Source organism: Akebia trifoliata, unplaced genomic scaffold (assembly GCF_017979445.1).
Source record: "Akebia trifoliata isolate Shusen 1 unplaced genomic scaffold, ASM1797944v1 Contig01390, whole genome shotgun sequence".
In the NCBI taxonomy this organism is placed as follows: Eukaryota; Viridiplantae; Streptophyta; class Magnoliopsida; order Ranunculales; family Lardizabalaceae; genus Akebia; species Akebia trifoliata.
In genome coordinates, this window is record NW_028237687.1 from 300,574 (window position 1) to 372,662 (window position 72,089).

The 72,089-nt window shown below is 36.4% G+C and overlaps 3 protein-coding genes across 4 annotated transcripts; 1 reads left to right on the forward strand and 2 right to left on the reverse strand.

Moving 5' to 3' along the window:
• Nucleotides 1–9,929: 9,929 nt before the first annotated feature.
• Nucleotides 9,930–18,278, forward strand: LOC147380481 (uncharacterized). Of its 2 annotated transcripts, none has more exons than XM_086431651.1 (7): nt 9,930–10,106; nt 12,444–12,520; nt 15,340–15,461; nt 15,900–16,036; nt 16,736–16,883; nt 17,194–17,353; nt 17,880–18,278. In XM_086431651.1, the coding sequence occupies exons 2-7, from the start codon at nt 12,508–12,510 to the stop codon at nt 17,972–17,974; spliced, it is 675 nt and encodes a 224-aa protein (XP_086287777.1). In that variant the 5' UTR covers nt 9,930–10,106; nt 12,444–12,507; the 3' UTR covers nt 17,975–18,278. The 2 variants fall into 2 exon arrangements, with proteins under 2 accessions (XP_086287777.1, XP_086287779.1); XM_086431653.1 differs by lacking the exon at nt 9,930–10,106 and adding an exon at nt 11,004–11,028.
• Nucleotides 18,279–19,779: 1,501 nt separating this feature from the next.
• Nucleotides 19,780–24,524, reverse strand: LOC147380482 (G-type lectin S-receptor-like serine/threonine-protein kinase At5g24080). The gene is made up of 5 exons (XM_086431663.1): nt 24,200–24,524; nt 21,894–23,191; nt 21,517–21,697; nt 20,678–21,131; nt 19,780–20,260 (listed from the first exon to the last, which is right to left on the reverse strand). The coding sequence occupies exons 1-5, from the start codon at nt 24,436–24,438 to the stop codon at nt 19,919–19,921; spliced, it is 2,514 nt and encodes an 837-aa protein (XP_086287789.1). The 5' UTR covers nt 24,439–24,524; the 3' UTR covers nt 19,780–19,918.
• Nucleotides 24,525–38,752: 14,228 nt separating this feature from the next.
• LOC147380483 (uncharacterized) lies at nt 38,753–45,118 on the reverse strand. Its single transcript, XM_086431645.1, has 3 exons — nt 41,309–45,118; nt 39,896–40,699; nt 38,753–39,169 (listed from the first exon to the last, which is right to left on the reverse strand). Exons 1-3 carry the CDS (start codon nt 45,116–45,118, stop codon nt 38,753–38,755), a joined length of 5,031 nt encoding a protein of 1,676 aa, XP_086287771.1.
• Nucleotides 45,119–72,089: the final 26,971 nt, after the last annotated feature.

The window sequence follows — 72,089 nt, forward strand, 5'->3', positions numbered from 1 at the left end:
CGATGATCATACTATCCATATTTCTTCTCGTGGTGCTCCCTGTGTCGGGATATTTTGTGGCGCCCTGCCAAACGCTAATACAAATCCCAATGCCAAACCTCAAGGTACTAGGTGACACCTCGAAATTTCGACATGATTTTTCTCTGTTTATGTTAGCGTTTCACGGAACTCAAACCTGATAAATCAATTTATAATAAAACCTGTATATAAAGCTGTGAATACAGGAAATGAACAGCGGAAGAATAAATACATCTAACATGTAAGTATATCAGAGTGCGGAAGATTTAATCATATACAGGCTTACAAAATACTCTCACTCTAACATAGGCCTAAACTCTCAATCCAAAAATTACATACATCCTAGAGGAAACTGACAACACTAAGGGATGTAGCCCTAGTGCTCACCAGGCAAAAGACTTTGGTCGTCGATCTGACCGACCAGATGCTCATCAATTACTGACTCTGCGCCTGTCTCTATAACTGCAAGTGCTGAAACTAAAAAAATAGGAAGGAAAGGGTGAGTAACAGTGGTTACCCAGTAAGTCCACAACCAATTCCTACTAATAACCCTTCCTAAGCATGATCGAATAAAGCATACTGAACATTTAATACATGCAAGATTTTACAAGATAAAATACGATCAACTGGTACATATAGCCAGGGATGAGCAACTCAACAGCTTTAAAAATTACACATAGCATCAATCATCCATACTCATCATACATTTTTCATTTTATGCAAATAAGATTGCCAACATTGAAATAATAGACATGCTTCTCATTTATAATTCGAAATATAACAACAGATACATAATACAAATGGTGGAGTATTGGAATTAAAGAGTTGGTATTCATGACTAGATCGCTCCCACTCAGGACATGATATTCCTCAATAACAGCGTAGTTCCTGATTTTGTGGCTGGTCGTGTCTACCACGCTTGCGGGACCATTTATCCGGCTCAGGCTGACCGTTTGACGTGACCGTAAGCAATGGGTCTCTTTTCGATGTGTCAGAACGTTTAACTACTACTAGATTGTTAGTGATCACTGACTAATCATCTTCGTCTATGCCTATCAGGCGTGCATGTGATTCCCAAATACACTCCACTCGTATACGACCAACTTTACAATACACGTTCACTGGTAAAGATAAGAAAGGAATGGACCCGGATTCCAGTTGTGACTCCACTCTCATACGCGTCCCATACCACGTATGAGTTTGGTGGTCCCTACCGTACATCCCAGGATAGTACACCCCTCCGGATGATGTGACGCACTATTCCTTTAGGTATTCACAAACCCTTTAACAGCTCACAAAATAGTTACGTATATATATAGTTTTTCATTTAAAGCAAAAGAGAAATTAACAAAACAGAGTTGAGAATGGATATCCAGTTCCTACCATGCAATTGTGGCCACCCGGCCTAAAAATAAACAACAGTACTCAGCGCACGCGCTAACATAATCGGAAATAAACATGCAACCCTTTCATTAATAACATGGATATCCTTTCACTAACCTACACACAACATACAATGTAAAATGCAGATATCACTCCTCGGGTGTGATTATGACATTTTACCGTTCATTCCCTTTTCCCATTCTCTCGACATTCTCACTTTTCATCTTTTTAAATCAACCATCCATTTCCAATCTTCCAAATTCATTCTTTTGATTTTTCCATTGAAAATCATCAAAGTTTATTAAAAAACAAGGTCCCGACGATGCACGAGACCAAAGCTATTAAAAATGAGGAAAGTTGGTGAAAATTTGGTTAAGTGTCGGAAACTCAATTTTTCAAAGTTCTCGAAATTGAAAACGGATTTTTCGAAATGAAAGTCTCGATCATGAGATTTGACACCATATAGTTTTTGTAATCTCATTCAAAGGAACGCGAAAGTTATTTCATTTTGAAAACTTGCCGAAAACGTCGAAAATTACGTTTTGTTCTTGAAACCAAAATTCGGATTTTGATCCTTTGAGATTTGGATCTTAAAACCATTCCCATTGTTCCGAAATGGGGGGTAAAACCTTAATTTCATTAAAGAACTTAAAGTAACTTAAATGCTTTTAATGAAATGAAGGGTGAGAAATAGTGTATAGGCAATGGGGAGGTCAAGGCAAGAGTCAGAACACTGTTCTGATCAAAACTGTGTCTGTCGGTGGCAGAATCAATATGTTGTCGGTGGGACCGACAGAATACACATCGACAGGTGTCGGTGGGACCGACGGTTCTGCCGATAGTATAAAATTTTCTGCGATTCTTGATTTCATTGGTGGCAGAAGCTTCATTCTGTCGGTGGGACCGACAGAATGCCTTCGGTAGGTGCCGGTGGCACCGACCCTACCCGCCTACAGCCTGAACCTCACTCGAACTTTCGAGTTTTCGATCCCCTTTTTCGATTTCTTCTCCCATTCTTCTCACCATTCGACCCACCCATGAATTCGTAGTTAAAACTCGATAAACCATCATCAAAGCATCTACTTCTACCATGATTTTGAAATCAAATAATAATTTTCTACGATTTAAATGCAAACAATAAGTTTTGTTTCAAAACCCTAAATGCACATTTGAGAAATCTAAAGTTACCAATAGGAATTGAAAGTCCCTTACCTGGTTGTGGACGTCAAGGGTACAAGCTAACACTACAACTCAAGGTTGGATTGCTCGAGAATCGAGGTTGGGCTGACTTGGATGCGAAATGAGCGAGGGTTTGCAAAGTATCCGACAATGACGTTTTCCTTCTCCTCTATAATGAAGTATAGACCTAGCTCCTAACTCGATGAAGCCCTCGGATGGAATGTGTTGAGGTTCACTCGAGCTACCCGGCTGGTTTTGATGGAGGATGGAGAAAACGAACAAGAATGGATAAGTAAAGATGGTGAAGTTGTTGCCCTCGCCGTGGCCGACAACTTTGCCTTCTTCATCGAGGTTCAACTCGGCTTCGTTTGCGCACAAACTTGACGGAAATGGGTCGAAATCCTAAGGTGGAGAAGTGGCTGTCGTTTGGGGTTTCTTAGAGAAGAAGAGGAAAGAATGAAATAAAAGAAATCAGATTCCTTTTTATAATAAAGCTGAGGGGCATACTTGTAATTTCCCTCTTATTTCTAGTTTCGACCGTAACTTAACTATTCGGACTCGGAAAGCGACAAACGAATATACCATTTCGAATAATTTTTCGCTACGAATCTAATGGTGTCATCAAATATTTTCGATTCTTGCTCTAACAAAATTCTACTATTTTGGGTCCTACTTAACACGAAATTCGAGGATTTTATAACTTCTCAATCCGAATTCGAATTCGAACTTGCTTACAGGCTAATGTATATATTTCGATCCTTTTGAATCTAATGGCGAAGTTGATTTTTCTCGAAATTAATCATAGTAATATTTGGATATTTTACTCTAAGTCTTTCACTCGATATTTTCCTCAAAATCTCACCATTTAATTTCCTCGAGATATGAGTTGAAAATCCGGGGTGTTACATATTTCCTCTTGGATCCTATTGGGACTTATTCGTAAGATGGTGGTCGAGCTTTTTTTCTATCCTCTCTAATATTTTTGTCAATTGGCCTACCATGATCATTTGAACCTCAAACATCTCTAATTGTCTCCTTTCTATGAGGGCCTAACTCTGGGTTAACTTTGAGACAGCTTCTATCAACCGTTTTATCTTGGTGAGTTTACTCGACCTCGAAAGATCTTCTCCATCAATTTGATTCATTGTTATAGGTCTAGTTGTAACTCTGTTTCCTTGCATATTTCCTAACCTACGAGTTCAATAATATACTATTTATCAGAAGAAATGACACTCCTTAGATCTATGTCAACATCATTCTTACGGAAGCATTAACCATTATTATAATACAGAATCTAGTAATGAACACCATTTTCATTATTGTAGAATGAACCTAGATCTTATCTCAGGCTTACTAGACTCTACGGATTACTAGACACGAAAGAGCTCGCAATCCCAATACGGAACCACTAATGAGCTCGGATATCGGATTCCTATTAATACTATATGATTACCCCTAATGTTGTGGTATCAGCCTATTTTCTAAAACATAGCTGACCTGTATCCCATACAGATCTAATGTTATGCTTTGATACCATCTGTGACGTCCTATCGAAACGCTAACACAAAATCCAATGTCAAATCTCAAGGTACTACGTATTACCTCGAAATTTGGACATGGCCTCCCTTGTTTATGTTAGCATTCTACGGAACACGAAAACCTGATAATCCAATATATAACAAAACCTGTATATAAATATGCAAATACAAGAATTAACAGCGAAAGACTAGTTACATCTAACATATAAATAGATCAGAGTGCGGAAAACTTAACAATATACAGGTTTACAAAAAAATACTCTCACTCTAACATAGACTTAAACTCTTAATCCAAAGACTACATACATCTTAGATGAAACTGACAACACTAAGGGATGCAGTCCTAGTGCTCACCAAGCAATAGACTCTGATCGTCGATCTGATCGACCAGATACTCTTCACTTATCGACTCTGCACCTGCCTCGGGAACTGTAAGTGTTGAAACTAAAAAAAAAAAGGAAAGAAAGGGTGAATAAAGAAAGTTACCCAGTAAGTCCACAACCAATTCCTATTAATAACCCTTCCTAAACATGATCGAGTAAAACATACTAAACATTTTGATACATGCAAGGTTTTACAAAATAAAATACGATCAACTAGTACATATAGTCAGGGATGAGCAACTAAACAGTTTAAAAGTTACACATAACATCAATCATCCATACTCATTATACATTTTTCGACTTATTGCAAATACAATTGACAACATTGAAATAATAGACATGCTTTACAGTGTATAATTCGAAATATAACAATAGATACATAGTACAAGTGGTGAAATATTGAAATTAAAGAGTTGAGATTCACGACTGGATCGCTCCCAATCGGGACATGATATTCTTCAATAACATCGTAGTTCCTGATTTTGTGGTTGGTCATTGTTTATCACGCTTGCGGGACCATTTATCTAACTTAAGCTGGTCGTTTGAGGTGACCGTAAGCAATGAGTCTCTTTTCGATGTGTCAAAACATTCGACTACTACTAGATTGTTAGTGATTACTGACTAATCATCTTCGTCTATACCTATCAAGCGTGCATGTGATTCCCAAAATAACACTCCACTTGTATACGACCACATTTACAATACACGTTCATTGGTAAAGATAAGAAAGGAATGGATCCGGATTTCAGTTGTGACTCCACTCTCATACGCGTCCCATACTACGTATGAGCTTGGTGGTCCTTACCGTACATCCCAAGACAGTGCATCCCTCCAGATGATGTGCGCACTATCCATTCAGGCAATCACAAACCCTTTAACAGCTCACAAAATAGCTGCATATATATATATATATATCATGTTTTTCATTTAAAACAAAAGAGAAATTAACATAACAGGGTTGAGAATGAATATCCAGTTCCTACTATGCAACTGTGACTCCCTCGGCCTAAAAATAAATAATAGTACTCAGCACACGCGCTAACATAATCTTAAATAAACATGCAACATTTTTATTAATAACCTGGATATCATTTCACCAACCTACATACAACATACAATGTAAAATGCTGACATCACCCCTCTGGTGTAACTCTGACATTTTACCGATTCATCCCTTTCCAGTTTTTTCGACATTCTCATTTTTCGTATTTCAAATCAAACTATTTATTTTCAATCTTTCAAAGTCATTTTTGATCTTTCCATCGAAAACCATCACGGTTTATTCAAAACGAGGTTCCGGCGATGCACAGGACTAAAGTTGTTAAAAATAAGGAAAGCTGGTGAAAATTTGGCTAAGTGTCTAAAATTCAATTTTTCAAAGTTCTCAAAATTGAAAATGGGCTTTTGAAAATGAAAGTCTCGATCACGAGATTTGACATCATATAAATTTCATAGCCTAATTCAAAGTAATACGAAAGTTATTACATTTTGAAATTTTGTCGAAAACGTCGAAATCTACGTTTTTTCTTGAAACCAAAATTTGGATTTTGATCATTTGAGATTTGGATCTCAAAGAGGACATTTACTTTCTATTTACTTAAATATTTTTAATGAAATGAAGAGTGGGAATTCATGTACAAGTTATAAGGAACATAGCGGTGGCTATCGGTGGCAGAAGCATCATTCTGTTGGTGGCACCGACAGAATGGCCTTTGGCAGGTATCGGTGGGATCAACAACACTGAACACTCTCGCGAATTTTGGGTTTTTCGATCGTATTTCAGATTTTTCTTCCGTTCTTCGAATCATTCAACCTACCCACGAGTTTATGGTTAAAACTTGATAAAACACAATCAAAACATCTACTTCTACCATAAATTTGAAATCAAACACCAACTTTCTACGATTTAAATGCAAACAATAAGTTTTGTTTCAAAACCTAAATGCACATTTCGAAAATCTAAAGTTATTAACAAGAATTGAGAGTCCCTTACCATTGTGGACGCCAAGGATATAAGCTAGCATTGCAAATCAAGGTTGGATGGCTCTAGAGTCGAGGTTGGACTAACTTGGATGCAAAATGAGCGAGGATTGCAAGGTATCCGACAACGACGTTCTCCTTCTCCTCTATAATGAAATATAGACCTAACTCCTAACTCGATGAAGCCCTCAGATGGAGTGTGTTGAGGTTCACTCTATCTACCCGACTGGTTTTTGATGGAGAATGGGTAAAACGAACGAGAATGGACAACCAAAGATGGTGAAGTTATAGCTCTTGTCGTGGCCGACAACTTTGCCTTCTTCGTTGAGGTTCAACTCAGCCTTGTTCACGCTAGACCTTGATGGGAATGGGTCAAACCCTTAGGTTGGGAAGTGGCTATCGTTTGATTCTTTGGAGAAGAAGATAAATGAATAAAAAGAATCCAACTTTCTTTTAAATAAGAGACTTGAGGGTAAACTCGTAATTTTCTTTCATGGTTACTAGTTTTGGCGATAACTCGACTATTCAGACTCGAAAAATGATGAATGAGCATTCCATTTCGAATAATTTTTTGTTGCGGACTTAATGGTATTATCAAATTTTATTAATTCTCGCTCTAACAAAATTTTACTATTTTGGATCCCACTTAACGCGAAATTCAAGGATTTTATAACTTTTTCCTCCGAACTAGAATTCGAACTTACTTACAGGTTAATATATATATTCTGATTCTTCTTAACCTAATGGCGAAGTTGATTTTTCTTAAAATTAATCAAACCATTATTTGAGTATCTTACACCAAGTCCTTCCTTCGGTATTTTCCTCAAAATCTCACCATTTAATTTCCTCCAGATATGAGTTGAAAATCTAAGGTGTTACATTTTCAATTTTAAAAATTTTAAATTTTGAAATTAATAAATAAAATATTAATTAACGTAAAGTGAAATCTTAATAAAATTAATTTAAAAATCAGAACCAAGAAAATTAATCAATCAAGCCTTCAAGCAAAATTGTTGATGGTTGCCCACTTATTTAAATGGAGCCCTCTTGAATTTTTATTAAAAGACCCCTCCATGTGGGGGTCCAAATAATTAAAGATATAATTAGGGGATTCTTCACAAAACTTAAAAATATATTCTTTCATTGTACGTAAGATTAAAAAATCTAATTTAAAAGATCAAGTCAATCTCATAAGACTTAAGTCAAAACCCTAATTAAAACCCTAATCTAAAAAAACCTAGTCAATCAAATAAGACTTAAGTTAAAATCTTGATTCACCTTATTTAAAAACTCTATAAATATAGAGTCTCCACAACCTAATTTCGCAGGTCAAAACAAACCCTAGGAAAAGTAGGTCAAAAAATCTCCTTAACCTTTCCAAAACCCTGATTTTGAAGTCCTAACTCCCTACTTATCATCCAAACCCTAGGTTTTGTAGAAAAAATTCCAAAAAATACCTAGAAATCCATAAAAAAATTTAGAAAATACTCAGATTTAAGAAATAGGTACTTCATCTTGGAGATCCGAAGTAAATCAAACGACGAAAACAAAGCGATGAGTATTTTACGAGAAGCCATTCTATCAATTCTGAGGGAACAAATCGTTGTGATTATCGAATATATATATATATATATATATATATATATATATATATATATATATATATATATATATATATGTATGTTATTCTATTTATTTTATTTATTTTTTTTAGGTCTTTTTAGCAATGTAATCACTTTTTGGGAAATAGTAAGATCGGCGTTTGTTGGGCGAGGTTGGTGCCTAATACCTTCCAACTCCGTAATGTGATCCCCGAACCATAGTTTCTTTTTTTATTCATAGATTAGTTATTTTTATTTGTCAGAGTCAATGCTCGGTTCCTAGACCGTAATAATTAGATGACGACTCCCAAACCTCAAAAATCAAAAGTGGATCCGCACACCCCGCAGATCGAGGGCACTTTCAGTATGTTGACCATTTAATAGTTTTGGATCGTAGCAGAGACCGATCATCTCGATTGGGTGGGTTGGATGCCTAATACCTTCTGAAATCTGTAATCTTACTCATTTCTCTTATCCGTGGACCGATCTAGATCTATTTGAAGTTATTTTTTGTTCATAAACCTAAACTAGATGGCGACTCCCATTTCTCAAAAAATGTCCAATCTATCAATAGGATCCCTTTTCACTATTTAGTGAAAAATGGTCGAGGTAATTTCAGTCATTTCTTCATTAGCTATCTAAAATTGATTCATCTCAATTCGACAAATAATGACATTCAAAGGTCGAAGTCATCATCTACTCTGTGTATTGCTAACTTTCGCCCTCTAGGTGTATTCTTAGTAGCCATTTTCTTCTTTTATGATTTTTATTATTCAAAGTAAATTATCTTATCTATCTCCTCTCCCAATCTTAAAATTGTTGGAACTCCTTTTCATATTCTTGTAAGATTTTTTCGACCATTTAAAAACTTTTCTTTATGCTATTTCATTTCTCTCTCTCAATCTTAAAGTGCCATCTCTTAAAATCTACATTTCTCTACCTCTCTTTTGATCTCTCCCCCTTACTAGTTTTAGATTAATGAAGAAGATATGAGTGAATGAAAAAAAGGGAACAACTACTAGCAGATCACAAGTCACTCATTATGTGAAATCTTAAATAAACATCTTTTCTAATTTTTTTTCTTTTATTTAAATTCATACGAGTTAAATTTTACACCTTTTCTATAATTTTTTTTTTTTTTTTGGTGAAGGAATAAGAAATAGAAGCCTCCTCTTTCTATTTTTATTGTTTAAGGGAAGAAGAAGTACAAATAATTTATCTTTCCAAAATATATATATTTTTTCTTTGTTAAAAAAAGAAGTTGAACCTCCATTAATGGCTTCTGAGGTGTGTGTGTGGTTTAATGGTTTTCGTTCATGGTTTTAGGGTTTTAGTGTATGTTAGAAGGAAGAGAAGAAGGTTCCCCAACTCTTCATCTCACGATACCTGTTATTGAACCCGAACTTTTACTTATTTCACCTCAATTAAAATAAAAATATTTATGGATAGCTAATTATGGATACCACAATTGGAGTGCATACCTATAAATATTCAAAATGGCTACCTATAAGCCATGATAACCCTTTTATGGGTATGTAGATGGATATCTCGTTGGAGTTGCTCTTAAAGAAGAGGAAAAAATATAGTACATGCAATTTTTGAAATGTTAGAGGGTCCACATAGAATTATGCCAAAGAGGTAAAAGTATAATTTACCCTTTATTTAATTACAAGATTATTGTGTGATAATTAAAAATAAATGTAACAATAGAAGTTCTCTAAATTAGGTCAAACTCGGATCAGCCTAGACGACTCGGATCGACTCGTTTGGATTTTGAGTCGACCCAGAACTCAAGTTTTCCAAAAACAAACGTCATGAAATCCAACCTAACAACTCATTTGTGTGTGTATGGGCGTAGGGGCTGTTCGTCATTCTCAAGTCTTAAGAGATCAAATCAGTCACTTTTCGATAAATCTTCGCGGCGGCGGACACTATTTAAGGACATTTTGAGGATTAAGGCTTCTCATTTCTATCTTCTTCACCCCCCGAATCTTTTACGAACATTAGGGTTTACTCTCCATCAGGTAATCTTTCTCTGTTGTTGTCTATTAAAATTAGGGTTTGTAGAGTTAAATCTCGTGCTGTTTCGATGCAGGAAACAGATTTTCAGATTCTGTTTTCGCATTTTTATTTTTAATTTAATTTTGAATTGTGGATGATTTCTGATTTTGAAGCAAACCCTACTCGGTAATAAATTTAACCTAAAAGAACTATTTCTTGTGGCAAATATATCGTTTTTCTATGGATCTTTCACGGTTGTTCGATTTTGAGGACATTATACTTTGTAATCTGATTTAGAAGAAAAAACAACGTTTAATATTTTGAATCTTGTGCTGTTTCGATACAGGAAACAGGCATTTTTCTTTGCTTGTGTGTGTGTGTGTTTTTTTAAACATATATATATATATATATTTTTTTTTTTTTTTTGCGTTGGATGTCTTCTGACTTTTAAGAAACCTTATTCGGTAATAAATTGAGCAAAAAAAAAAAAAAAATTCCCTTGTGGAAAATCTATCGTTTTCGATGAATCCTTCACAGTTCTTCGATTTTGAGGAAATTATACTTTTTAATCTGATTTAGAAATAATAAAAACAACGTTTTATACTTGGAATCCTGTGGTGTATCCATATAGGAAACATAATTATTGGTTCTGTTTTCTCTTTTATTGTTATTTTTAGATTTTGGTTATTGGATTATTTATGATTTTGAAGGAAACTATACATCGTAGTCAATTTAGAAAAAAAAAAAAACCCTAAACATATTTAGCTTCTTCGGATTTAGTATTTTATACTTGTGATTAGGTAGGCATCTTGAAATATTCTTTGCTTTTTGGATTACTCTTGTTCGCTTCCTGAAGGCCTATCTAGTGTTTGTTTGCTCAAGAAGGTAACCCAACGAAATCAATATAGGTTAGGATGAATTTGAATCTAGACAGAAATCAACAAGGTACCCAAACAAGACTCCCTTGTTGAATTATCTTGTAATTGAACAACATTGATTAAAAGACACAATATATATATGGGAAGCTTTCGGAGGCCCCAAAGAGAGCTAAACGTTTTTCAAACTACGGGTTAGAAGTTTTGGAATGGGCTGAGTTTTTGTGAGAATGATCTCCATGGTGAGGAGATCATCCTAAAAAAATCGGCCCATTTTGAAACTTCTAACCCTAGTTTACAAGTTGAAGAAACGTGGACCGTCAATTATTTGTAAACCACTTTTGATGGGGATAGAAATTTTGGACTAGGCTGATTTTTTGTGAGGATAATCTCCTCACCATAGAGACCATCCTAAAAAAAAAAAATCAGCCCATTCTGAAATTTCTAATCCATATTTTGAAAAATTGTTTGGCACCATGTTTGGCTCTCTTTAAGGGCCTCCAAACACTCCTCTCTCTATGTATGCTGTTGTTTTGTTTTGATAAGTTAAAATTATCAAAGTGGTTTTTTTTTTCTTTCTACCAATTGAGGCCCTCCCTTCACTAACCCCCATGGTATGGTCTAGAAGGTTAATAACTACTATTACTACAGAATGCTTACCTAGCCAACAATTAGATCCGACTCTACCCAAACTTTTTTGGATCACCCCAACATTACCCACTAGTTCTATATAGGTGTCTTCTGTTATTTTGTAATGTCATTATTTATTAGTCTTTGCCTTTTGATTCTTTTTTTTTTTTTTTTGGTAAATTCTGCACTGTTTGTTTGCTGTATCCCAATTCTCGGACTAGGGTTATGTACTTATGTTTCATTTTGAGTTTGGGAGGTATAAGATTGTCTACCAAACACACAAACCTTGAAAGTTACCGACGCTCTCATACAATAGAAAGAAGTATTGATTTGTGCACATTTAGTTTTTCTAGTGCTGAACCTCATATATTTATACGTCTTTCAGATCATGATAGAGCAAATCTCAGCTTTTCTAGCTAAATGTTTTGTATAACTTTCTCACTCCCTGGTTTCTTTTGATTTTGATTTTTGTAAATTCGACGCTGCATGTTTGCTGTATACTGATTCGTGGGATTAATGTTATGTTTGGAAGGTGTAATATTGATTACCAAACATCTAAATCTTTAAAGTTACTGACACTATCAGACAGAAGAAAGTAGTTTTGCTTCGTGCACATTTTCTTTTTATTTCCGAACCACTCAGATTTAGTGGTCTTTCAGATCTTGATAGAGCTAATGTCAACTAGGCTAGCTAAATGTTTTGTGGAGCTTTCACAGTTGGGAAAGAGAAAATTCTATTTATTCATCCATTGAATTGACAAAACCATCCAGTGTGTTTGATTCTTTTATCTTTAAAATATGTTGTTAATTGCTTCTGTTTCTGATCTTTCACATGTTAACCTTTCTTTCCACGCAGGTCTTGAATTTCTGCTCTGTTAATATCTAAGTTGCCTATTCAATAACCGAAAAGTGCAAGAAATATGGAGGACTGGGGTAATTTTATTTATTCTTGGATTGATAGAATTTCTTGCTATCGTGGAATGGTGTACATTAGTTTTGCACATTGATCTGTTTTGGAAGATTTATGAGGTGTACATATGCTTAGTGCATACTTCATATTTCTAGTAGTGACTTCATTGTTAAAAATCAATACATTATAAGGACATGATTTACTTTTGGTAGAGAAGGTCTTCCTTTATTTTGACTAGAGTTTGCAAATGCTTACGTCACGGGCATCCTCTTTTGGGTTAAAAGGGTCAAAGAGGAAAAAAGGTAAAGTTAGAGGGGTATTATTGAAAAGGGGCTGGGGGAGGAGATGAAGGACAATAAAGTTGAAGTCGGGAGAAGAGAAAAGGAAACGTGTGAACTCTACTCCTTTGTCTCAATCTTTATAACCCAACAAAGTGTAGTAGAGTGGGGTTCACATTGTGTTTTATTATATAGATGTTGTAGATATTCTGTGGTCTGAGATTACTGGATGATTGAATGCATTTTGTTACATGGACTAAAGTATGTACCTAATAAACACTTCATAGAATTTCCGTTGATATTGTGCCATTTATGTAGGTATAGTTTTGGTTGTTTTAAAGTATAATGAGAAGAGGAAAAAAATAGAACATATCTGATTTTCTATAGAATTGACATCTCGATTACCACCTCCAGCAGTGGAAGCATGTAAAATTAATTTACCATCAAACCCATTGGAACCAATTAGTTGGGAGAAAGTGCAATTGATGATAACAACAATGTAGACTCTACCATAACCCCAATCAGGAAGAATCTTGAAACCAATGGTTGTGATGATAGTTTGATTGAAACCAAATGGAATCCATTCACATTGGAATTGAGGCTTACCATAGAGATGAAGAGGTTTTGAAGCCATACCAATAATGGAGAAAGTGTTGAGACTTCCTTTGTAAGAAGCCATGTGAATGAATGTGTAGGAACGAGAACCATATGGGTTGAAAGCTCTCTTGATCATGGTTCCATTAGTTATTTGATCTTGTTTGATGGAGGGTGAAGGAGGAAGAAGAGATGATGGCGATGGTGGTGGGTTTAGTGAGGAAGAGAGTTTGGAGAAACAAAGGTGAGGATCAGAAGGGGGGAGAGAGAGATGAGAAGGGAGGAATTGAAGAAGAGTGGCCAAAGAACAGAGGAAGAGAAGAATTGTTAAAAAGATTATAAGCTCAGCTGCATAGTTTCACATTATTCCAAAAAACATCTTTTCTTTCTCTATTTCTTGAGGGTTAGGGCATCAGAAGAGTGAAGAAGATGATGTCTCTAATTTTGTTATTTGAGGGCTCCTTATGACGCGGGGAGGTCTATGCAAATTTGAAAAGTTTTAAGTGACCAAATAGAGCACGTGCTCTGTTTTAGATATCGGCCACTCGATCTCTGTTAATCCGACGATCAAGATCATTTGTGTGGATCTTTGTCCAGTTTTAAGTGACCACATGGTTTGAGTCTCCTTTTTTTTGTTGCATGGTTTCCTTTACTTTATTGATTTCATTATACTTGTCAGAACAAAAGAAATTGTACCTGGCATAGCTATTCATTTCAAAAACTACGGAGTCCACCTCCATGCACCTGTTTGTAGGAGTCTCAATCTTATCAGTCACGTCCTACCATTACTTAATGGAATGTGGTATCCACTTTGAGAAATGATGTCCTTAGTGTCTCTGTTTTCCTTAAATGAAGTACTTCCCCTCACCCTCTCTTTTAACTCTATCCTTTAATTTTCTATGTAATTATTATTTTTTCAATATTTTTTTTAGTTTGAAAAATATAATTAGGGAGGTAATATACCTTTGTTTGCTTTTGGAGGCATTGTTTTCTTCACATAATAAACAAATTGGTCTGTCCTTTATTTTTAAGGGGGACAATGACAGCAAAGGCCTATTTTTTGAAAATATGTACCAAAAAGTCTTCTAAAAAATATGGACTCTTTAGTTCCCAATTGATCAAACATTAGTCTAACAAGGATTTTTGAAGTGAAAATACCATAATTACCCTTTCAATGATTAAAGACACACCCCCTTAACTATGGTCATCTCTTATAGATCAATTAAAAAAAAACTTGTTTCTCTTAGCAAAACTAGTTATCTTTAAATAACATAGATGATGTTGATGACTACAACAATGCTGATGATGGAGACGAGTATGATCATCATCAAATTTATTTGGTCTATGTATATTAGATTTATTAAAATATATATAAATAATTAAAACATAATTTTAAAACTCGATTTGAATGTTCATCAAATTGATTCAACTCAAAAATTAGCAAGTCGACATAAATGAGTCAAATAAAATTATATTGAATTTATGAATAATTTTAAATAAATAAAATATTTATTTTTTATTTTTCATAAAAATATATTCATAACTAGATAAATTGGTCAAGTTTTTTATTTGACTCCCTATATTTTTAGATTAAACACTTTGTCAAGTTAAAAGGGTATTTCAGGTATTTTTCTTAAAAAAATCTTCAAACGATCCTTAATAGACTAATATTTTATTAAGTGGGACTTAAATGGTCTGTATTCTTTACTAGGGTACTATTCGGTACATATTCTCTTCAGAGTCATTCTCCCAATTTTTAAAGGAACCTGATTACGCGTGAAATGTGGTAGATGCTGTTTTGCAAAACATTATACATATATCTCCCTTAGTTTAGCCTTGATATCATATAGACCTCATTTGGCATAGAATTGCAATGCTTCTTCTGTAAGAAGTTTGTGTACTCTTGTTGTTTTGGAGATTATCAGGCTCTTTTACAATTTTATAACCTTTTTTTAATTAATCTCTAACAGAGGATGATGAGCCAGTTGCACCTGTTCTTAAAGTTGAACAACCTAAAAATAATTGGGATGACGAAGATGTAGAAGACAATGATGTGAAGGAATCTTGGGAAGATGATGATGAGCCTACTCTGGTACAATTCTTCACTGTTTCTATATATTGTTTCCTCTAATGCTTGTTTCAGTGGGGGGAGAGGGGGGGGGGGGGATTATGTTTAGTAAGTTGTAGAATTTTATTGAGCATCCCTAGGAACTTTGAAGGATGCAGTGCACAAAAATAAGATATAAAGATGCCGTAAGGTTTTGCTCGAATAGATGGTAAGTGGGTGGGTTTCCACTTGTCCGACACAGTGATATACTAAAAAATTGGGCTGCTTTGGTTACGTAGAATTGAATGTATTAGTTATATTTGTTAAATAATATGTTTGTTGCTGCACCAACGGTACTATCATATCATCCGACCACTACAACAATTGGAACCTATGTCATTAACAATATTTTTACTATGACAGCATCTTCTTAGAAACTTGAGTCTAAAATATTTTTGCTATGCTGCACATTGCTGTGGTCAGGCTCCTGCACCTCAACCTCCTGTGGAGAAGACCACTAAGAAATCTGTGGCAAAAGTGAGTGTAAAGAAAGAAACAGCTGCCGAAGTAGAAACCAAACAAAACCTGGATCCTGTGGCGGAGAAGCTTCGCCAGCAAAGGTAAAATGAGAAGTATTTGTTCATTTTTTGGTTTGTAAAATTGGGGTTTGATTATATAATCACATGTTGTATATGCAACTGACCTACTCAATCATCCAGACCATTCCATAAGTGGGTAGCCCCAGAAGATCACAACTGAAGCATCTCAATTTTCTGATCTAGATCTTAAATTTGAGTGGTGAAAAAAGTTATAATAAATCAAATTCAGATTGCTTTGATTTAGGGTGCATTCGATCTTAAGAGGTTTTGCAATGATTTAAATATTCATATCGTTGGGGGCGTTGAATAATTGTTATTTAATATTTCTGAAAGATGGATCTTACATTCATAAATTTTCGTTTTTGTAGTTTTTCATAAAAGAGAAAGATTAAGGAAAATGTTTGTTTGACAATTTAAAATCCACGGAATTTATTTAAATAAAGAGAAATATTAAATAACTTTCTAATTGAAATACATGGTTTTCACATATGATGTTTTTTTATCGGTAACGGATCATAATGTTGGTACTCATTTGGACACGGGTTGATCATGATTTGACTGCAGAATGTGTTTTCCCCTATCTTGGAATCTCTGAGACTTTTAATGACGGCTTGTGAATTCTCATTTTTATTTTATTTTGAATAAACTTCAATGAAGAATGCACATGTCGTCTTTTGTCGGTGCTGAAATGGCCTCAGATATTGTATTTCTCCATCACAGGCTTGTGGAAGAGGCAGATTACAAGTCCACTACGGAACTGTTTTCCAAGAGAGGCAATGAGAAGTCACTTGATAATTTCATTCCCAATTCCGAAAGCGATTTCATGGAGTATGCAGAACTCATTTCTCATAAACTTCGCCCATATGAGGTGTGTTAAATTTTCTGTGTTCATGTTTACTGATGTGGTATTTTATATATTAAAGGTAGGGAGTGTCGAAAAGTACCTAATGAACTTTCGCCTGATTTACTCCTGTTTGGGTGAGTCTGTTAGAACCAGATTGATAATTTGGGTTGGGTCTGGGTCTGGGGCTGGGGCTGCCTCTGCCTAGACATGCAATATCTACACTTATTACCCATATTCAATGATTACCCAATGCATCCAATCAATTAGGTTGGGTATACTGGTTATTGAGGTGCTTCTGAATTTAATGTGTTGTTTTGTTTAATCTCCGTTGCAGAAAAGCTTTCATTACATAGGCCTACTCAAGGCAGTAATGAGACTGTCAATGACCTCTTTGAAAGCAGCAGATGCTAAAGAGGTTTCCTCTTCAATCACAGCAATTGCAAATGAAAAGATCAAGGCAGAGAAAGAAGCCAACGCTGGTAAAAAGAAAACAGGTATATAGTTGGATGAACCATTACATTTCACATGTGAAAATCTTAATTGGATTAGAATTATGGTCTTCCAATGCCAATGCCTGGAGAATATAAACAACGAGGCCATATTCCTTGGACCAACTGTAACATGCCAGAGTTGACCCAATCGAGTATATCCATCCCTAATTAAGGGCTTTTACCCAGGACTCAGTTGATATATTGCAACAAAACTTTTAGGCCTTGGGTTCAACTCCAACTCATCCTCCAAAAAATATGAAGTTATTCCCCTATTTATTCGACTACATTGAACCTAGCATAACCCATGCCATAGTTGACCCTGTTCAGGTGGTTGTAACCATCTGTTTCATTGACATTTCGAGGCTGTAAAGTCTTAAATCTTTTTCTGGTCCAAATGAACTCAAATGAATCCAGTGATTATGGTAAAATTCAGTTTAGTTGAGAAGTGAGATATCATTGGGTTCATTTAATAATTTATATAACTTATCTCTAGAAGTGGCTATTGATTTCCCTCTTCCTTGTCTCTCAGCTGCAAAGAAGAAACAACTTCACCTTGATAAGCCGGACGATGATGCAGTTGTCGGCGCCTATGATGAAGCACTTGATGATTATGATTTTATGTAAGTGCATGCATGAACTATGGACCTTTTTTGTTTCCCCCTTCATATTTACTACAACTGTAAACTACCGTCAGTTCCAATGTAAAAGGAAAAAAAGAGAAAAGATTCGGTGGCGTTACTACTCTCCCAACATTGGAGATTGATTTGAGTGTGTTGATATGTGATTCGTCGAATAATTAGTGAATGTTGTTGAGTTTGAATCTGTTTTTCGGGACAGTTACCTTTGCTTGTTGACGTTACTTGATCAGCTTCTTGGCATGTATTGCAAATTCCTTAAAGAGTCTTGGAATTTATCAATGACTTATGGATTTGTGGAGGTGTGGCTGATTGATTGAATTTGAATAGCACTTAAAAATACATGTGGTGGAGTACAATGGCAGTGATGTTAGTGTGATTGTTATGGATAACAGGCAATAAGAAATTCGGAGGGAGTGATGATTTCTCATTTTTTTCTATCCCCTTGACCACAAAACTTGATGTCAGTATTTACATTTTCTTGTTGAGCACTTTTTATTTTTTTGGAAAATTACTTAATAGAGTCCACGTTTCTAAATGCAGTGTGTTTTGGGGTGGTATCTTAACAACTCAGGTAGTAAAAGCTGTTCTCGATGATTCGAACATAGGGTTGATCTTAATGATTGGAATTGAATTGTCAGGCTCGACAATTTTGGGTTCTGGGGACATTAACAAAGAAAAAAGTTGAAGTTGCAAAATTGAATGTTAAGTTACTAAAACGTGCAAGGATTTAAAAAAAAAAAATAGAAACCTTCATAAATTAGAGGTGAGGTATCAAGACATGCTATGAAATCATGAAATTTTCTCTATCTTGGTGGATGTTTGTTATTATTTTTATATACTATCATTTGTTATATAATAATAATAATAATAAGAGTCTGATGAATGCATACCATTCGGTCCAAGGCTTTCAACCATAGATCTTTTTCATCGGTATACACAGGAAAAAGATATACAGTTCTGTGCCCTTACTAAGTCTGCCGCGTACCAAAACCAAATGCATTCATCATTCTTCTATTGAAAATTAAAATCTTTTGTTACTTTAAAGAATATAGTTTCTTAAATGTATATATAGTTTTTATTTATCCTTCATATTAAATTTTTTTTTTTTTTTCCATTTCTCTTGTTTTGTATTTCTTTTTTAGATTATACATGTAGGGTCAGGATCCCTTGACTCCTAATAATGACTCATGAAAAAAATAATGATCCCAATCCTTTAAATGCAAAATCCAATGATTGAGGTTTATCGTGGATTAGTATCTTTGAGTATATATATGGGAAGTGTTCGGAGGCCCTAAAGAGAGCCAAACATTATTTAGGAATGGACTATTTTTTAGAGCCAAACATTATTTAGGAATGGACTATTTTTTTGTATGATTGATCTTTATGATGAAGAGTTCATCCTCACCAAAACTCAACTAATTCTAAAACTTTGAACCTTAATTTACAAGTTGAAGAATCTAGGACCATCTGATTTTTTTTCGTAAACCACTTTGGATGGTATTAGAAATTTCAGATTGGGCTGATTTTGGGTGAGGATGATCTCATCATAAAGATCATTCTCACAAAAAATCGGTTATATTCCAAAACTTCTAACCCATACAATGAAAAAATGTTTGGCTCTCTTTAGGGCCTCCGAATGCCACCCTATATATATAATTTTTATAAATAGAAACTGGTTTGACTGAATTAAACTCTGGTCGCACCACAGTTCGACCAGTTCAACAATTTTTTATGAACATTGAAAGCTATCACATATATGAAAGTTCTGTCAATACTGAGAACGGTTTGTCAATACAATTTGATTGTGCTGTCAACATATGCAACACTTTTGGGTTAAAAGAGTAATCTGATTTTCCATTTACAAAATAATAAATAATAATACAAAAATACTGTTTTTTAATTATTTTTTTTCCAAATAATAATGGTGTATTTATCTTGGTGACATGGTGGAATAACTGAAAGTAGCACGTGAAGATGATGGGTGGGTGGGAATGGTTAAGGAGCTCCAATGGTTAAACTCCCTCTTCATGGCTCTATAGGCATTTTCTAAGCCTTCTTGAACCAACTCCAATACAGCCTGAGGCACGGGGGGTTCATTGATCTCAACTGATCCTTCCAACATCTTCACTACTTCTCCCATTGAGGGTCTCATCCACACCTCATCCTGAATGCACCAAAAGCCGGTTTTCATAATCCTCACTAATTCTTCTTCTTCTACGAATCCCATTAGCCGTTTATCTGCAACTTTCATCGGCGTTCCATTTGTCAACTCCTGGAAAAAACCAAAGTTACTATGATTAGTATACATTTGCATTTGATGCAACCTTTAGGGGACAACTTTTTATTTATTTATTATGTTTAGTCCATCAAAAGTCATTTTTCGAAGTCAAAAGCATGTTTGAAGGTCAATCAACTTTAGAATTTTCACAAGCTCGAAGTGAAAAAGATGAAGCTACTCAAACCAATTTTTGTCTTATTGCTTTTGTGGGAAGTATTAGTAATGATAAAATTGTTTCCATCTTCATAAAGTTATGAGAATTACCCAAGCGCTTCCTTTTAGTTGATTTTACCCAACATCCCACAGTTCCTAGCCTAGAAGTGCTTCTTGAACACTATGAGAGCACTTGGGTTGACAGCGAAACTTATCAAAATTAAGTTAAAATTTATTATGAGAATTTGAATTACATACCTTAAATGCCCAGCCAGGATAGAAGAACTCTTCTTCATCCAAAGACATGTCGAGGTTTCTCCGACCTCCTATGATTTCAAGAAGAAGCATTCCATAGCTGTAAACATCTGCTTTTACTGTTACGGGCCGATTACTAACCCATTCAGGAGCCAAATATCCTCTTGTTCCTCTAATCATAGTGACAACTTGAGAGTGTTCCCTTGCCATCAACTTTGCTAATCCGAAATCCGATACCTTTGGACAGAAATTCTCGTCTAAGAGTATGTTCTCAGGCTTGATGTCACAGTGTATGATTCGATTCCTACATTGTTCGTGGAAGTAGGCAATCCCTTTTGCCGTTGCAATGGCTATATTGAAGCGAGTTTCCCAGTCTAGTAATCTATCTTGGTTAGTACATGAAGGGAAGATCCATTTGTCGAGTGACCCATTTTTCATAAACTCGTACACTAGAAGCCTATTCACAGAGTAAATATAAAAATAAAAAATTGATTCAGTAACAAGTTATCGGTTTAATGCAAAAAGTACAACGTAGGAATCCTTATCGTGAAGGTCATGAAGGCAATGGGCATAAAAAGAATGTATGTAAAACACAACAAGATTTACGTAGTTCGACAGCATGTCTATTTCTTTGGATGAGATGAGATGAGCACGTCACTTTTAGATAGATGTATTGAATCTAGTTGACAAGATATCTATCACAACACAAAGATCTATACCCTATGTGAAAAAAGGGGTAAATTCGACAGACATTGGCGCCGAATTAACCCCTTTTAATTTTCACATAATTTTAAAAAGGGGGAAAAAAAAAAAACCCGAAGAGGGAGATGTTGTCTGTGCACCTGTGTGACCCCTCGGAGGAGAATCCACAAAGACGGACCAAGTTCATGTGATGCATTGAGCCAATTGTGTTTACTTCTGTTACAAATTCCTTCTCTCCATGAGGCAACACCCTTTCTAGCTTTTTTACTGCTATCAAGGTTCCATCTCCTAGGCTTCCCTTGAAAACACTTCCAAATCCTCCTATAGGAAAACCAATACAAAAGTCTATGATTTCGAATTCTAACTTTGTATTTCAAGTGTAATGGTTCTTCAAATTTTAATTTTACCGAACATCATACCTGAATAAGCATGATATCAGGAAAAGTAAATATTTGAAGAACCCTTAGAATAAGCATTTGAAGAACCCTTACCCATTTAAAAAAATCCAAATTCTTACCTGTACCAAGTAACTGAGAAAAATTATTAGTCGCATTTTGTAGATCCCGATAACTAAAATTCATTGGAGCACCCGACACCATCAAAGAGCTTTCGATAGATTTCTTTAAGGATCTTCTTCTATGAACACTATAATATAACAGGAAACATAGCAAAGCTATGAGAACGCACATTGATAGAACAATGGGGAGAATTAGAACCTTATCGTGGCTACCGTTCGACCCTTTCATTGACCCTCCAGATTTTCTTGTATCACTTCCTGGATTTGTCGATCCATTCTTCCAAACTTTCACAAATAAATTCGATCCTGGGTCTTCAAACCCTCCGAAAACTAGACTCTTCAGAATCCAACAGTAGGGTTTCTCCTCATTAAGCCCATAAACAGAAGCGACACACTTGCAATCCGATAAACAAGCATCTCCACATCGGGAAATTGTTTGGGTGTCACTATAATTCGCGATCACTGATGACTGAGAGAAGTAGTAATTTGTTTGAGGCACCGTCGTGATCTTGAACCCCAACATGGATGATGAGTTTGTCGAGCAATTCGTACTAGACCCGATTGATGAATTCTCAGGAAGGATACTACAACTAGAATTGGTCTTACTTCCATTCAATTTACATATGCCATTGCCACAAACACCTGCGATATCACATGGATTTGACACCGCTGCCCACTCCGAGACCCATTGGTGTGACCCATTAACATCGTTGTCCCATCGATATAACCGTAAATTCCCATTCGTCTCGAGGGTTAATCGCCTTTTTACCGATTGGTTTCTTCCATTTTCATCATTTTTGTATACATACATGACCCCGTCCGATGCCATACCATACACAATACTAAAGCTTCCCGATTCATCCAACAAAGCAATGACATTGCCCGTCACATTTGAGATTTCGGGTCCGGACCAATAGGAGTAATTGCTGTGAGATTCCGGTAATGGGTTGTCAGATTCCGGTGAGTTGTACGTGAGGGCAAGGCTTAATGAAGTGGGTTGTTGGAGCATTTTTAGGGTGTAGTAACCTTCATGTGAAGGTGATCTTGATGTTGTAAGTTCTGAGGAGACTGTTAAGGGTTGTCCGGGAAGGAGTGTGTCAGATGGGTGAGAGAAGCTCTGCCATATAGGGTGGAATGTGGAGTTGTAGAGAAGCAAGTTGCCGGATTCTGACATTTCTGCCATTTGGACGCCTGTGCCAGAGGTGTTTGATGTCCATAATGTGAGTTTCTGGTCGGTGAGTATGAGGTTTCCGGTGGTGTCAAGCTCCAAGATTGCATCTTTTCCAACCAGAGAGTTGCTATTATCAAAATTCAAAAGATATGGAGTCGGTCAAACATCAAATTTAAGAGAGATTCTATTTGCACACCAACGTTTACTAACAACACACCATTCCTTTTGAATTTAAGGGTTTTCCCTCAAAACGTATGCAACTTATGTTCAAATTCCAATTTCGGTATACTGTTCATTTTAATTCCCAAAACATGCTTTTTGAGTGTATTTGTCACTTTTATAATCAATGAATTTACTGATATATCTATGAATTCATAGATATTAAAAGTGATGAACTCACAAGTTCATAAGTCATAAAAATGATGAATACAAATTTTGGGAATTAAAATGAACAGTATACTGAATTCTTGGAATTTTGTCATATTTAGTGCATGAAATTGAGATTCACCCTTGAAATTAAATGGATGTTTACTTATAAATTGGTGTGTTATGAGTAAGAGTTGATATGTTAATAAAAACTTTTTAATTTAATGATATATTTTCAAAAATGTGTGCAACTTTTACAAAAAAAATTCCAATCCTGATACATTTATCATTTTAATTCCCAAAACATGTTTTTCGAGAAACATGTTGGTATAATTGACGAGCTCACTTGTAAGAAAGTGACAATCTCTTGTTGGTAAAAACAAGTTTCAGGAATTAAAATGAATACTATATTGGACTCGAAATTTTGTCATATTCAGCATAAGAAATGATAATTTACCCTAATTTAATTGTTTAGTGTGGCATGATTAAATTTGGAGTGGCAATATAATTTCTCTTAGTGAATATTTGATATGGCTCCCTATATTTTTTCAAAAACTGATGATACACCCCTTGACCTTGTTCTACTATAGAAGACTAATAGAAAATATCCTAAACACCCTTCATCTTCAATCTCTAACCAAACACCATGATTTCAAAACTCAAGGCATCCAAATCTCAGAGACAAAAGGTGGAGTGTATCACTTGAAACATTATTGTTATATATTCCTTAAATTACAAAAAAAAGAAAGATAATGGTTAATGAGTTTACCTGTTAGCAGACCAAACTGTTTTTCGATCACCAGGAAGTTGGGCGTACCAAATTGCGAGCTGAAATTGATCTTTCGAATCAGTCGGAATGAACCCTAATGCAAAAGTTCCATTATCCGAAATCCATACTTGGTTTTCACTAGCAGATAGTGTCGAACCGAGTGAAATCTGGTTTGATAGAACCCGGTTCAACTTAGCTAAACAAAATAAGAACAAGAAAAAATAACAACTAGTAGACATTCTAATCTCAATGAAATAAATACTTCATTTCTTTATAAAGAACCTTAAGATATAATTTATAGGTGAAGGAAGAAGAAACTTAGTTGATTTATGAACTAAGAAAGAAAGTAAAAGAAAAGAGAATTTAAAATTGTGTGAGAAAGATGGAAGGATCTAACACGTATATAGAGGTAGTTGAGCTAACTGTTGAACATAAATCTAATGGTCGGTACGAGAATCATTAGGTGTTATGACACGTGTCTCATTTCAATGTGGAACCAATCAATTCGTTCACACGAACTAACGGTGTCAGTGGATCGAATCAATCTGAGACGAATCAAATAAGGATCGGATCCAGTAACATTCTAATAAGAAACAGATCATACCTTTCTGATATAAGTAAGTTTTCATATTCATAAACAAAGATCTAGAATCAATCCAATAAGAATTGGATCAAAACATTGTCGAATTAGGTTTTCTTATTATTTATTATCGGATCTCAATAGTAGGATCCAAATCTAATTTGATGACAATTGAATTGGATTGAGTCCAAATTATCCCATTTGATAGGAAAATAAAAGTAAACTTCATATGTTAAAATTGATCAGGATAACCACACACACACATACACACACACACACACACACACATACAAGTTGAAAAATTGTGGATCATCCATTTTTTGTAAACATTTGTGATGGGATTAGAAGTTTTGGAATAGAATGATTTTTAGTGAGGATGATCTCCTCACCATAGAGATCATCCTCACCTGAAATCAGCCTATTCCAAAACTTCTAACCCATGTAGGACAAAACATGTTGGGCTAATTGTTAGGCAAAATGTTGGGTGTTGAACGGGACCCTAAACACACACACACACACACACACACACACATATATAAAAGAACCCAAATCCTTGATCTATATCCAAAATTATCATATCGGATTGGATTGGATTTCGACTATGATCTCGTCCATTGTCAGCCAAGATTCATGTTAACATGTTTGGGGTCAGTTTATGGAAAAGACTTGGCTTATTTATGGGAGCCAAGCCCAACCGAATGGAGTCGAATTATCGAAAAACCTTGGTTCATAAGGACCAAGCACAACCGCAAGGGATCGAATCCCAAAAATAAAAGCAAGTAAAGTAAAAAGGAAATAAACTTTTTATTTATCGAGAAAATGATTACAAAATGAAAACAAAATGAAAATTACATAAAACCCCTAAATAGTGGGGGTAGGAACAACATCAACCGTTTCTTGACCTTTCAGTATGGTCGGAAGACGGGGGATCACAGTGCCAACAGGGAGCTCCAGAGCTAGTTGAGTAGGATTAGTCCCAGTTCCCTTCTGGATTATGGCAGTCGGAATAGTAATGGACTCAGAAGGAGCAAAATGCTCCTTAGCCTAGAGAACCTTCTTGGTGTTCTTGAGTTTTGCCTTTAACTTATTGTAGGTAACTCTGAAGCATCAATCTAGTCCTAAAACTTCTTGAGCCGCTTTTTCAGCTCCTACTTCCTCTCCTCATCTTTGGCGACCTTGAAGGTCGCCATCTTCTACTTCAGAAAAGAGAGCTCATTGTTAGCCAAGGTGGCATTCTTCTTCACTAGCTCGAGCTGTGCTACCAAGCTTTTCAGGTTAGCCTTCAAGGTGATCAATTCCCCTTTGGTCTTCAACATCTGGGATGTGTCTGCATCCCTTTCTGCCTATAGATTTTTGGCAGCTGCCTCAATTGTGTCATTTAAAATGCTTCACCACTTTTTGCTAAATAATAAAAAAAATGTTTGATGAATATTGGAGATTTTTAAGGAATGGGGAACCACCACCTAGTTTAGGTTTAGGAACCATATATAACTCCAAAAATGAATTGGGTTGATCCATAGGTAAGAGACAAGGGTAAATGGTCAGATTACAGGTTTCAGAAGGTATTAAGCACCGAACCCATCCAATCGAAGTGATGGTCTCTACTACGATTCAATAAAATTCTAAGGTCAAATGAGGAAGACTATGGTCAAGGCTACAGTCCAATCATCATTAATTTATGTCGGGTTGTTCAAATAAATCTTATGGTTCTGGTCTCCTCAAATACTATACATCGAGTTAACTCGAAAAATTCGTTTTCTTTTTTTAAAATAATACATAAATAAAACTTACCACAGAAGTTCAATTACCACAATTCCTTCAGAAAATTTGTCGAACGAGTTGGACTTGAATAAGTATGAAAATCGAGGTCAAATCTTAGATAATTTTTTCTAAACTTCATAGATAAATCTATATTAATTGGGAAGGAGTTATAAGGTGTGCGATATACCGTTGCAAAGCTTTACATGTCTAGTTTCTAATGCAAAAGACGGTTTGTGAAATAAAATTTTGTAGAAGAAGATATGCATGTTTGACTGAAAGGTATCAGACTGCCTCAGATTTCATCTAGGATTTTACCTCAACTTCATAGACAAATCTATATCAATTAAAAAAGATTTGAGAGTGTTGTGATGTACTGTTGGAAATCCCTTCATGTCTAATTTCTAATGCAATAAACAACTTGTGAATTCGATTATTTTAGAGAAAGTTATTCGTATTTGAGTAAAAAGGGTCGAATTATTTACAAAAAATGTGAATAAAGAGAGATAAGCTTAGGATTGCTTCAACTTAATTTTGTGCCTACTATGGCTGAATCAAATTTGTGGGAGGGCTTGTGGTGCTACAAATGGAAGATGAAGGAGATGAAGTACAAGTGAAAGGGGTTTGAAGAAGGAAGAAGAAGATGATGGAATTGTTGCGTTTTAATGACTAAGAAGAAAAGAAGATGGAGAAGTATGACACTATGGGCTGAGGTTCTACTAGAGAAGTGAGGTTCGACTGTGATGGAGGTAAATGATGTTGAGATGGCTGAGAAGTAAGTTCCTCCTTCTCATTGCTCTTCTTTTTCTTTTCTTCTCTTTTTTTTTTAATACTTTTTTTCTTTTGTTCACTATTGTGTATTTTTTAATTTTGTTTGTGGTTGCTATGTCATCAGGTGTGAGAAAAGAGAGGATTCTCATCTTGGACATGAGAATGAGGAAGAATGAGTCCTTTTTTTATAAACATTTTTTCCTTTTCCTTTTCTTTCGAATTTTCTTTTAATTCTCTTTATATTTTTCCTTTACTGGTCGATTCATTGGGAAAGGATATGGGGACGTTTGTGTGAGTATGGAGTATTGAAGGAGTGGTGATTCGGTATATCTCGTGACCTATAGTAATTCGATGGCGTAGAATCAACTTATCTCTATTGGTCGATTGATCGAGATATTTTAGTTGGATTGTTGATTGGTTTAATTGATGCATTTATGTTTCAATTGATTAATCAAAAATTTAATTTGTTAAGGTTTAGTTTAATTCGTTGATTAGTTGTGGCCATTGGGTTGATTGTTAAGATAAATATTTTACCTTGAATGGTTTGATCGATGCTAAATTGAGATTGATGGGATTTATTGATTGGTTGATGATTTTTGATTGATTTAGAAAAATATTTATTGACTGGTCGGTTGAATGATTTTTAATTTATTATTGGTTTAATTGAATGATTTTTGGTATCACCGATGGGTTTCAAAAGATTTAATTGGTTGATTAATGATTAATGATTTGATCGGCCTTAGTTCGATATTGATGAATATACACGAAATTATTTATGAATAAGTTTCAATCAAGTTATTTCGATTAAAATCTTAATTTTCCAATTTTTAATGTTTTAATTTAAAATTTTAATTTTGCGATGAGTTGTCATTTTAATGAAAATTCGTCATTTTATGTGGTGATGAGTATCATTTCAAGTGGAGGAAATCGTTATTTTAGGTGAAAATTTTTGGTTGTCCTAATCGTGGGGATTTCTAAATTTTCTAGATGTGCATGAATATTGTCAGAAGTTCTTTTCTAGTCACGTTTCCAAGGAATCGAGATTCTTAGGTAAAAGTCGCATATCAATGGGCATTTTGATCATTTTTACAATTCTTTGTAAACTTCTCCATTTTCATCGATTTTAATCTCGTTAGACTCAAAATCACATTTTGAACATAATATTGGTACTTTCGAGATATTTCAGAGATATGAGACTTGTGAGGGGTATTTTTGTTATTTTGATAATTTTTTAAATTTTAACGAGTAGTTTCTTTCAGTCCCAATGTAATTATTTCTAAGTCTCAAGGTCATATTTTTCTAACGTTGCGAGGCCTCTAGGTTATTGAAATGTGTGACAAACTTAAGCGTGCATATTTACTAAATCGAGTGTAGTGTGTAGCGATCTTAAGCGTGCATAAATTTTACGTCGAGTATGTAAAGTAAGAGGAAATGAGAGAAATTAGAAAGACCAGAAAGGGGTAAAAATAGGATATTATCTCTTATAAGCATTTGAATTTTTTTTTGCATATTTTACGCTCATTATTAGGAATCCACAATAATATAGTGACAGATTGTTGGATTAGGTAGATATAAAAATGGGGTGTCTATAGATGCCTCTCTTTGACAGAGGGTGAAAGCAAACCAAATGGCCAATCTACTTTGGTAGATGGTGCAACATTTGAATGCTAAAACCAATGACATCTCATTTTGCAGCTTGATTCAACCATTCGTCGGGACGTCCATATATCTGAGGGTAAAGCTTATCCCAGACTAAAAGGTGTCGAATCCTTGAGTTTGAGCTCTTACTAACCGATGGGGGTTTCAGATCCTCAAATTTTAAAAATTATCCCTAACTGATATAAAAGTGCATGTGTGTCCAATGGTATGATACTTCTGGAGTATTTACTATCGAATCTTCGAATATAAACTCTTTTCGATTAAAAAACGCATGTCCCTAGAGATCTTCTCTCATTGACGATAATGATTTATGAACTGCATTTACGTAATGAAAATAATTATATGATATTGAATTTAGATTTTTTTGAAATCATGGTAGGGTTGAACTATGAGATTATTGGAGTTATAGAATTATCGAACTCAAATGATGTAGGAGTTTTATTAAATCTCATTTGAATTTCTTTTCTAGAACTCAAAAAGTTGAGTCTTGTTTCTCGGACTAGGGTTTGTAGGAGCTTGTTAAATCCTACTTAAACTCACATTCCAAGGTTCAAAAAGTTGGAGTCTCATTTCTTAAACTCGAACAAACTAGAGCCATGCTTTCCGAGCTTGGGTTTGTAGGAATTTGTTAAAATCCTACTTGAATTCACATTCTAAGGTCCAAAAAGTTGGAGTCTTGTTTCTCGGACTCTAACTTACTAGAGCCATGCTTCTCAGGCTTTGGTATGTAGGAACTTGTTAAAATCTTACTTGATCTCACATTCTAAGGTTCAAAAAGTTGGAGTCTCATTTCTCAGACTCAAACTTACTGGAACCACACGTTTCAGGTTAGGGTTTGCAAAAATTTGTTAAAATCTTATTTGAACTCACATTCTAAAATTCAAAAAATTAGAGTATCGTTTCTAGACTCAAATTCACTAGAGGGCCATATTTCTCAAACTGGGATTAGTTAGAGCCTCGGTATCGTCAGGCTCATAAATTAATAGATTGGATCTTTATTAGTTTATCATGCATCTGGATTCATAACTAGCATTGGGCTCTACCAAAGTTTTAGAACTTTGAGTAAAATTTTCTTTTTTGATCATGTGATTCAGAATGAAAACTTTGGAATTACAGTAACTTTTGAAAATGCCCCTAGTTTCAAGGTTGGCTTCTAACCAGGGCTTGACTATGAAATTTATGGAATGGGTTGCACTTGAAAAGTATGGACGGGAAACTATGGACTATGATAAATGACAAAAAAAAAAAATCGACATTCTTTTAAAATTTCAAAACTCTTAAGATTATCATATGTACAATAAGGAATTAATCTTTTTCTTTTGAATTTCTTTTGAGAAATGCTTGAGGTGGACTTAAAATCTAGATAATTATTGAAATATAAGATCTTTCTCTTCAAAGTGGTTGATAGTTCTACATTTTTCTTTAGAGAATACTTGGACAAGTAAACACACTCTTAAAGATCCAACATGTGTTAAGATGGCTTCTGAGTTTCTTCGAATTCAACATTGTCTTCGTTGGTTGTGAGCTTTTAGATGAAAAATAGATGTTGTGACTTAAGTAATTTTTTACATTTCCTAGCTTCTGCGTAAGCCTCTTTTTAAATTTTTTTGCTCAATGTGATCTTTTCTTTTTCTCTTTTTGGTGTCCTAATTTTTGCCTAGATCGCATTTTTTAAGTTTTCAACCAAACAAACTTTGTTTTTCTTTTTATAGGAATGCCTTGACTTTTTCCTAGGTCGTCTTTTCAGGCTTTTAACCTAGCAGACTTTTCCCTTTCTATTGTTATACCCTAACTTTTTTCTAAGTCACCCTTTCGGATTTTTAACTTAGTGGGCTTTTCTTTCTTTTAGATGATCTTGAATATTCAACTCAACAACTTTTTGACTCTTCACACCTTAACCAAATCAATTAGCATTTAGAAGGATTTAATAGGTGGGCTTGAGTCAAGATTTAGAAAAATAAGGGGTAAGGTTCAACTTTCCAAAATGCCCCTAGTCTAGTATTCTCTTTTCCTGTTAATTCTTTTGATTCTCCTTTTTTTAATGCCCCTAGTTTTGACATTTTTTTTTCTGTCAAGTCCTTTGATTATCTTTTTTTCCTAATGCCCCTGGTTTGACATTCATTTTTTTTAACCTTTTAATAAGAGATTTCTTTTGAATGATATTTTTGTTTTGTTTTTTTGTGTGATCAGGCCTGAAGTAATTTCTTAGGTTGCCTAAGTACCTAAATGTTTTCTTTTGGGATCAAGTCAAAACGTAGTTAAAAAAAAAATACTCTATTATGGTTGGTTAGTAAAATAATTTTCTACCCCATATAAGATTCTTTAGCAACTTCATCCCCAAAGATCCTACAGATTTGATTACATACACTTTATGGATTCTCCTACTGAATTGGGTCACATAATGGGAGTCCACAAAATGTCTATAAGAGATTCTCTTTTAGGATGGTCCTATTTTACTATTGCCCATCCAAAAGCACTCTAAAAATGCCATTTATGAAAGTCTACCATGAGTTATCTCCTACTGTGAAACCCAAACTACAAGGTGAAATAAATCTATATATCTATACTTCTAGAGAAAATCGACAGGAAAATAACAATGACAAATACAAAATGCTAACACAAAGATTTATGAGATTTACCCTTTTATGGTTATGTTCTCAAAGGTGGCCCCTCTCCTGCAATATAACGAGTAAAGATTTACAAACTGGTCCATCCTTGTCTGATTTCTCTCTCTCAAATCAATTTGTTCTCATTCAACTAGAAATTATAAGTCAAAGATACATATCTGTAGTTCTACCTAATTATATAAACACAAATCATTCTCATCGTGACCACACCAACCTTGTACATTGGAATGTCAATTGCGAACTGAGTAAGAGATATCTCTGCACAAAAATAACAATATAATGAGAGAAATTACATCTCTCCCTCAAATTTTTTCGCGAAAAACCTCTCTCTCCTTGTATCATAAGATTTTGTGAAAAACACTCTCACTTACACACACACTTTCTCTCTCTCTCTCTCTCTCTTTCTCATTTTCATTTTGGATTGAGTTTGTTTATAGGTTTTGAGAGGCAGTCACCATTAATGACACCTTACGGGCATCCAATTAGTTGTTGTAAGGCTCTTTTCCTCTCCGTCTCTCTATGCAACTCTCGTACATTTCATCTACATTAACGCTCCTGAAATCCTAAATTCTCTTCAATGTCTCCTTTTTGCTTTAGATGTCGTAGAGGTTTTCATGGAGAAAATGCCGTTTTTCATCTTTTTGTTCATTTCCTAGATTTTATTTGAATTCGAATAAGGATTTGGAGAATAATCATAGTTTTTGCCAAGAGTTTCGCCATTGGAGTTGGTTTAAAAGGGGTTCTTGCTGAATTTTCGATCTTTGTTAAATTGTGAAGTAGAAGATTCTCTCCACTTCTGCAAGGTGAATTGTTTGAGATATATCTCAATTTGATTTTTTTCCAAGGAGTGTGGTTTTGATTTCGATTTTGTCTCATTTTAGAAAGGTGGGAATGATTTTGAATTGAGATGTGATCTCTTCCTTTGTTCCTTTGTTGGTACATTTGTTTCTGTAGATGAATGTATTGCTTCTTTGGGAAGAGATCAGAGCCATGTTCTCTGTTCTAGTTGAATTGCTTCTTGTTTGTTTGAATCCTAAAAAAATTATTTCTTTTTGTGGGAAAAGCAGGTATTGAGAAAGCATTTTTCCAATTTCCATTGTTTGGTTGCTAATATGATTAGTTTATCTTCTTCTGGTTTGGGACTGCAAAGAATTTCTTTATGAATGTTTGTCTTGCAATTCGAATGGTTAGTTTATACTAATGAAGATATCATATGTGTCCACTGAAAGGGTGAGAAATATGAGGTTTTGATAGTCATTTTCGATAAAATTTGTTGATTTTGTGTTTTTTTTTTAGTTTAGATCTTATGGAGTACTATTCTTGCTTTTTCATCTTTAGTCTGTAACTATAGTTTAAATGGGCTAAATCTGTGATTTTGATGGTTAAGTTCATTGAGATTTATGATTATGAGTATATCTCATATGAGATCTAGTTTTACATTCTAAAATTTCTTGCTTTTACTAGTTTGGGTTTTGCAGGTTTGGTTGACTATTGTTTTGATAATTTTTTTATTCCTCATATTAGATTTAGATCTACATTCTAAATGGCCTTGTATTTTGGCTTAGTTTAGTTGACTATTGTAAAACCCCGAATTTCTGATTCGTATCTTGAGAAAAAAATAAATACTAAAATTTTGAGAAAATCTTGAAAGTGGGACTTAGGGGTAAAACTTTAGGATGTTTCTGATAATTTTTAATGGAATCTGACCTCACCATTGGATTCAAAATGAACGAAAAACATACTTTATCCTGTAAGTACGTTCAAATGTGAGTCCGAATATAAAAGTTGCAAAATCCTCGATTACCGGGTCGGACAAGACTAAAATAGTGACTTTTTGCTAGAGTAAGAATTATTAAGATTTGATTTACCATTGGATTCGTAACGAAAAATTATTAAACATGGACTATTTATTTGTCATTTTTTGATATCAGAAAGTTGAATTATCGTTAAAAACGAAAACGACATCAAGTTTAGGGGTCACCTCAGGCCAAAAATGTAAATTTTTGTTAGAGATAGAATTTATAGAAATTGACTACACAATTAGATCCAGAACGAAAAATTAGGCAAAATAGAGTATTCATTTGTCAGTTTTGGAGTTCGGATGATCAACTTATCATTGATCAAAATAATTGACAAAATACCGAATTCGTCCCAAATTTTATATAAATAAATTTTAATTTTTTTTTAAACTTGTCTTCTCCAGCCCGTCCAACAGTCAACGAAAATAAAAAAATAAAAAATTCATTTTTCTTCGAATTTCAATCGTAGATCTACGACAAACGGTCAACTTTCGACGATTGTCGCAGAAGAGAAAAAATCCGTAGCTGCGTTCTCTACAAAACCCACCCACCCTCTTTCCATTTTACTTTCTTTTTCATTCAATATCTTTAAAAATCAGTCGTATTTATATACGGGAATTTCGAAACTTTGACCTCGGATTTCGTCCGTTTCGGGGTCAAATCGTCTTCCGACGTAGAAGGGAGAAACGTCCGCAGTCTCATTCTCTATATAACCTAACCAAATTCCTTCCGTTTTCTCGTCTTTTTCAACCCGTATCGTCAAAAATCAGCCATACGTATATACGTGGATTTCGAAAACTTCGACCTTGAATTTCATCGATTTCGGGGTCAAACCGTCCTCCGTCGCAGAAGGGAGAAAGGACGACGGCGTTGAGATCTTCAAAACCACTAGGCCAGATTCAAAAATCAGCCACTTCGAAGTTCGGTCCATCTCGATTCCCGTGCCGATCACCTCGATTTCCGCGCACACGCTTCGATTCTTTCATCTAGAGATAGTAAGGAACTTTCAATTTCTATTAGTAATTGTAGATTGTGAAAATTACATTTATGATTTTATCGGAAAAATTTGGATGTATTTCTAAAATATAGAATTATTTTGTTATTTAAAAATTCACGCCAGAAATTGCATGTTTGATATGTTTAATTATATTTTTAACAAATTATACGTGGGTAGAGCATTTAAACGGGTTATTTCCATAAATTGGATTTTGTGCACTGCTCGGACCCTGTTTTGATATGAAATATATATTTTTTTCAATATGATTGATAGAAATAAATTCTATAGTTGAAAAATGTGATTTAATATTCAATGAACTCATATTGAGTTAATGAATATCAGAAAATTGATATTTTATGAAGAGATTGAAAATTGTAAAAATCGAAAAAAGGGAAAAAGGGTATGAAATGGTAATATGTCAGAGTCACACCCGAGGGGTGATGTCTGTATTTTACGTTGTTGTGTTGTGTGCAAGTTGGTGAACAGATATCCAAGGATAATATTGTTGGTTGCATGTTTATTTAAATTTCTGTTAGCGCGAGGCGCTGTTTACGTTTCCGTTTTGTTATTTATTTTAGGCCGGGTGGCCACACTTGCATGGTAGGAAACTGGATATTTATTCTCAACCTTGTATTGTTAATTTCTCTTTTGTTTTCAAATAAAAATAATATATATACGTAACTATTTTGTGAGCTGTTAAAGAGTTTGTGAATGCCTGAAGGGATAGTACGTCATATCATTCGGAGTGGTGTACTATCCTGAGATGTACGGTAGGGACCACCAAGCTCATACGTGGTATGGGACGCGTATGAGAATGGAGTCACAACTGGAATCCGGGATATTCCTCTCTATTTTTACCAGTGAACTTGTAATGTAAAGGTGGTCGTATACGAATGGTTTGTATATTTGGGAATCACATGCACGCCTGATAGGCATAGACGAAGATGATTAGTCAGTGATCACTAACAATCTATAGTAGTCGAACGTTCTGACACATCGAAAAGAGACCCATTGCTTACGGTCACGTCAAACGGCCAGCCTAAGTCGGATAAATGGTCAACCAAACGTGGTAAGTGCAGCGACCGGCCACAAAATCAGGAACTAAAAGTCAGAGAAGAATTGTAACATCATGTCCCGATTGGGAGTGATCCAGTCGTGAATCCCAATTCTCTAATTCCAATACTCCACCATTGTGTATTATGTATCTGTTGCTTATTTTGATATATAAAATAAAATGCACGTTTAATGTTTCATTTGATCAATTAGATTTGTATAAAAAGAGAATGCTATAGTGATTAATGCTGATTGATGTAATGTGAGTTTTAAAACGTTTAGTTGCTCATCCCTGGCTATATATGTACCAGTTAATCGTAATTTATTCTGTAAAACTTTGATTATTTTAAAATGATTCAGTATGCTTATTCGTTCATGTTAGGAGGGGTTATTGGCAGAAATTGTTTGTTTCCCTACTGAGTAACCATTGTTACTCACCCTTTCCTTCTCCATTTTTTTAGTTTGAGATCCGAAGCTTGACGAGACAGGTATAGAGCACGAGTGAGAATCATCTGGTGGGTCAGATAGACAGCCAGAGTTCGTCACTTGGTGAGTATTGGGGTTATTATCCCTACTGGTATCGAATTGTCCAAAAGTATTATAGATTTTGTTTTGAGCGTTAGGACTTTTGTTAGAGTGAGAAATAATTGTATAATCCTGTATTCTGGTTATTCTTCCGCACTCTGATCTTTCGTACGTTAGTAGACGTATATATGCTTCCGCTAGTATTCTATTTTATGTATATATATGCAGGATTGTATGTAGTTTATGAAATTACGGGCTTTGTACCGTGTCTAAACCTAGAGGGGGGGTGAATAGGTTAATTAAAATTTAAGTCTACAAAACACCCCATGAAGTTTCAACTTTCTTGATTATACTAAAATGTATACAACTTAGAGATGTACAAGAATAATATCTTATGAGCTAAAGCCTACATCATACATCATACATCACAAGATAAATATTTTATCAAGCATTTGATGAGCAAGTAGTTGCATTCATATAAATTAACGCTTAGAGCATAATCGTAAAGGAAACACACGATTTATAGTGGTTCGGCAACTTGCCTACATCCACTACCAAGTACCCTACTCTTGGGTCTTGGGTTCCACTATCAAAATGGAGGTTTATGGTTCACCCCGAAACCTTACACAGAATTTTTTAAGTCTAGGACAAATTCTAAACCTTAAGATCGAGAAAATGACTTTCTCTCGAAATGGGATTTTTCTATCGGTAGAATCCCCAAACCGATTTGTTCAAATGAGGTACCACCTCATCCAAACACTAAGTTTTGTTCTTTGGAAAACTTAGAACCTTGGTCTCTTGAGTAGAGTCCTCAACTCTTCTCAAGAGCTTGGTTTTAGGATGAAACCAAGAAACTCCTTTTTGGTTGTAGAAAAATAGAAATCTAACAACAACAAATCATACTCACAAGGACTCGACTCAATGGATCGATCTACCACGATGTAGCGTTGAGTTCTTTCATGTCCTTGAGAGTGATATCTTCATCTTGTTGTACTCCTTGCTTCAAAGAGATGCTTCAAGCTTCCTTTTGGGTTCACCAATGTGTGCACAAGCAAGGGTGTGGTTAGATGAAGAGGTTCACCATTGAATAAACTTAGATTAAGATTGTTCAACTAAGTATGTAGCCTATTCAAGCTTAGAGAGAGCAAGGGGATGTAGATATGAAGTGTGAGCTTTCTCTAGGGCTAGAACCATAAGAGAAATGAGCCAAAAATGCCTTTTTAAAGTCATTTTCGAAGTTCCAACGGCTCTTTCGGTGGAACCGTGCTCCAACAGTGTTCTACCGTGCTCAAATGGTAGTTGCTGTCGGTGCTACCGTGCCTAATGAACAGTGCTACCGTGAAAATTACAGAAATGCCATTGGAGGAGTATCTTGGCCATAACTTCCAAACGGTAAGTCCGTTTTGCATGCCGTTCGGGGAGGAGATAGATCTTACTATATAGAACATCCCCAAACTGAAACAAAGGGTTAGATCTAAGAATAATGAGTGAAATGACCAAAATACCCTTTTTACCTTTTTGGATCAAATTGGGCTTTCGGGAAGGCCGGTGCAGAAACGGTTCGAAGGTGTACTAGATATTATCTATATAATACTACCTTAAAAACACCAAGGTCAGAAAATGAGATTAGGATGATTAAATCGTTAATGTCCCCTCTGTAGCCATTTTCGATTCTCGAAAAAGCCTTTTTACCTTTTTGGGTCAAATCGAGCTATCGGGAAGGTTGGTGCTGAAACGGTTCAAAGGTGTGCTAGGTATTACCTATATAATGACAAATATAAAGCACCAAGGATAGAAAATGGGTTTAGGGTGGTCAAAACTTTAATGTCCCCTCTATGGCCATTTGGTTCCTGAAAAGTCCGATGATAGAATAGGTCGAAGAACGAGTTTCCCTAATAATTATGGGTCGACCTATCATTCATATAAATGTTGGAAAATGGTTTTGGGTGGTCTCATTACCTTTTGGGCTTCTTGTACATACAATGGAGGTTTTTGTCGAGCCACGTGCCATTGAGAAGCTTTACCGGAGTCTTCATTAGTCTTCAATGGTAGATCGATCCGACACTCAACATATGTCTTGTAATTGACAAAATATGGAATTAACAATCTCCCCCTTTGTCAATTACGAGACAAAACCTTAAAGTAGACCAAAAAGACTGGAAAACATTCCCAAACTGACCAACATGACTTACACCCGATTAGAATCTTACAAAAGTGTTTAAAAATAAAAAACTAAGATTCTAATTGCTTCGCTCCCCCTTTGGTACTGCTCCCCCTGAATGTTTTACCTGTAAAAGTCAATTGAGACAGTACACACGGGTGAAAATAATATTCTCCCCCTTTTTGTCAGTATTTGACAAAGGGCGTAATCAACCCAATGCCGATACAAAATATATACCAATAAGCACAGGGGAAAAAAAATATACATGCACGCAATTAATATGACTATCAGAGCTAGATGCATGGCGGAAGCACATATAAACATGCCAAAGATAGTATGACTATGAAGCATGGGCATGACATGATAAATGACACCAAAAAAATATATAACTGGATAGAGCCGTGTCAAAAACATGCATATGTGCGTGCACGAAATAAAAGAAATGCAAATAATCGATCCATTTCGCACGAAACATAACCAAAAGATGTTACTATTAAAGTTATATTGAACTGTCTGAATTACAAAATGTGAGTCAATGGTACATGAACAGGACTCAACCAGACAGACAAGCCTTCTACGACTCAAAACACACTAAGCCTAGACTCTAACATCTTCGGAGGGACCTAGACGTCACCTGAGACATCAGAAGAAGCAGGGCTCTCATTGGGAGAAGGGGCCATGGGGCCACAAGACTGAATGAGACAACGAAGGTAGTGCTGGATCTTCTTCATGCGGGATTCAACATTACGTTCCAGCCGCTCTTGGTTCAGGAGTATACGGTGCTGTTGCTCACCAAGTGCCTGTTGCTGACGCTCAATACTAGACAAGCGAGCCTCGATATCAAATTCTTGTCCAAGGCTGTCTAGGGGAGGTTCTGAAGTATCATGGCGAGGTTGGGGCTCCTCTTCGGAGGGAGGGGAAGATGGCGGCGGAGGTGTCTCAGTAGGGGATCGGAGCAACCGGGCCAGGTTAGCATCGCCAAAAGTCTTAGCCGGAATCATACGGGGGAGACCGACAAGAAGTTGACATTCAAGGGCGAGCTGAGAAATGAGGTGACCAAAACCTAGACCCCGTTTGGAGTGGGGCTGAAGTGGGGCTGAAAATGGAGAGAGAGAGATGATACCTAGAGAGAGTAGCTAAGGAGGAGGAGTGGAGAGGAAGTTGAGCAAGAAAAAATGAAGAAAAAACAGCAAAAGAAGCACTTTATAGAGTGCTGTTGGTGCCACCGTCACTGTAGCACGGTGCCGCCGTAAGCCGCCGTGCATGGGCACGGTGCTGCCGAGGTGAAAAAAAAATGCTCAAAATTTTTTTTGTAATTTTTTTTGAATTCCCCAAGGTCTTTACTTAAAGAAAAAGGTACTATACGTCCCGCAACTCTCGTTCGTTAAGGCTAGAGAATTTTTACAAAAGTGTGTCGCGACGAGATTCGGTCAAAAATTTGAAAGATAAAGAATTTGCAAGCGAATTTTCAATGAAAATGACAAAGGTGCAAGAACCAACTTATGATGGGTCTAGGAAGCCAAATCTACCAATTTTCATAATATTGTGAAGGTTCAAGCGACGGTGCCTTTGTCTGACCGACACTACCAAAAAGCATGTGGCGACAAGGAGAGGTCAAAAACCTCGGATGTAACTAGGAGGCCTCAAAAATGAGTCATAGGACTCAAAAGTGCCCATAGTGGGCGAAAATCCAGAAATTGGAATTTTCGGGAGTGCTATCAAGCACTCTGCCAAAATCTCGAATCGGGGGCTCACAGGGAGCACACCCCAATGGAATTTCGAAGGTGTTCAAACCGCATCGAATCCAAAGGTTTTGTGAGAATATCAGCAAGTTGACGCTCGGTTGGAACATATTCGAGAGATATAACGTGATCTTCAACAAGTTCACGTATGAAGTGATGGCGAATGTCGATATGTTTAGTCCGAGAGTGTTGGACAGGGTTCCGAGAAATATTGATGGCACTAGTGTTGTCGCAAAACAAGCTCATCATATCTTGAGGTAACCCATAGTCCGAAAGCATTTGCTTCATCCACAGAAGTTGTGCACAACAACTTCCGGCTGCAATGTATTCAGCCTCAGCGGTGGATAGAGAAATGGAATTCTGTTTCTTGCTTTGCCAAGCAACGAGACAGTTACCAACATAAAAACAACCACCACTAGTGGATTTTCGATCATCAACATTTCCGGCCCAATCGGCGTCAGAGTACCCAGCTATAATAGAGGATGAATCAAAAGGGTACCAGAGACCATACTCGGAGGTGCCAGCTATATAGCGAATGATTCGTTTGACAGCCGTGAGATGTGATTCCTTAGGATCAGCTTGATAATGGGCACAGGCTCCAACAGAATAGGAAATGTCTGGTCGACTGGATGTTAAGTAGAGGAGACTGCCAATCATACTCCTGTAGAGGTGCTGATCCACACTTTTACCAAATAGATCTTTAGAAAGTTTAAGTGTGGTGCTCATAGGAGTGTGGTGAATTCGTCCAGACTGAAGACCAAAGCGATCTACCAATTCTCGTGCATACTTAGTCTGGGAGACAAACATACCATCCTTGAGTTGTTTAACCTACAACCCCAAGAAGAAATTGAGCTCACCCACCATACTCATTTCAAATTCAGATTGCATCAAGTGGGCAAACTTGTGAGCCATCTCTTCATTTGTAGATCCGAACACGATGTCGTCCACATAGATCTGGGCAATAAGGGTGTGAACCTTGAACAAATAGTGTTTGATCAACACTACCCCTAGTATAGTTATGATTGATCAAGAATTGAGTCAACCGTTCATACCAAGCTCGAGGGGCTTGTTTAAGGCCGTAGAGTGCCTTCTTTAGTTTGAAAACTTTGTGAGGATGCTTAGGGTCAATAAAACCCTTGGGTTGTTCAACATATACTTTCTCATCTAAAATGCCGTTCAAAAACGCACTCTTGACATCCATCTAAAATAGTTTAAATTTCATGGAGCATGCTATGGACATCAAAATCCGAATCGACTCTAGTTTAGCAACAGGGGAAAATGTTTCATCAAAATCAACACCCTCAATCTGATAATATCCCTGATCTACTAGACGAACTTTGTTTCGGACAATATTGCCAAGTTCATCAGATTTATTCTTGTATATCCATTTGGTTCCAATAACATTTTGTCAGTTGGCCTTGGTACTAAGTACCACACCTGATTTCGAGTAAACTGAAGAAGTTCTTCCTGCATGGCATGAAGCCAATATTCATCAGTGAGGGCTTCATCAACATTTTTTGGCTCTATCTTGGATGTGAAGCAGAGATGACTGTTCAACATCTCAAGTTGTCTCCGGGTCTTAACACCTATTTTAAGATCTCCAAGGATTTGACTGGCGGGATGATCCTTGATTACAGGTAATGTTTCCGGAACCTGAGATGTTGGGGGAGGTGTGGATGGAGTTGGGAATATACCCTCATCTTCAACCTCTGGATCAGAAGGACCATTGTCTTTGATGGGTTGATCATCGATTACCACATTTATGGATTCTTGGATGGATGAGGTCCTCTGATTAAAGACTCGAAAAGCACGACTATTTGAAGAATATCCCAGAAATATTGCTTGGTCGCTCTTTGAATCAAACTTTCCCAAGTGTTCGCGGTCTTTTAAGATATAACATTTACTACCAAAGACTCTGAAGTGTTTGACACTAGGAGTTTTGCCGTTCCACAGTTCATAAGCTGTTTTATTTAAGCCTGCTCGAAGATACACTCGATTAATAATATGACAGGCAGTACTTACAGCTTCAGCCCACAGACTTTTGGGAAGATTTTTACTATGCAACATGACTGTGGCCATTTCCTGAAGAACGCGATTTTTCCTCTCAGCAACTCCATTTTGCTGAGGAGTCTTAGGAGCTGAGAATTCATGTCGGATTCCATTTTCATCACAGAATTGTGTAAACCGACTATCCTCAAACTCTCCACCATGATCACTTCTAATTCTACCTACGACAGATTCTTTTTCTGTTTGGATACGCTTAATAATCTTTTTGAATTCATCAAAAGTATCAGATTTTTCTCTTAAGAAAGCAACCCAAGTGAATCTCGAGTAATCATCAACAATCACCAAGAAATGTCTCTTACCACCTAGACTTCGTACTTTAGTGGGGCCCACAAGGTCCATGTGTAAAAGAGTTAGGGGTTTTGAGGTTGCAAGAGTTGTTGTCTTTTTGTGAGTACTTCGAATTTGTTTACCAATTTGACACTCCCCACAGACATCTCTTGCTTGTTTACCCAACTTGGGTAATCCTCTAACTAAACCTTTTGAGGCAAGTTGAAACAAGTTCTTGTAGTGAACATGACCGAGTCGTTGATGCCATAACTGGACTTCATCAACTTGAGCCATGTTGCTCACACAGGAGACAATGTTTTCTCTTGTGTTTTCGATAACATAACAGTTATCAGAAGTGCGAAGGCCTCTCATAATAATTTTACCGTTAGGGGTAGAGATCTCGCAGACTTCACGATTGAAACTCACCCGGTGGTCTTTGTCACATATTTGGGATATGCTAAGAAGATTATGTTTCAAACCATCAACGCACAACACATTTTCCACCGTGGGCAATCCAGGACCACTGACAGTTCCTCGCCCAATAATCCTAGCTGAGCTACCATCACCAAAGGTGACTGACCCTCCGTCAAAATCAACCAAGTGGCTAAATTGACTTCGGTCACCCGTCATGTGTCGGGAACAACCGCTATCAAGGTACCATCGCGAAAGATTTCCAGCCTTGAGGGCTGTGTGAATTACTAGGCACTTGTTATCCCCATTTTTGATTTTCCATTGTAAAGTCATCTTGGGGGGTTGAGGATTATATTTAGGAGGGGAAGGAATTTTTCTTTTCGACTCAGTTTTCTCCTGAATAGGTGAGTTTTTCTTAGGGGACCTACTCTTCTTGGGTGATCTCGAAGGTGAATTTTTCTTTGGATACCTTCTTCCACCTTGATTGCCTCTACTTGATTCAGCAAGTTCTTTAGCTTTTAGGTTCAGGCGAGCAATCTGTTTGAAGAGTTCCCCAATATTGTTATTTTGTTTGGGAGGAGATGAATTCTTTACTCCCTTCCACTTTGGAAACTCTTCTTTCTTAGCATTTTCAATTTTGTTTTGCAGAGGAGACTTTCCTTTATCATGCTTCTTCTTTTCAACCGTTAATGATTTGCCAATAGGGGTCTGTGAGGTTGTTTGGTAGATGGTCTTGAACTCGATGCATTCAAATTTCATGTGACCCATTCCACCACAGAAGTTGCATGTGATAACTTTCTTGGAGTTTTTCTTAGTGTTTGATGACTCTCCATGAACAAACACAGTGGGAGATGGAGGTGATGTAGAAGTATACCTATCATAGCCCAGGCCTCCTTTATCCCCATAGGATTTTTGAACTCCTAGAAGTTTTTGTAACTCCAAGCTTCCATGAGTGTAGTTATGCTCAAGTCTAGTGTTTTGATTTTGCAGTTCATTGATGTCAAACTTAAGAACTTTGTTGTCATCACGAAGATTTGCTAATTCTAAGTTTTGACGAGCTATTGTGGAGTTGGCCATGGAAATAAGATTCTTGAAATGTTGAAGATTTTTGAGCATCTCATCCTTCTCATTCGAGGTTGTCTCAGACACAAAGAGCATACTAGACTGTCTTTCCAAGGCTGTTGCGAGTTGAATCTTAATGTCTTCTAATTGAAGCCCTAGGGAGCATTTTTCCTCATAGACTTGATCATATTTAATCTGCCACTGTTCTTTTTGGAGTTTTTCTTGACCGTGTTTCTTAGTCAGTTTTACATGACTGATGAACAGTTGATCAAATGCTGATTGAAGTTCGAGTTCATCATCATCATCATCATCATCTTCTCTTTCCTCATCAGAGGAAGAGGCATCTTGAGGGTGATTCTGATTTCTAGAATCCAGTCCCTCTTCAATTTCATCCTCATCTGGGATGGAGACTGTGGTGGAGGCCATAAGAATTCGAAGAGTTTTATAGTCTTCAGAATCCGATGATTTTTGTTCCTCATTTTCTAAATCATCTGAGTCGTCATCCCACGTGGCTTTTGCAGCCATGGTTTTTCCCTTAGATTTAGGTCTTTGTGTACCTTTAGATTTTGGTTTGGAGGGACAAACAGTGGAATAATGCCCTTTTCCACCACAGTTGAAGCACTCGGTATCTTCCTTGGATTTAGACGAAAATTTTCCTATTGTTGGTCGTTTATCCACCGGATGACTCTTTCTACTAGTGCTATGGGATCCTTTCCTCTTGAAAAATTTATTAAATTTTGAGGCAAGCAAGGCCAAGTCCTCTTCTTCAAGGTCACTTTCGTCATCTTCCTCATACACGATTTTACTATTGTCTTGGGAGGAGGATTCGATAGAATGACGAGAAGACCGTTTAGATGGATCCTTGGATGAAGAGGTCTTAAGGACCGATGTCTTCCCTTTAGAGGGAGGACCTTCGAGATGGAGTTCAAAGGTTGTGAGTGAACCCATGAGTTCCTCAACAGTCATGGTTTCCACATCTCGATATTCCTCAATTGAGGTAACTTTAGAGGCGAACCTCTTGGGTAGGGATCTAAGAATTTTGGCACATATCCTACCTTGTGGGACAGACTCTCCCACATAAAACATGGAATTGCATATGTCACTTAGCCGTGCATAGAATTCCTGGACAGTCTCACTTTCCTCCATCTTAATGTTTTCAAATTTAGTTCGGAGGAGTTGGAGTTTGGACTTCTTAACTATACTAGTTCCTTCGTGTGCGGCCTCTAAGATTTTCCAAGCTTGTTTGGCCGACAAACACGTGCATATCCTTTGATACTCATCATCGGAAATAGCACTAGTTATAGCATTAAGTGCTTTAAAGTTATTACTACTGTCAATTTTGTCTTGTTCAGACCAATTCTTTGATGGTCTTGGAACAGTAGTGGAGATACCATTAATTTCTATGGTGTCCACAGGAGGTTCCCAACCTTCCTCAATCATGTTCCATACGTCCCTACTTAGGGAGTTGATATATATCATCATTTTATTTTTCCAGAAAGCGTATTTAACACCATCAAACATGGGAGGTCGAGAGGAGTTCCATTTCTCGGACTTAGACATGATTCAAAGCCAATAGGATCAGCTCAAGGTTGTTAGACCCTTCAAGAGCAACCGGCTCTGATACCAATTGAAATTACGGGCTTTGTACCGTGTCTAAACCTAGAGGGGGGTGAATAGGTTAATTAAAATTTAAGTCTACAAAACACCCCACGAAGTTTCAACTTTCTCGATTATACTAAAATGTATACAACTTAGAGATGTACAAGAATAATATCTTATGAGCTAAAGCCTACATCATACATCATACATCACAAGATAAGTATTTTATCAAGCATTTGATGAGCAAGTAGTTGCATTCATATAAATTAACGCTTAGAGCATAATCGTAAAGGAAACACACGATTTATAGTGGTTCGGCAACTTGCCTACATCCACTACCAAGTACCCTACTCTTGGGTCTTGGGTTCCACTATCAAAATGGAGGTTTATGGTTCACCCCGAAACCTTACACAGAATTTTTTAAGCCTAGGACAAATTCTAAACCTTAAGATCGAGAAAATGACTTTCTCTCGAAATGGGATTTTTCTATCGGTAGAATCCCCAAACCGATTTGTTCAAATGAGGTACCACCTCATCCAAACACTAAGTTTTGTTCTTTGGAAAACTTAGAACCTTGTTCTCTTGAGTAGAGTCCTCAACTCTTCTCAAGAGCTTGGTTTTAGGATGAAACCAAGAAACTCCTTTTTGGTTGTAGAAAAATAGAAATCTAACAACAACAAATCATACTCACAAGGACTCGACTCAATGGATCGATCTACCACGATGTAGCGTTGAGTTCTTTCATGTCCTTGAGAGTGATATCTTCATCTTGTTGTACTCCTTGCTTCAAAGAGATGCTTCAAGCTTCCTTTTGGGTTCACCAATGTGTGCACAAGCAAGGGTGTGGTTAGATGAAGAGGTTCACCATTGAATAAACTTGGATTAAGGTTGTTCAACTAAGTATGTAGCCTATTCAAGCTTAGAGAGAGCAAGGGGATGTAGATATGAAGTGTGAGCTTTCTCTAGGGCTAGAACCATAAGAGAAATGAGCCAAAAATGCCTTTTTAAAGTCATTTTCGAAGTTCCAACGGCTCTTTCGGTGGAACCGTGCTCCAACAGTGTTCTACCGTGCTCAAATGGTAGTTGCTGTCGGTGCTACCGTGCCTAATGAACAGTGCTACCGTGAAAATTACAGAAATGCCATTGGAGGAGTATTTTGGCCATAACTTCCAAACGGTAAGTCCGTTTTGCATGCCGTTCGGGGAGGAGATAGATCTTACTATATAGAACATCCCCAAACTGAAACAAAGGGTTAGATCTAAGAATAATGAGTGAAATGACCAAAATACCCTTTTTACCTTTTTGGATCAAATTGGGCTTTCGGGAAGGCCGGTGCAGAAACGGTTCGAAGGTGTACTAGATATTATCTATATAATACTACCTTAAAAACACCAAGGTCAGAAAATGGGATTAGGATGATTAAATCGTTAATGTCCCCTCTGTAGCCATTTTCGATTCTCGAAAAAGCCTTTTTACCTTTTTGGGTCAAATCGAGCTATCGGGAAGGTTGGTGCTGAAACGGTTCAAAGGTGTGCTAGGTATTACCTATATAATGACACATATAAAGCACCAAGGATAGAAAATGGGTTTAGGGTGGTCAAAACTTTAATGTCCCCTCTATGGCCATTTGGTTCCTGAAAAGTCCGATGATAGAATAGGTCGAAGAACGAGTTTCCCTAATAATTATGGGTCGACCTATCATTCATCTAAATGTTGGAAAATGGTCTTGGGTGGTCTCATTACCTTTTGGGCTTCTTGTACACACAATGGAGGTTTTTGTCGAGCCACGTGCCATTGAGAAGCTTTACCGGAGTCTTCATTAGTCTTCAATGGTAGATCGATCCGACACTCAATATATGTCTTGTAATTGACAAAATATGGAATTAACAGTTTATCAGGTGCAGGTTGAACGCCTTGGAATGCTAGCATAAACAGAGGAGATCATGCCAAAGTTTCGAGGTGCCACCTAGTACCTCAAGATCTGACATGGGGATTTGTATTAGCGTTCGGCGGGACGCCACAACTATGGCTTAGCTCTGTGCTTTGGACTTTAGACCTTTGATTCTATATTCTTTGTGGATGCTATTGAAACTCAAGAACTATTTTTTTGGTTGAGTTGGAGTACCCTGTTGAGAACATTAGTGCTAAGTTAGTAAGGCAGGCTGGGGATGTGACAACCACCTCTGTTGTTCTTGCACAAGGTTTGATTGCTGAAGGTGTTAAGGTTTGTGAAGCATTCCTTTTACCTGAACAAGCACACGAAGCTTGTTACTTAATTATCCAATTAGGCTGATGTTAACACCCAATGAGAGTGTTCTATGTTTTTTAGATCATTAGAACTCTTCTGACCTTCATATGTGCTAATCTCCATTTTTTTTAATCCTTAAGCACTACAGATAAGTACTTGAGATATGGTTTTCTGAACCACAATATGATAATTTTATATGAAATAAATATCTCTGCACCATATGAAAAAAATGAAAACAACATGAATTTTATTTGATAGTTGAGATGATTTTCAACAACATTTTAGTCTCCCAATAGTGTGGGCAGATGTCTCAACATTATTACATTTGCTAGAACATTCCAAATCTGATTGAAAAGAATTAAACTCATTCAACAAGTGATCTAGTAACTGAAAAGAATCATAATGGGTTATGCTTATCCCATTTAACATAAAAAAATTTGAATATAATAACAAGAATACAGTCTTGAAACTTGCATGCCAATTGTAGTTTTTGCCTCTCAAATTTAAAAAATTCAGTGAGAATGACAATGTTTAGCAATGCTGTTTTATTGTTTCCCTTAATAGAAAATATTGGATCGACTAAATTTTATTATGTATGCATTCTTCAATACCTTATGTAGCTCTAGAGAAGGAAAAATATTCAACATTGTGTTAGTCATTTGAAACCTTCAGACCATTTTGAACCACTATACTCTCAACTTATCTTGATGCCACGCCCATTGCCCGGCACTCAAGTTTCTCTTTTAAGATAAACCAGAGTTTTAAGATTATTTGAATTTAGAACTAAGACCTTTTGCAATCTTGTTTAAGGCTGGCCTTTACATTATTATTTTTTTGTTTCTGTTTGGAATCCATTTATTTGATTACATTTTTAATCAAATGGCCTTTACATTTTTAATAATTTGTTGTCTTTTTGTTTTAACATTTTTAATGATCAGAAAATTGGGAAGTTAGTTCCAGTTCACCTTTCATTCATGTGGTCTTGTTTACATTTTTGTTAAAACAACATTGCAGTCAAAGGTTTAATCAGGGTTATTTTGAGGTTTCATTAAGAAAGTGATTTGTTGACCTCATTTTTACCTTCTCTTTTTCTATATTTTCAAACTAAGGTTAGAAAGGATATGGTTGAGCTCATGGATTGACTTTGTAAACTAAGCGAGTTTCACATGCATATGTATATTACAATATCACTGGACTGGAAGCTGATAGATTATCTTACCTTTCTACCATTTGTATTTTGAGTTTAAGAAGCTACATTTGCAAGGTTCTTACCTTCAAGTATAGGAAATAGGTTGACAGGGAAGCTCTTTAGTCCTGTGAATAACACAAGGGTAGATGCCCTATGCTGGTGTGATTAGTTTAACTTATGATTGAGGAGGTTAGTTATATTGTATAACTGCTGGTACTTATTGCCATAGTCTTAGTTAGAACGTTCAAAGTAGTTATGTTGTTACTGTGAAACTTCAAAATGTCTACTAGATGTTTGCCTCTATATTTCCATTACATAACACTTAACACCCTCTCCCCCCCCCCCCCCCACAAAAAAAAAAAAAAAAAAAGAAGAAAAGAAAATATACCTTTGCTATCAAACATGTAATCCCAGGATCCCTGACCTGTTTGAATAAACAAATAGAACAATTATTGGAATGCAATGTAACTTACCTTATGGAAATTACGAACACAAGTGAACAAGATATTTGTAGAAGAATCTATGATTTACACCAAATTAGGCTACTCAATAGAAAGGTTGACTTACCATAGAAGGTATAATAAGAGTTCTACAAGAAGACTCAGAGATTTAGTTAGTTTTTCCCCTTATCAGAAGGATTAGATAATTTCTTATCTATCTTTGATGCAAAAGAACCGTTGATTGATTGTCAAGAATTGAGCTTACTTTCAAGTAGAGGATTTTCTCTCTTTGACCTTTGGTTAAAATCCAGTTTTCATCTTTTAACTATTAACCACATACGTACTTCTCTTAACGCTATATACATAAAAGACCTCTTAAAGTAATCGACAAGCTTGACTCTATTTGTATGAAATATTTGCTTGATTTGTACACAACCCAAATGCCAGACAAGGTGGTAAAAGTTTGCATGTTTTGACTCCAGGTATACTACTAGCTTACTACTATCTTTTATATCCCCTTGAGTAACAGGTCTCCTCACTATCTTTTCTCTGACAGAGTTGATAGCATTGAAGTCTCCCATCACAATCCAGGGATAGTTGGCATAGCCTGTTATGCACTCAAGCTGCTCCTAGAGTATTTTCCTTTTTAATCTTCTGTTAGACCCATACACCATAGTAACCATAAGCATTTTCCCATCCCCAACTTCCCCAATGGCTATAATGGTTTGATCAGTTTTATGCAGTACATCCAGGCTGTAATGATCAGGGTCCCACCCAGCAAGATCCTTCCCTTGAGAGCTTGGCTGTAATTGTCATCCATCCTCCATCTTGGCCAGATTCCAATGGCAATGTGGCCTTTATTTATTCTCCAACCCTTGTGACACACAAGCAAGGTGTGGTTGTTTAGTCAGTTAGAATTGACGGATTGCTTGTTGATATGTTATGATTAGTTAGATCTACTTTTGGCATTGGTGGTCTGAAATGACATTTTTTTATGATATCGCGGGATGATTTTTACATTTATCACATTTTTCTTTTGCACTTAACAGTTGCAGATGGAGCCTGTACAAAGTTCACCTGGTAAGAGAACAAAGTCGAAGAGAAAAAGAGGTCGTACTCGATGCCTCTCATTATAGAATCTAAAGCCTGAATAAATGTTTGAAATAGTACGAGATAGCCATGGACAGCCTGTAGGGAAGCATGTGTCTAAGCTCTAAAGATACTTAAGTGTATTAGCCTGCGATGGCCATATGTTTCCCCTTGACATCTTAGATTGGTATGCGATACCATATTCAATGAAGGAAAATGCATGGTAGAAAACATTAGTATAAATTAATTATAATATAATATTAGATAATTTATGAATTTAGCATTGAACAATTTTGACCTTATAATTTTCAATTGATTATTATATGCATGCCAAATTTGAGATCCCACTCACGTTTAAACAAGTTGTGTTACAATCTATCGACAAGAAGTGAAGGGATCATAAATGCAAGTTGAAAAAAAAATTCTATAATAAATACAAAGATAATATAACACGATGTGTCAATCGTCCATCCGATGTTTTGGAGGCTCAATGATATTCTCTTGTAGCCTTTTGGAATTCGAAAGAGGGGCAGTGAAAATGCTCTCGATCCGCGGGGTGCGCGGATCCACTTTTGACCCTTGAGTTTTGGGAGTCGCCACCTAGTTATTACGGTATATGAACCAAATACTGACTCTAAACGGATAAAAAACTAATCTACTACAGAAAAATTGAATCCGGGGATCACATTACGGGGTTGGAAGGTGTTAAGCACCAACCTCGCCCGGCCAGTACCGGTCTCTACTTATCCCAAATAAGACTACATTGCTAATGGTAAAACCTAGATAAAAAAGAATAGAAATGTTACCTTCGATACGCAAATGTTCTATTCCCTTATATCTGGTGAAATTGTTCCTTGTATCGTACTCCTTACTTCGTTTTGTCTCCGGATCTGATTTCTGATCTCCAAGGCAAGGTATCTCCTTCTTGGATCTGGATGCTTCGAATTTATTATGGATTTTTGGGTGTTTTTAAAAGGTTTCTAGGTGTTTTTCAGGCTAAAATCGAAATAGGGGTGTTAGGTAAGGAGTTGGGACTCCAAAATTAGGGTTTTGGAAAGGTTGTGGAGGCTTCTTCACCTACTTTTTCTAGGATTTTTTCTTTGATACGAAAATAGGGTGTGGAGGCTCCTATTTATAAAGTTTTTTAGAAGCATTAGGGTTTGATTAGGATTTTTTTTAGAGTTTTAATTAGGGTTTTGACTTTGGTCTTATGAGATTGACTTAGCCTTTAGGGTTTTAATTTAGGGTTTTGACTTTAGTCTTATGAGATTGACTTGATTAGTTTAAATTAGGGTTTTGATTTAGGGTTTTGACTTTAGTATTATGAGATTGATTTGATTAGTTTAGATTAGGGTTTTGATTTAGGGTTTTGACTTTAGTCATATGAGATTGACTTTAATACTTTGACTTTAGTCTTTCTTGGTTGGCTTTTAATATCTTGACTTTAGTCTTACTTGATTGACTTTAATTTTTGGAGAACCCCCTTTTATTATATCTTTAATTATTTGGGCCCCCAGATGGAGGGGTCCTTGAATAAATATCCTGGCAACCATCAACAATTTTGCCTGAAAGCTTAATTGGTCGATTTTTTGGTTAAAATTTTTAAATTAATTTTATTAATGTTTCACTTTACATTATTTAATGGTTTATTTATTAATTTCAAAATTTTTAATTTTTAAAATTATAAAATTACCGTTTTACCCTCAAAGAGGATTTTTTACGTTTTAAGTCGTTTTTCAATGTTTCAAGATGTTTTGGAATAAGCTTTTCATAAGGAATTCGATGGGAATTTTGATTTTTTTCGTTTATGAAGTTTTTTATATGAAATGGTCGTGAACTTTATAAGGGGCATTTTCGTAATTTTGTCAAATTTTGTGAAAATTGGCGAAATGATTTATTTGATTTCGATTTGTTATTTTATGTGTTTGAATGAGTTTTCCTAATCGTAATGTAGGCTCTAGGGTTGTTTTGGTGTTAGGGGTATTTTGGTAATTTGATCATTTTTAGTGATTTTTATCGTAAAGTTTCTTTTTGATCTGCAAGATGATGATTTCTATATTTCTGGGGTCGTATTTTCCTAGCGTAGCATGGTTTCTAAGTTTTGTCAGATCGAGATACCTTATCCAGATTTCTAAAACATATCTGATAACAAAATAAAGGATTGGAATAGACATCCATCATTGGGAACCATTGCGATCGGGTTGACGAATTGATTAATCAGGCGGATGAAAAAATGGGGTGTCTACAGATGCCCCTCTTTGGCAGAGGGTTGAAGCAAACTAGATAGCAAAATAATTTTTGTAGATAGTGCGATATCCAAATGTCAAAGCTAGTGACAGTTCATTTTGTAGCTTGATTTAGCAATTCGTCGAGGTGTTCGGATTCTTGAGGGTAAAACTCTTCCCAAACTAAAAAAATGTCAGGTCCTTGAGCGCGAGCTCTCGCTGGTAGTGTCAGATCCTTGAATTTTAGAAAATTCTCCTTGACTGATGTAACATCTGTGCAAGTGTGTGGACTTAAAATCTGAGATGGATTTCAAAGAGTTTGAGTAAAATCTGAGCACAAAATGAATATAAATTGAGCTAAATCGAGCATGAACTAAGCATAATTCTGAGAAACCCTCGGCGGTATCCGAGCATAGTTCCGAGAAAATCTTTGGCAGCATCTGAACATAATTCCGAGAAAACCCTCGGCAGCATCTGAGCATAGTTTCGAGAAAACCCTCAGCAGTAACTGAGCATAATTCCGAGAAAACCCTCGGCGGCATCTGAGCATAATTCCGAGAAAACCCTCGGCGGCATTTGAGCATAGTTTCGAGAAAACTCTCGACGGTAACTGAGCATAATTTCGAGAAAACCCTCGGCGGCATCTGAGCATAGTTCCGAGAAAATCCTCGACGGTAACTGAGCATAATTTCGAGAAAACCCTCGGCAGCATCTGAGCATAGTTCCGAGAAAACCCTCAGCGGCATCTGAGCATAATTCTGAGAAAACCCTCGGCGGTAACTGAGCATAATTCCGAGAAAACCCTCAGCGACATCTGAGCATAATTCCTAGAAAACCCTCGGCGATAACTGAGCATAATTCCGAGAAAACCCTCGGCGGCATCTGAGCATAGTTCCAAGAAAATCCTTGGCGGTAACTGAGCATAATTTCGAGAAAACCCTCGACGGCATCTGAGCATAGTTCCGAGAAAACCCTCAGCGGCATCTGAGCATAATTCTGAGAAAACCCTCGGCGGTAACTGAGCATAATTCCGAGAAATCCCTCGGTGGTAACTGAGCAAAATCCAAGATAACCCTTGGCGGCATCTGAGCAAAATTCTGAGAAAACCCTCGGCGGTAACTGACTGAGTAAAACTAAGAATGAAGGAATAGATCTGGGAAAAAAAATATTGAAAATGAATATGGAAAAGAGTGATCGAATCTTGGAATGCCCTATCTCTGATTTCAAATGCGAGATCCAAAATGCTTTTATTTGAACCTCAAGTTTTATCCAAAAATTTTATGAATTTAAAACCTGAGTTTTTATTTCTTTTGAACCTCAAGGGTTTTTCGAAAAACTGTTATCAAGAGGGTAACCTTAAGTTTGGGGTTCCCATTATCTTTTAGGATTAACATTGCTCAAAAATAAAATGTCCCTAGTTTGACAATAAACATGGCATTAGAGATAATTGAACGCATCATTAAAAATGCCCCTCGTATGAAGGTTTGAAATATTTGATTACCACAAGCACAACAAAGATCCAACATTTAATTTTGATTAATTTTATTGAAGATTTTGAGTCAGACTCGAGAGAACAAAATATTTCCTTTTGAAACTCATCATAGAATTCACCTTTCTCTCCATTGGTTCACTTGGGGAAGTAAGAATTTTCAGATCGATCGTAGACAAGATACTTGTGGCTTCTAAATCTATGCCTGGTTTAAGCTAAGTATTGAACTTGATTATTTGGACTTTTGATGTTTTAGCTCGGACCGCTCTCAGTTTGGGATTTTCTTCTATTTTTCTTTGTTGCTCTAACTTTTGCCTAGATCGCCTTTTCTGGTTTTCAATCTATCGAGCTTGCTCTAACTTTTGCCTAGATCGCCTTTTAAGGTTTTCGATCTAGCGAACTTTTTCTTTTTTTCTTGGCTATGACTGTTGCCAAAGTTGTCCTTTCAGATTTTTAACTTTGCGAGTTTGCCTTAATTTTTGCCTAAGTCGCCCTTTTTGGATTTTCAACTTAGCAGGCTTCATCATTTTTTTTTTATCTTTTTCTTCTCCTTTGAACTTCTAGAGTTACTGTCTGATCATGCTTTGCTATCTTCCTTTACTTTTCGTACCGTACTTAGGAGGACTTTTATAGGTGAGCTTAGGACTGGATATAAAAAGAAAGGAATTGTGAGGCTCAAAAACCCAAATGCCCCTTGTGTGTCATTTCATTTAATATTTTTTCTTGAATTTGAAGATATTTTTTTTGAACTCTTTCTAGATTTTTTTCGAGGAATCTATTTTCTTTTTTTTTATGTGGTCGGGCCTGAAGTAACTTCTCAGGTTGCCTACGTACCCCAGAATTTTGGGATCAGACCAAAACGTAGTTCAAATTTTTCCCTCCCTGCGTTAGGTAATCAGGCTAAGAAGTAAAAGGCATAATTTTTCTCTTTTTGAAGGCTGCAAAGGGGTTGAGAAAGGATATAATGAACTAGGTAGTAGAAAAATTGATTCGGCCCAAAAATGACCTCTTTAAATATAGTACCGTTTGATTTAATCAAGGTTGGTTGGTTCTGGTAACTCGATTACATTATGATCTTGAAGCCTGACAGCTTTTCCTGGTAACATTTCCTTGATGATGTACGGACCTCCCCAATTTGGTTTGAACTTCCCTCTAGGGTCAAAGATAGGTGCCTGATTCTCTTTGAGTACTAAATCCCCGACTTGTAAGTGATGGACCTTGATCGTTTTGTCAAATACACGGGCGACTCTTCTTTGATAAGCTTGCGCGTGATACAAAGCTCTCAGTCGTTTTTCTTCGATCAAATTCAATTCTTCATACCGCTGGCGAACCCAATCTGTTTCTGACAACTGACTTTCCAACAAGACCCTGAAAGATGGAATTTCCATTTCAACTAGTAAGATCGCTTCCATGCCATACACTAAGGAGTAAGGAGTAGCTCCAGTAGAGGATCAAATTGAAGTTCGATATGCCCATAGTGCAAATGGCAGTTTTTCAGACCAATCTCGATGTGATTGACACATTTTCCTTATGATAGTCTTAAGATTCTTATTAGCTGCTTCGACTGCTCCATTAGTCTGAGGGCGGTAAGGAGATGATTTGTAATGTGAGATTTTGAACTTTGAACACAAAGTAATAACCTCAACTTTGAAATGTGACCCGTTATCAGAAATCAGTTCCGAAGGTACCCCGTACCGGCTGATGATGTTCGTTTGGATAAACTTTGCAACTCGAGACGCAGTGAGGACAGCATAAGAGGTAGCTTCGACCCACTTAGTAAAATAATCGATAGCAACTAAAATATATTCATGCCAGTTTGATGCTTTAGGCGATATTTTACCAATAATGTCAATTTCCCAAACTGAGAATGGCCATGGTGAAGTCAGACCAACTAATCGATAAGGTGGCACTTGTATGAGATTTGCATGTATTTGGCATTTGTGGCAGGTCTTGACCATGTGATGACAATCGATTTCCATCGTAGGCCAGTAGTACCCTTGTCTTATAATTTTCTTAGCTAACATTTTCCCACTCATGTGAGGGTCGCATTCCCCTGAATGTAGTTCAACCATTATCTGTTCAGCTGGATCTTCATCGACACACGACAAATGAATCCCATCATAAGACCTTTTGTATAAACTTCCTGCGCACAGGATGAATTGAGATGCTAATCTTAATAGGGTTTGTCGTTCCTTCCTTGATGTTTCTTCTAGGAATTCTTGTTTTTCCAACACCTTTTTAATGTCTGTGTACCACGACTTTCCATCAGGTAGTCGAGTTGCAATATTGATCTGACAACAATATGCAGGTTTCTCTTTGACTTCGAAGTGATCGGCCTCAATTCCATGCCAGGGGACAAATGGATCATTGAAGATAGAGTGGCTAATGAGTCAGCAAATCTATTATCTTCCCTTGACATGTGTTGAAATAGAATAGCTTCAAACTTACTCACTAGGTTTAACAAATACTCATGATAAGGCTTCAACTTTTCGTCCCTAGTCTTCCATTCTTCCAATGATTGGTGTATGACCAAGGCTGAGTCCCCAAAAACTTCAATTTCTATAATGCCTAGATTCAAAGCAGTTTCAAGTCCAGCGATGCATGCCTCATACTCGGCTGTGTTATTGGTGTTAGAGAATGCTAACTTAATAGCGATCAGAATGTGGCATCCTTCTGGAGAAAACAGGACTGCCCCTATTCCATACCCATTCTGATTGGCGGCTCCATCAAAATACAACTGCCATGTTCGGTTCTAAGGCTCTTCTTCAACATGCAAGATGTTTTCATCTGGGAACTGATCAACAGGCCTTATTCCTTCTACTACCGGGTGATCTGCCAAGTATTCTGCTACAGCTCTCCCCTTGATGAATTTCTGTGTAATGTGCGTGATGTCAAACTCTGATAACAACAATAACCATCTTGCGGTTCTCCCTGTCAGTGTCGATTTCTCGAAAAGATACTTGAGAGGATCCATCCGAGATAACAAGATAATTGAATGAGATAACATATAGTGTCGAAGTTTCTGAGTAGCCCATACTAGTGCCAAGTAAGTTTTTTCCAAAGTTGAATACTTTCGTTCATACTCTAACATCTTCTTACTGATGTAGTAGATAGCCCTTTCTTTGCGAGTATCTTTGTCATACTGTGCAAGCATGCATCTCGTAGCTTTTTCTGTGATTGATAGATAAAGAAGAAGTGGTTCACTCGGTGTGGGTGGAACCAAAATAGGCGGGCTCAAGAGATATTCCTTGATTTGGTCGAAGACCTTTTGACATTGCTCATTCCAAACTGTTGGTTCATTCTTCTTGAGAAGCTTGAAAATAGGTTCGCAGACGTTGGTGAGTTGAGCGATGAATCTGCTGACATACTGGAATCTGCCTAAAAAACCTCAAATTTTCTTTTTAGTTTCCGACGGTGGCATCTCTTGAATAGCTTTAATCTTCACAGGGTTTACTTCGATCTCTCTTTGACTGACCACAAATCCCAACAATTTTTCAGAAGTTACTCCAAATACACATTTCTTCGGGTTGAGGCAAAGTTTGTACTTTTGAATCCTTATGAGAAATTTTTCTAACGCAGCAACGTGCCCTAATCGTTATTTGGATTTGACTATCATATCATCTACATAGACTTGGACTTCCTTATGTATCATGTCATGTAGTAGAGTCGTGACTGCTCTTTGATAGGTGGCTCCGGCATTCTTCAAATCAAAATGCATAACCTTGTAGCAAAAGGTTCCCCACTGTGTGATGAGTGACATTTTTTGCATATCCCGAGGATCTATTTTTATCTGATTGTACCCCGAAAAACCATCCATGAAGGATAATAAAGCGTGCCCTGCTGTACTATCTACTAGAACATCCATGTGTGGTAAAGGAAAATTGTCTTTGGGGCTTGCCTTGTTTAGATCTCTAAAGTCCACACACATTCTGACTTTTCCATCTTTTTTAGGCACCGGGACGACATTGGCAATCCACTCAGGGTATTCTACTACTTCCAAAAATCCAGCGTTAATCTACTTCGTAACTTCTTCTTTAATTTTCAGAGTCCATTTCAGTTTCATACGTCGAAGTTTCTGTTTAACGGGTTGAGCATCTGGATATAACGGAATCTGATGTTGAACAATGTCTATGCTTATTCCCTGCATATCCTCGTAAAATCACGCGAACACGTCTTTGAACTTTCTGAGCAGGTCTACTATCCCTTTGCGTTCATCGAGAGATAATGTGATCCCAATCCGAATCTCTTGAGGACTTTCTTTTGTTCTGAGGTTAATGACCTCTACTTCCTCTATTAGAGGTTGAGCCCGACGTTCATTTTCTTGTTCAAGTAATTTGATTATTTCAGGGGGAGGTTCTTCGTCAGAAGATTCTCCCTTCGAAGTCAGATTATTAGTTAAATTATTATTGCGCTCGGGGTAATCAAAAATTTCTTTCATTTCATTAAAAGGAGATGGGGTAACAGGACTCATTGTCGACTTGACAGACTTACTTAACTTAGTAAAAATAATGGACTTACTTGACTCAGCAGAAACAAATGACTCATCTGGCATGTCAGACTGAATAGGACTAAGGGGACTGATAGACGCAGTCTTGACATGCAACACAGGACTAATTACATAATAGCTAGAGAGACACCCTACAGCGGGTTTGATTACAGACTGAGGATTTGGGATCCCCTTCTCAGTTGACAACACCAAGACACTGTGATCTTTAATGAATAACCGGTCAATGTTGAGGGAGTCTAGATTGAGCTGTCAGTCTTCAATTTTCTTCTCTTCAGCTTCTGTGCTTGCTTCTTTTTCAGGCCAATCCATACTAAAGAAGATCTCAAACCCTGGTAGACGAGTACCTGTGATGTGGTCAATGAATGGCTCTGGGAACCCACAGTAACGGAAATCTTCTCCCTCCTTCACGAAATAGCCATTAAGAGTCTTATGATAAGACTCCATTTTAATGAGATCCGTAGTGCATCTTTGCCTTTTTGCAACTGCCTTGTCCCGCTTTGTCTTCTAGTATTGGGCCCAATCTTCCTTAGTAGGCTTATATCCTAACCCGAATGTGCCGTTGACCTTTTTAATCACTGGTGCATCTTTAATACCTTGCTGCTTGCGACCTAAGCCCATACCAGGGAAAAATCTCATTTTCTTGAATATATTGGCCATGTAGCAGTTAGAAGTATTTTCCATTGGAAAATATTCTTTCATGGCTTGATCCCATTGGACTGAGCATATCTTTTCAAACTCGAACCCACTGATCTCTACTCCTTGTTGTTCTGGCTGAATCTCAAGCAACGGCTCATCCTTAGCTTTAGTATTGTTTATAATCCCTACAATTTCAGCATCTCGATGGAGAGTAATCACTAGCCCATCCTTGATAAACTTAACCTTCTGGTGCAGCGTGAAAGGGATAGCTTTGATCTGGTGTAACTATGGCCTCCCTAACAGTAAATTGAAAGAAGACTGGATATCGATAACCTAAAATTCCACAGGAAATTCAACTATGCCTGTGGACAGTCGAAGGTACAAAATTCCCAGTACATCCCTTTTGGTGTTATCATAGGCCCTAACCTCTTGATTAGTGGGCTTGAGATCTTCAGTTTTAAATCCAAGGCAAGTGGCGGTCTTCAAAGGGTAAACATTCAATGCACTCCTATTATCGATCAATACCAGAGGTACCCTCATCCCGTTACAGTCAACTGTGATGTGCAATGGCTTAATGTGGCTTGCTCTGTCCTTTGGGAGATCGGAGTCTGAGAAGGATAAGATATTCTCCACATAAGTCGCCCCTACTATGTTGGCTAGCTGATCCAGAGAAGTATCAAGGGAGACTAGGGCTGTACTTAACGCTTTGAGAACAGCCTCCCTATGGGTAGTGGAAGCCATAAGTAAACCCCAAACTGAGATATTAGCTCCTGATTTCTTCAATTACTTGATCACGGAGTTATCTTCTTCGATATTTTCTTTGATATGATCTTCTTTTTCTTTTATTGTCAGGATTGCTTGATTATCAACACAGAGTTCTTGTGACTTAAAAACTCTTCCCCCTCGAGTCATATGTCTAACTTTATCACAGGAGAGAGAGTAAGGCTCATCTTCTTCAGTCAGCAAGTATAGATCTTCATCTGTCAAAGATACAGGACTTTTCAAGTTCATCTGAGCCAATAGGTAACTAGTGAATGCGGGGCTACTGTATCGAGGAGGGGATAAACAATACGTATCATCCGAGGTTAAATCAAATGGTTCATAGTTTGTGGTGAAAACCTCATCAGTGAAGGCTATCCCGGCAAGGGGGTAACTAGGCGGTTTGACTTGGATGGGATGGATAAGAGAGATAAGATCGAATAGCAATGGTGTGTGAGAAACCATGATCAGGGTTGGTGGAGGTTGATAGGTAGGTAGTGGATTAGTGGTGACATTTGGTGGGTTAGGGATTGTGACCTTTTTCTTATCAATAAGGTTTTGAATGGCATGGCGCAAGGTGATACATCGATCTGTGTGATGGCCAGGATTTTGGTGTAACTCGCAGAACAAGTTAGAATTGTGTCCAGCTGGCAAGGGATTAGGTAAAGGTTGAGGTTGGATAGAGGTAAGAAGCCCTTTTTTCACCAATTTGTGAAGAGCTACAGTGAGACTCATCCCTAGATTGGTAAATTGACACGGAGTTCGAGGTTGACTTGGGTGAGCCTGGTTATTAGTTTGGACTGGGGGTTGAGCTGGGTTAGCTGACGTGTTGGCTATGTAGACATGGTTGGTGCTAGGTTTAGAAACATAGGGTTTCTAAAGCTTGTTATCCAAGGGATTAGAGAGAATCCCAAAGGCAAAAGCATCCTTAAGTTGGCTTTCGGCTTATAACAATGACTCGAAAGTAGGGAGATATTGGGCCACTAAGTGTTGAGCTTATCCTTGTGAGAGGCTCTTTAGGATAATATCTACTTGTTCTTTCTCTGACGGTCTATCTCACATTTGGGCAGCCTTGGTCCTCCAGCGACCAATGAAATCAGTGAATGTTTCCCCATTCTTCTGTTTAGTTACTTCCAAATCCCTTCTTGAGGTCTCAATCTCGGTACTGTACTTATACTGATGCTAGAAAGCCTTTGACATGTTCTTCCATGTACCCACAGTAACTGGATCTTGAGACATCAGCCAACGTAGTGCTGATCCTGCCAAAGTTCTTTGAATCAATAACGTCATCTGTTCGTCGCTGAGTCCCATAGTGCGCATGTTAGTAACATACACCTTAAGATGTGTTTTTGCACACCCTATACCACTAAACTTGTCCATTTTTGACATCACAAACTTCTCGAGCAAATGGATTCTAGGGATGCGGTTCAGAGCTTCAATGTCTGCTGCAATTTCATCGATACCCTTTATACTCTTCATAGCTGGCTCTAATTGAGACATTCTGTTAGCTAACACTGGATTTTCATCAACATACTCTTCGTCTCCGTCGAGTTCGAACACTTCATGTGGACGTCTCTCTTCTGTATTCTTTCCTTTTGGGTCATTTAGGGGATTGCCCATTGATTCCGAGGTCTATTCTAACACTTCCACTTTGCCTTTTATACTGTTGATATCATTGGCAAAGGCTGTCAAGATCTTACGGATCTCTGTGAGTTCAGATTCTGAAGCCATCTCTGCTTGTTGATTTGGTACTGAAGCTCGTTCTAACCAATTGGACCTACGACTCCAACTAGGAGGTAGACGCTTGAGTTTGGGCGTAATGATAATCCTATATGACCCCATCAAAGGTAGATTTAGTCAATTTCAGTATTACCCTCTTGATAACACTTTAAGAAATCATTTCATTGAGGTTTATGCACCAATCCATTAATTAATCCATTCACACAATGAACATTCAAAGAAGAAATCAATATTTATTTGAAAGAAAAATAGCTTTATTGAAAATGATTGACAGATAAATGTTCTTATTAAAAACATCTTTCAACAAATTTGACTTGAACTCTTTTTACATGGATGCTTGGCTTTGTTTTAATGGTCATCAGGATTGCTGTCAGGCCTGACCTTCTTGGCTCTAACAACTGGCTCTTTGAATTCTGCTGGTTCGTCTGGATACCCTAATGTGCGTTTGTTCCAAGTTTTCTTAATGAGGTGTACTAACTTTTCAGTCAAAGGCTCAGGGGAAAGAAAGCTTTGTGTTGAGGTAAGGATAACTCTATAGGTACGTCGTACTATTCTGGGATCAGATTAGGATGGTAAAAAGATGTTTCTTCTATACCGATCAGACGGACATAATAGGATCCTTTGGTTCCTAGAATAGGGGGATCAGACATCCATCAAAGGCACCTAAAACCGATATGACAGGCAAGGCGAGAGTCTAACCATTTGCTCCAAGCTTTGACTGAGTTGTGATGTACTAACAGGTTTCTCTTGGAAAAGTGTTCTGGCCCATATTCGAGGTTTGAGAGAACATCTACGATTTTGAGACGATCACAAAGCCACATATAGAGTAAGTATGGGCTTCCTTTGAAACTTTCCCGCTCACCATTTTTTATGGCATCTAAACCTGAGAAAGTTTCAGCTAGGATGAGAGGTACCGAGTTGGCTTTTCTTGAAAGTTGAAAGGCTATATCTATGAAGGACTCATGGATAGTTTGGCCATCATTATTGGAGGTCAGCATGTATTGGGCTAGGATTCCTAGGCACAATCGATAATCTCTAGTAGCTCGCCAGGCTTCAGGTTTTACATTAATAGGGTGACTGCGGGAGCGATACGAGCCCAATAAAGGTACTAAGTCCAATCTCCCATTATGAACTAAGGCCTTGGCTTCTTCTTTGAAAATGTTCAGTCCTGTGGCGAGGTCACCAGAATATCCGGTCTTCAATGAAGGCCTGACTAGAGGGCCTGAAGTGGATATCCCCATGATGCCACAAAAATCCTCGTGAGTGGGGCGCAAATGCATATACCCCATATGGAATATATGAAGATGGGGGTTCCATCGCTTAGCCATAGCGCGTAAGAAGTTCCAGTCTATCTCAAACTCATGGAAGTAGAGAGTACTCCTCAACATGAATCTCCCAAAATTGATCTTCTCTACAGGGTGCATCCCTACGACGGTTGTTTTGACTAACTGATCGATTGGGTTATCGCCTGCGACTAGCATCCTGGTTTGACACAAAAGGGTATTTTAGTACTCTTCTGAGGTCCATGTAAAATATCAACTTTCTCTTTATTTTCTTTTAAAAAATATTTTCCTTTCGAAAAATCTTGATTTCATGGAAAACATTTTCTTGGAAAACATTTTTTCTAGAGAACACTTCTTTTGGAAAACATTCTTTTTTGAAAAATATTTTCCTTTTATAAACTATTTTTTTCTTTGAAAATTTGATTTTCATTTGGATTTAAATGGCCTGGTCCATCATGATTGTTGGATCGGGATGGACTAGGTCATTATTGTAAAATAATGGATTCTTTATTGGGTCAGTGCACCTATTTTGATCAGTTAAAAAAAAATTTAATCCTTGAGAGCAGCCATACATTTTGATCTCGTCATCCACATCATCCACATCATTCACATCAATTACAAAGTCTCATAAGGTTCCATTCAATGAACAACCCGGGAACACCCACGATAAGTTCGAGTCGTGACCTACAGGGTAGGTTTCTAGACTCTAAGCTTTACTATGTGCAATACATTTTTATCTGATCACCCTTGCCTAAGCACACCTATATACCTCTTGATATGTGGTGACTTGGTTTGATATACCGTATATGTGATAATCTAAAACCTCAACTCACTTCTCTGAAGTCAAAAATAGTCAGTTTGATCCCCAGTTGAGATGTGGGGCACAATGCTAAGCAAGGGCCCACTTAAATACCTCTCGACTAGAATAAACGTAGTCTATCCCCCTCGTACAGTAGGGTACAGCGGGGCAGGATTTCGCTTAGGCACTGATTTTGACCAAAAAGTACAATTGATATACTTGGATTATCTTTTATACCTACGGGTACGAGTCAAGAGTTGTAGCTTTCATAAATGGTTTGGCATCCCACGAGGGGACCGACAACGTATTAGTACTACGTTCACAATCGGGACATGTGACTGTGTGGCTCACGATAGGTCAAAGGCTCAGGTCGCTTCAGCCTGGGTGCATCAATATACCTTTCAGACTCACCTGATCAGACGGTATTGATGCCCCAATTTGATATACCCTAAGGTACATGACTAGAGTTGTGGTTTTCATGAATGACGTCACATCTCCGAAGAGACCGGGCCACGCACTAGTGCCACGTTGGCTATATAGGACGTGTAAGTGTGTAAAACAGTAAACGTGCATGTGGTGTGTGCAAAATAGGGTGGGGTGTGCCGAGGGCATTTTTCAAACACATGGGTCCAAGGGCTCAATTAAACCGTACGAGCAAACATATTAAACCAAATAGGTACATGCATACATCGATCAAAAACATATTCATATGGCCCTATTTAATATTTAAACATGCACATCACCTTCATACATCAATCATGGCAAATGAATATGGCATATGATAATCAACTAGATCCGATCATTGCAATAGGCACAATTTTTGTAATTTTTATAGTCTAATCAAGGGTCATTTTGGAGTGACCCTAACCAAATTGATATTTCTGAGGATATTGGATTAAGAACAAAATAACAATCGTTGCGATGAGAAGTTATGATGATTTTCAAACAAATTGAAAGAGAGAAAAAGAATAAAAAAAAATGAGGCATTTTAAAAAACAACTCGATTTTTTTTTATTTTTATAAACAAACTTAAAAGAACACATTTTTTTTTAAAGAAAAAAAAACCATTAAAAGGACACCAAGCAAGAACAGTAGAAAAAAAAACTAAATAATAAAAAAATAAAACAAGAGGCAATTTGGTAGGGTGCTGTTAGCCATAACAACTAATCATCGTTTTCAATAAAAGGGGGTGTGTCCTTAGTAAAATGAAAATTTTATTTAATCCTCACACCATCTTCTCAATCAGCTTTCAGCAATGTTCGTCAATTTTTTTTTTAAAACAGAGAATGATCTAGCTTCTCAATCCAATTGATTTGAGGTCAGTTTGGTCGATTCAAAGTTCCTCGTTTATCACCGATTTCCTATGATTTCAAACCCAGATTAAAGAAAAAAAACCGCTGCCATTAATGGTTTATTAAAGCTCAAAATCGACGCAGAAAACACAATGGAATCCATGGTTTACGTTCGATCTCTACCATTGATAACAAGATTCCCCATCTTCGATCAAAACACCGCAAGGTTTAGATTCAAAACCCACAATCAGATTTTCGCTAAGAACCCGAAACAAACCAAAATGACTTTTTTTTTTTAGTGATCTCTTAACCTTCATCTGCCATTACCATTCTGTTGCAGCCCAAAACTATCGCAAAAAACTCAATGGAACCCACGGTTTTCAATCTCTATCATCGATTACAAGGTCCCCCTTCTTCGATCAAAACATGGCAAGATTTAGATTCAAAACCCACAATCAGATTTTCGCTAAAAGTCCGACACAAACCAAAGGATTTTTTTTTTCGGTTGATCTCTTAATTCTCCACTCAAAGTAATAGGAAAACACCGATCATATTTAGGGGTGAACATCGATCGGCTGAAACTTGTCCAATCTCTGTTAGAGACAACAGAAACGTTTGGGAGAGACGAAGTAATCAAATGAAAATTGATTTTTTAAAAAATGGTTTAACAATTAAAAAATCGATTTTCACTTGGGACAAAAAAAAAAAAAAAACACTGCTGTCCTTCATTACTTGTTGGGATTTTTTCTTCTCTTTTTTTTATAAAAAAAACACCATCCAGAAACCTTTTTTTTTTTAAAAAAAACTGGCTGCTATTGCTGACAGCATGTTAGTCATGCAATTTTTTTCTAAAACAGCCCACCATCCACCCTTTTATTTTTTAGTTAGGAACAACATGACACGAGTAATAAAAAAAATGATTTGAACAATAAGAAAGAGGGCTTGAAGACAGAAGAATAAATATTTATTTTTTCTTTGATGCCATTCATTATGTACCGATTGAGAAAGGGGAAAAAGAGAGAAAGAAAGAGAAAAAAAATGAGACAAAAAAAAAACTAAAATAAAAATAAAATAACTGCATGACGAAAAGAGAAATTTTTTTTATTTTTTTTATCACTCCCTATCCCAACCACCGTTATTCCATCCTTCAATAAAATTAACCTCTTGAAATCTTACATCATTTAGTGTCACCCTAAGTAACCATCGATTGAACCAAAGAAAATAATATGGCAGGATAACATACTCTAAATCGAACCAAATAATACTACAAGATGATACAATCAAAAAATTATAAAATAAACAAAAATAAAAAAAATAATCAAAATAAAAAATAAAAAAACTAGGTCTAAATAGCAATGTTCCCTTACTTGGGGGTTTTCAAGTTTGACCCTCAAAAGGTCCCCAGTGGAGTTGCCACTAAAAGTGCCCTCGATCTGTGAGGTGCGCGGATCCACTTTTGACCCTTGAGGTTTGGGAGTCACCACCTAGTTATTACGGTCTAGGAACTAAATACTGACTCTAAACGGATAAAAAATTAATCTACTACAGAAAAACTAAATCCGGAGATCACATTACGGGATTGGAAGGTGTTAGGCACCAACTCCGCCCAGCCAGTGCCGGTCTCTACTTATCCCAAATAAAATTACATTGCTAATGGACAAACCTGGATAACAAATAATAGAAATGTTACCTTCGATACGCAAATGTTCTATTCCCTCAAATCTGGTGAAACTGTTCCTTATACCGTACTCCTTACTTCGTTCTATTTCCGGATCTGATTTCTGATCTCCGAGGTAAGGTATCTCCTTCTTAAATCTGGATGCTTCGAATTTGTTATGGATTTTGGGGTGTTTTTGAAATATTTCTAGGTGTTTTTCAGGCTAAAATTGAAGTAGGGGTTTTAGGTAAGGAGTTGGGACTCTAAAATTAAGGTTTTGGAGAGGTTGTGGAGGCTTCTTCACCTACCTTTTCTAGGGTTTTTTCTTTAATACGAAAATAGGGTGTGAAGGCTCCTATTTATAAAGTTTTTTAGAAGCATTAGGGTTTGATTAGGGTTTCTTTTAGAGTTTTAATTAGGGTTTTGACTTTGGTCTTATGAGATTGAGTTAGTCTTTAGGATTTTAATTTAGGGTTTTGATTTTAGTCTTATGAGATTGACTTGATTAGTTTAAATTAGGATTTTGACTTTAGTTTTATGAGATTGACTTGATTAGTTTAGATTAGGGTTTTGATTTAGGGTTTTGACTTTAGTCTTATGAGATTGACTTTAATACTTTGACTTTAGTCTTTCTTGGTTGGCTTTTAATATCTTGACTTTAGTCTTACTTGATTGACTTTAAGGTTGACTTTAGTCTTACTTGATTGACTTTAATTTTTGGAGAACTCCCTTTTATTATATCTTTAATTCTTTGGGCCCCCAGTTGGAGGGGTCGTTGAATAAATATCCTGGCAACCATCAACAATTTTGCCTAAAAGCCTGATTGGTCGATTTTTTGGTTAAAATTTTTAAATTAATTTTATTAATGTTTCACTTTACATTATTTAATGGTTTATTTATTAATTTCAAAAATTTTAATTATTAAAATTGTAAAATTACCGTTTTACCCTCGGAGAGGATTCTTTACGATTTAAGTCATTTTTCAATGTTCCAGGATGTTTTGGAATCAGTTTTTCATAAGGAATTCGATGGGAATGTTGATTTTTGTCATTTATGAAATTTTTTGTATGAAATGGTCGTGAACTTTATGAGGGGCATTTTCGTAATTTTGTCAAATTTTGTGAAAATTGACGAAATGATTTATTTGGATTCGATTTGTTATTTTATGTGTTTGAATGAGTTTTCCTAATCGTAACGTAGGCTCTAGGGTTATTTTGGTGTTAGGGGTATTTTGGTAATTTGATCATTTTTAGTGATTTTTATCGTGAAACTTCTTTTTGGTCTGCAAGATAATGATTTCTATGTTTCTGGGGTCGTATTTTCCTACCGTAGCGTGGTTTCTAAGTTTTGTCAGTTCGAGATACCTCATCCGGATTTCTAAAACATATCTGGTAACAAAATAAAGCATTGGCATAGACATCCATCATTGGGAACCATTGCGATCGGGTTGACGAATTGATTAATCAGGCGGATGCAAAAATGGGGTGTCTACAGGCAGGTGCATTTTATGTTTGAAATTTGTACATATTAAGTTATAAAAAATTGCTAACAAATTATAAGGTACTCTATGTCTCATATATTTAACTTCTCACAAATTACTTAATGTAGTCTTGAAATCGTAAAAATAAGGCAAACTGTGCTCAACAGACAATGACCCATACAGTTGGGATAAAGAGTATAGCTTGTATGAGATATGATGAGGTATATATTTTTTTATTTATTATGTTGTCTATGAGTTACATGCCCAAATATTATTTCTATTTTAAAATAATCTTGTTGTCATTGTCTTAATGTGATGCACATAGAAATTAAAAGGTTCAACGACTACTGAGCCAAGTCGAGTAACCTTATTTCTCATGACTTACAAGCCCAATGATTTGACAACGACGGAGAAAATTGTAAGTTTATTTTTACAATAATTTTCATCAATCATTAATCAATTATGGTAATATATGAATTTGAAGATAATAATAATTTTTGTAAATATTTTGCATGACAAGATAAAAGAACTTCTGAGTTTATTACCAAAAGCCTCTCAATATATTACAAGTCGAAATAATGTATTATCTCAGGTCTTAGGTACTGATAGACATATTCATGGTGTCGGCTTGGGACTGACTCTTAGCAAATTATTTGCATCATCTTCCAAAAATTCCTTTAAGGATTCTACTGAGGTACATAGGTTGAAGGAGAAACTAGAGTCTTTGGAGTAATAACAGATTGTATTTGCGACGGTTTTTGACCTCTGTTGAAAACCTCAAATTTTGTAGTATGCGTGTATTCCTTTAAAGGTGCCAAAAGACTCATGTACTTCAATTATAAACCTAAACACAGGCATTATTTCTTTTGTTTATCATTTATTAAAAAGAGGAACTCAAATTAGTAATCATAAGATTAAAAATAAATCTAGAATCAATTGGAATATTTAAAATAAAGAAAAAAGCCCTCGATTTAAAGATCGGATTGTTCTTAGAGTACACAAACTTATAGTTTTTGTTGTTTTCATTCTCTCTCTCTCTCTCTCAATCTCATCTTCTTCCATTAAAAAACACTAAGAATCAAAATTTGTTGATGAGAACAAAGAAAGAGAAAAGAAAAAAAGAAGTAGATTAAGAAGGATGACCTGAACAGATCATCTTTGCAGGGCACACAGACAAAGATTGATTTTTTTTCCCAACAAATTGTTCAAAAAAATATGGTTATCTATATAGAGACAAAGAGAACTCATCTTATAACAACAGATTGCACACACACACACACACACACACACACACTCACTCACAGAAAGAAAGAGAGAGAGAGAGAGAGAGAGAGATTAGATCTTACTTCTTAGAGAAGACTAGGCAAATCCCTACATCTTGCCATAAATCTGAGTTATCAAACTCCAAAAAAAATCCACAAAATCTTCCCTACATCTTGCAATAAATCTAAGTTATGAAACTCAAGAAAAAATCCACAAAATATAAGAATTCAAACACAGATTCATAAATCAAAAACTTGAAATTGATGGTTGTGTTAACAAAATCTAAACAAAACGAAATGAAAATGTAAACAGAGCAATATAATAAGTTAGGGTTTGAAATAAATTATAGATTTGGAGCTCTTAGGGTCAGATCTAGATCTGTTTCATCATTCGCCTTCATTATCTTCTTCGATAAAAGACACATACAGTTAAGAATTGAGAGAGACTAGAGTTTGAGAAGGAATTCGAAAAGTTGAGAGGGAAAAATAAAATTTCTAGGGTCAGTCGAGGGTTCGAGAGTTGATCCGAAGAATCTAAAAAAAAAAAGCAGTTTGATGGCTAAGATCTATCATAACTATTACCTCTAAATGACTGCCCAATTTTGTTGAATATATCCGACTTAATACACAGCCAGTAAACTGTTGTAAACTCAAAACAACTGTTAAAAATAGATGTAAACTAACGACTGATATAGTCAGTCGTTTCTAGCGCAAAATTACAGTCGCACTTAACCAATTTTGACATAGTTTTGTATGCATGATGGATGGTTCAAGGGTATTGAAATACAAATTATTAAAAATGATGGAGTAGTCATGGGTGTTTATTAGATTGTTTAGAGATATGCCACATCGACAAATGACAAATTGATTTGGTAGAAGAAAAAAAAAATTCCATGTAATTGGAATACACTATCCACCAGGGGCGGAGCTAGTAAGGAGCTGGTGGGGGCAATTGCCCCCACAGAACTTTGAGACACCCCTATATTTTCAACTAATTACATGCCCCATTTGTCCCCACTCCCTCACCTCTCTCCCCATTTGCCCCCACACCCTCATCTCCCTCCAATTTTTGCCCCCTCACCCTCACCTCCTTCCATTCAAGTTCTTCAACTATACAACTAATCATAGTTTGCCCCCACTACAAGAAAATCCTGACTCCGCCCCTGCTATCCACGTAGCATTTTGGAGGTACATATCCACTTTAGCCACCAAACTCTTCAATTTATCCATATTTATGGACAACAAAAGTAATATGAATTGAATAACCTCAACAAATACATCACCAACCTTGGAGTTGGTAGAACGTATCGTATATTTCTTCATTCCATTCTATCTAAAACTATTTCATGTTCAGGCATATGTATACAGATTTTTTTGTTACCATCTCAATACACAATGTCATTTCTCATTTTGCACTAAGATCTCTTTTTATCAACGTCTTACCTGAACAATATTCTCAATCGGTTTGCAGTTAAACATGATATCCTCCAACTCCCTAAGGTCCCTTCTTGTTCTTTTCATATATGATCCCTTAATCGGTCTTGCTTTCTTCTCATTCTAACAAGTTGTGAGATGTTCCATACTAAACAATAAAATAAATTTTTTTTGTTAATTGAATAAAAAATAAAAATGTTCTTCCATGCATATCAGAAAAGATCTTTTTCTCAATCGTAAGTGTTATTCCCTTCACACATTGGGCTTAGAAATGTACCGACCGAAGTTGAGAACCAAATAATGGCATCAAATCGGGCAATATATCCACATGGGTTTTCAGTAAGTTTCTGGTACAACCTGTAATAGAAAAAATGGAAAATGGAAAATAAAAATAATACCTATACTCAACTTGAACTGCCAGTGATCTCTTATAAATTGGGAGTTTCTATTTCCTTTTTGCAAATAAGACTGAGAGACAAGTTAGTGCAGCCAATGTTCACAAGAAATCAGTCTATTGGCTTCACAGAGAAGCCTGCGAGAAAATTTTAGAAATGATTAGACAAGCTAATGGGCCTACAATGAAAATTAATGACTACAAACTCACAAACATGACATCAATGCTCCGGAGGTACTACAGATTAAGTTAGCTATCCATTCATGAATAAGTGTTCTAATGGAAGCTATAAGAATTTTAAAATCTGATAATTCTAAGCAGAGAAGGATTTTAGTAATGAGTAACGACAACAGAGCTTTAAAATCAAAATACTAATCAGTAATTATTGGAACTCAGTTACATAAAACACTACACATACAGTTCGATAACCATTACCCACGTACAAACTTAATTAAGTACATAAATTTTTGCCTTCTCTTACAATTTTTACCATGGACACAATCAGAAAACTATTTTCGATCCAAAACTTTACTCATCCATAGGAATTTTCATAGACTCGCTCCTAACTTTCATCTTAATAATGCATAAAATTGATTTGTTGACAACATTAATAAATAATCAGACCACATTCCAAGATTACTATCTTAAACTTGAAATCAGAACCGAAACTAACAAAATCATAGGTTCTATAATTGTCATAAATGTAAATTCGAAAAAGATTCATTCGCAAGTTACTCGATTTTCAAATAATAGAAAACAGAAAGACCTTTAGGAGTTTAAATTTATTGTCTTCTTCCAGCCTCAAAACACTCAAGGCCTTTCATGACATGAGTAGTTTTGCTTTCTAGCTTAAGAAAATCTAAAAATTGTCGAACAACTTAATCAATCT

Coding starts and splice junctions, on each gene's coding strand:
- LOC147380481 (XM_086431651.1), top strand. Junction 16,884..17,193: donor ATAAACTTCGCCCATATGAG/GTGTGTTAAATT, acceptor TCTCCGTTGCAG/AAAAGCTTTCATTACATAGG. Junction 17,354..17,879: donor CGCTGGTAAAAAGAAAACAG/GTATATAGTTGG, acceptor CTTGTCTCTCAG/CTGCAAAGAAGAAACAACTT.
- LOC147380482 (XM_086431663.1), bottom strand. CDS start 24,438: ATGTCTACTAGTTGTTATTTTTTCTTGTTCTTATTTTGTTTAGCTAAG. Junction 23,192..24,199: donor ACAGTTTGGTCTGCTAACAG/GTAAACTCATTA, acceptor TTTTGATAATAG/CAACTCTCTGGTTGGAAAAG. Junction 21,698..21,893: donor TTCTCAGTTACTTGGTACAG/GTAAGAATTTGG, acceptor GTTTTCCTATAG/GAGGATTTGGAAGTGTTTTC.
- LOC147380483 (XM_086431645.1), bottom strand. CDS start 45,118: ATGATTGAGGAAGGTTGGGAACCTCCTGTGGACACCATAGAAATTAAT. Junction 40,700..41,308: donor TTCAGTTTACTCGAAATCAG/GTGTGGTACTTA, acceptor TTGGGGTTGTAG/GTTAAACAACTCAAGGATGG. Junction 39,170..39,895: donor ACCTTCGAAATTCCATTGGG/GTGTGCTCCCTG, acceptor CTCATTTCTCAG/CTCGCCCTTGAATGTCAACT.